The sequence below is a fragment of the Triticum dicoccoides genome, chromosome 7B (genome assembly GCF_002162155.2).
Source record: "Triticum dicoccoides isolate Atlit2015 ecotype Zavitan chromosome 7B, WEW_v2.0, whole genome shotgun sequence".
NCBI classification, from domain to species: domain Eukaryota; kingdom Viridiplantae; phylum Streptophyta; class Magnoliopsida; order Poales; family Poaceae; genus Triticum; species Triticum dicoccoides.
Window position 1 is genome coordinate 448,261,882 of NC_041393.1, and position 72,089 is coordinate 448,333,970.

General features: G+C 43.8%; 1 protein-coding gene and 2 long non-coding RNA genes across 5 annotated transcripts; all 3 read right to left on the reverse strand.

Moving 5' to 3' along the window:
- Nucleotides 1–35,418: 35,418 nt before the first annotated feature.
- Nucleotides 35,419–37,683, reverse strand: LOC119336242. Of its 2 annotated transcripts, XR_005162317.1 has the most exons (4): nt 36,886–37,683; nt 36,623–36,788; nt 35,867–35,982; nt 35,419–35,772 (listed from the first exon to the last, which is right to left on the reverse strand). It is a non-coding gene; the product is annotated as an uncharacterized LOC119336242 (long non-coding RNA). The 2 variants fall into 2 exon arrangements; XR_005162316.1 differs by having other exon boundaries at nt 35,419–35,982.
- Nucleotides 37,684–37,707: 24 nt separating this feature from the next.
- On the reverse strand, nt 37,708–40,570 carry LOC119336243. Of its 2 annotated transcripts, XR_005162319.1 has the most exons (7): nt 40,061–40,570; nt 39,822–39,943; nt 38,821–39,121; nt 38,628–38,720; nt 38,341–38,437; nt 37,893–37,985; nt 37,708–37,791 (listed from the first exon to the last, which is right to left on the reverse strand). It is a non-coding gene; the product is annotated as an uncharacterized LOC119336243 (long non-coding RNA). The 2 variants fall into 2 exon arrangements; XR_005162318.1 differs by having other exon boundaries at nt 39,822–40,569.
- A 710-nt stretch (nt 40,571–41,280) lies between these two features.
- LOC119338976 (OVARIAN TUMOR DOMAIN-containing deubiquitinating enzyme 1-like) lies at nt 41,281–45,314 on the reverse strand. The gene is made up of 10 exons (XM_037611171.1): nt 44,883–45,314; nt 42,888–42,971; nt 42,757–42,810; nt 42,595–42,654; nt 42,420–42,503; nt 42,208–42,324; nt 42,057–42,112; nt 41,932–41,987; nt 41,742–41,848; nt 41,281–41,505 (listed from the first exon to the last, which is right to left on the reverse strand). Exons 1-10 carry the CDS (start codon nt 45,312–45,314, stop codon nt 41,281–41,283), a joined length of 1,275 nt encoding a protein of 424 aa, XP_037467068.1.
- Between the last annotated feature and the right edge of the window lie 26,775 nt (nt 45,315–72,089).

The following is a 72,089-nucleotide window of genomic DNA, read 5'->3' on the forward strand; positions in this document are numbered from 1 at the left end:
TACAGGGCGCACTTTATGTGTAAAACTGTCAAAAGGTATGTCATTTTTACGTACCTCAAACCCCGCCAGCAAACTCCTGACGGCATCACGCAACCCGCCTTCGGCGGATGAAATTCTTTCAATCACTGTACTCATCAGTGTACGATGACCTTCTAAGATAGACGCCCTCTCAAGCAGATCCTTCAGCTCCCCTGGCCGCACACCAGTTGGTGCCGAACTATTCGGCCCTGCCGGACTCGGGGATACCCTCCATGATGACACTTCAGGCTCGTCCGCCCTATCCGATGGTGCGACAGATGGAGGCGTCTCGCTCTCCATCATCTCCGGACGAAGTTCCCCCGAAGACGAGCTCATCTGAGAAGGACGGAGATCCGAACTACAAGGTAAAAACTTAAGTTATCCTCAGAAGCACAAATAGGGATGTCCCTTATTACAAAACTCCCTTTTTTCTACTTACGGCTCGCTGGAGGGCTGATTCTTTAGGGGAGACTGTGCGGCCGGAGCCTTTCCGGACGCAGGACCCTCTGGTGAAGATCTCTTCCCCTGCTTCGGGGCTTTGGCCTCCGGGTTTTCGGAAGCGGTCCTCTTCTCCCCTTGGAAGGAGGGATTCTCGATCCCCCCTTCCTCAAAAGCCTCCTTGGTTGAGGCGGTAGTTCCTCTGTTCTCCCCTTCGCCTTCCTCTGAAGGCGCAACCTCCAGCATCCTGACCAGCACGGGATCCGGCGCGGTCTCTGGGAGGGGGACCGTATCAGTTTTGCTTGCGCTATCCACTCCTGTTTAGAGGATAGTTGGTCAAAAGGCGAATCATAGAAAGGCAAACAAACGGCATGTCCGGACACGGAGCTACTTACTTGTGTATCCGGGCGATTGCAGCTTAGGCCGGCGTCCTCGGTCAATTCCGGACACGCCTCTCGTGATCCGAAGAACAATTCGTACATCTCCGCGGGTGTAGTACCCATGAAGTGTTGGAGAATTTGTGGTCCCTCCGGATTAAACTCCCACAGCCGGAGAGGACGGCGTTTGCAGGGCAGGAGACGCCTAATCAGCATGACCTGCATCACCACGACTAGATCGATCTCCCTCGATTGGAGGTCTCGAATCTAGCCCTGCAATAGGGGCACGTCCTTTGATGGCCCCCAGTTGAGCCCTTGGCTGACCCATGACATCAGCCGCTGTGGAGGGCCCGAACGGAAGATGAGCGGCGGCTTCTGCCTGCTGCCCTTGGGAGCGGTTATGTAGAACCACTCCTGCTGCCACAAGCCGAGCTCCTCCTGGAAAGAGCCCTCGGGCCATGGAGCGTTGACCCTTCTGCTCACAACCGCCCCGCCGCACTCCTCTTGACGGCCCTCGATCATCTTCGGCTCCACATCGAAGGTCTTAAGCCACAAGCCGAAGTGAGGGGTAACGCGGAGGAAGGCTTCGCAGACGACAATGAATGAAGAGATGTGGAGGATGGACTCCGGAGCCAAGTCGTGGAATTCCAACCCATAGTAAAACATGAGCCCTCTCACAAAAGGATCCATCGGGAATCCTAAACCCCGACGAAGGTGGGATACAAACACGACATACTCGCCAGGCTCGGGGGTGGGAATGGCTTGCCCTTTGGCAGGCAACCTATGTGAAATCTCGTAAGTCAGGTACTTGGCCTCTCGCAGCTTTAGCATGTCCACTTCCGTGACGGAGGAGGGCATCCACCGGCCCTGTAGGTCGGAGCCAGACATTGTTGAAGGTCCGAAGTGCTCGAATCTGGGGCTCTGGGTGTTGGAACTCGGGGCAAAGAGTAGATTCGATTGAGGATTGAAGAAAAGAAACAAGCCTTGGTCCCATTATAAAGAAGAATACCAAGAGCCGTCCCCGTGACCGTTTTGGACTCGCCTCCGATAGAGGGGGCATGGCAACGGGCACGGTTGTGTTACCCACGTCCGTATTGATGGGAATCCCGGAATAAGGGGAACACGATCTCTGCTTCGACAAGACGTGCCAAGGAAACTGCTTCACTACGCGCTGAGGTGGTATAATAAAAAACGATTCAAGTAAAGGCTTGGTAGTGGCGTGATGTCATGCCACAAAATACGTCAGCAGATTGAACTTCTGTACATATTATTCTCTCTACGGTGGAATGTGGAATCTATTTTGCAGAGCCGGACACTATCCTGGTGTTCACAATCTTCTATGAATATTCGAAGGAGGAACCCGCCTTGCAATGCTGAACAATATGCGCGCGGACTCATCGTCATTGAAGCCTGGTTCAGGGGCTACTGGGGGAGTCCTGGACTAGGGGGTGTCCGGATAGCCGGACTATCATCATCGGCCGGACTCCAAGACTATGAAGATACAAGATTGAAGACTTCGTCCCGTGTCCGGATGGGACTTTCCTTGGCGTGGAAGGCAAGCTTGGCGATACGGATATGTAGATCTCCTACCATTGTAATCGACTCTGTGTAACCCTAGCCCTCTCCGGTGTCTATATAAACCGGAGGGTTTTAGTCCGTAGGACGAACAACCATTACAACAATCATACCATTGGCTAGCTTCTAGGGTTTAGCCTCCTTGATCTCGTGGTAGATCCACTCTTGTACTACCCATAACATCAATATCAATCAAGCAGGAGTAGGGTTTTACCTCCATCGAGAGGGCCCGAACCTTGGTAAAAACATCGTGTCCCTTGTCTCCTGTTACCATCCGCCTAGACGCACAGTTCGGGACCCCCTACCCGAGATCCGCCGGTTTTGACACCGACAGGTCTATGCCCATCTTTCGCACTGTGTTCTGATAAAGCAGGTTCAGGCTGTTGCCGCCGTCCATCAGGACTCTGGTGAGGTGAAATCCATCGACGATTGGGTCTAAAACCAATGCGGCGAATCCGCCGTGGCGGATGCTGGTGGGGTGGTCCCTTCGATCAAAAGTGATCGGGCAGGAGGACCATGGGTTGAACTTCGGGGCGACTGGCTCCATCGCGTATACGTCCCTGAGTGCATGCTTCCGCTCCCTCTTGGGTATGTGGGTTGCGTATATCATGTTCACCGTCCGCACTTCTGGGGGGAAACCCTTCTGTCCTCTATTGTTCGGCGGTCGGGTCTCTTCCTCGTCATTGCTATGCAGCCCCTTGTCATTGTTTTCGGCAATTAGCTTGCCTGCCTGCTTGAATACCCAACAATCCCTGTTGGTGTGATTAGCTAGATTTTCGGGGGTGCCGTGTATCTGGCACGAGCGGTCGAGTATTCGGTCCAAATTGGATGGACCCGGAGTAGTTCTCTTGAATGGCTTTTTCCGTTGAGCGGATTTGGAGCCTCTGAATCCAGCGTTGACTGCCGTATCCTCGGTGTTATCGCCGTTAAAGCGGCATTTGTTCTTGTTGCGACGCGACCTGCCATTGCTGTCCTTATTATCCGAACTGCCAGAATTTTTGCTGAGGTTGTTACTGCGGGCTAGCCAGCTGTCCTCTCCCGCGCAGAAGTGGGTCGTGAGTGATGTGAGGGCTGCCATGGATTTCGGCTTTTCCTGTCCTAGGTGCCGGGCAAGCCACTCGTCGCGGATGTTATGCTTGAAGGTTGCGAGAGCCTCTGCATCCGGACAGTCGACGATTTGATTTTTCTTTGTTAAGAACCGTGTCCAGAATTGTCTGGCCGATTCGTCTGGCTGCTGAATTATGTGGCTTAGGTCATCGGCGTCTGGTGGTCGCACGTATGTGCCCTGGAAGTTATCAAGGAATGCGGCTTCCAGGTCCTCCCAGCACCCAATTGATTCTGCTGGCAAGCTATTAAGCCAATGTCGAGCTGGGCCTTTAAGCTTGAGTGGAAGGTATTTGATGGCGTGAAGATCATCGCCGCGGGCCACGTGGATATGAAGGAGATAGTCTTTGATCCAAACCGCGGGGTCTGTTGTGCCATCGTATGATTCAATGTTCATGGGTTTGAACCCTTCGAGGATTTGATGATCCATTACTTCATCTGTGAAGCATAGTGGGTGTGCGGCGCCTCTGTATTGGGCTATATCACGATGTAGCTCAAGCGAGCTTTGTCTACTGTGTTCGGCCCGGCCGGACTTGCTGTATCCGGCGCGACGATCGTCGTCGCAAATCATGGGGCGCCCACGCGATCCGTAGATCGATCTTGATTGTCTTGCCTTATCCTCCAATATGTCTCGCAAGTCCGGCGCATTCCCCCGTGGCTTTATACTTTTCGAGTGATGCCGGGGTACGGTTTTAGTGGAGGGCCTAGAGGCCTCTCTGTCGCGGCCACGGGGTGGTCGGTCAACCGTATTGTGCGCTGGTGATGCAGGTTTATGTGCCTCCTCCTTTAATCGGGGGAGCAGCTTGCGTTTGGGATAACTTTTGGAGGGGCGTTCGAGTTCATGCTCTTCGGCCGCAAGGACTTCAGTCCATCTGTCGGCTAGCAGGTCCTGATCAGCTCTAAGCTGCTGCTGCTTTTTCTTGAGGCTGCTTGGCGTGGCCATAAGCCTGCGTTTAAAACGCTCTGGTTCGACGGGATCCTCTGGCACGACGAATTCATCGTCTTCGAGGCTTGCCTCATCTCCGGAGGGGGGCATGTAATTATCGTCCTCTACCTCTTTGTCTGCCGCTCTCTCGCGAGGGCTGGCTGCTTCGTCCTCCTGTGCTGAATCTTGCTGGAGGGGGTTGTCTTCGGCACTGTCAGGGGTGTTGTTGTCTCCGGTGCCGGAATCTCCATTCTTGCTGTGGCGGGATTTAGAGCAGCACCGCTGACGCCGGCGCTTAGGCTGTTTCTTGGAGGGATCCTCCTCCACTGTTCCATCGCCATTCCCGTCCTTTGGGGTGTCCACCATGTATATGTCATATGACGAGGTGGCTTTCCAGTGCCCAGTAGGCGCTGGTTCTTGGTCGTCTCCGGCATCGTCGTCCATACCGTCGACGTCTTCGGATTCGAATTCTAGCATGTCGGTTAGATTGTCGACAGTGGCTATTAAGTGGGTGGTGGGTGGGCTTTGAATTTCTTCGTCGTCCGCATCCCAACCATCCTGACCGCAGTCCGGCCAGGGCTCTCCTGATAACGAGAGATACTTTAGCGAATTCAGGATGTCGCCGAAAGGTGAGTGTCAAAAGATGTCCGCAGCGGTGAACTCCATGATCGGCGCCCAATCGGCTTCGATTGGAAGGGGCGCGGGAGGTTCGGAGTCCGGCGAGGAGTCCGGCACCTCGGAGTCACAAGCTTCACAAGGGACAAGGTCAGTATTCGGCTCCATCGCCATAGAGGTTGCAGCCCCCGAGGCGGTGTCTAGCCACCCGTCCTCGATCTGCGCAGCCGGCTCCGAATTAAGGGTCGGAGCGGACTCATGTGCGGCCTCCAGGGCACTGTCCGGCAGCAGAGCTAAATCATGCCCATTGTGACAGTGCGGCGCGCTCGGCTGTGGCTCGAATCCATCGAAGATCAAGTTTCCGCGGATGTCCGCCGTGAAGTCCAGACTTCCAAATCTGACCTCACGACCAGGGGCGTAGCCTTCGATCTGCTCCAGATGGCCAAGCGAATTGGCCCGCAGTGCGAAGCCGCCGAATACGAAGATCTGTCCGGGGAGAAAAGTCTCACCCTGGACTGCGTCGTTGTTGTTGACGATCGAAGGAGCCATCGAGCCTATCGGTGACGACACAGAGGAACTCTCAATGAAAGCACCAATGTCGGTGTCAAAACCGGCGGATCTTGGGTAGGGGGTCCCGAACTGTGCGTTTAGGCAGATGGTAACAGGAGACAAGGGACACGATGTTTTTACCCAGGTTCGGGCCCTCTCGATGGAGGTAAAACCCTACTCTTGCTTGATTGATATTGATGATATGGGTAGTACAAGAGTGGATCTACCACGAGATCAAGGAGGCCAAACCCTAGAAGCTAGCCTATGGTATGATTGTTGTTGTGTCCTACGGATTAAAACCCTCCGGTTTATATAGACACTGGAGAGGGCTAAGGTTACACAGAGTCGGTTACAATGGTAGGATATCTACATATCCGTATCGCCAAGCTTGCCTTCCACGCCAAGGAGAGTCCCCTCCGGACACGGGACGAAGTCTTCAATCTTGTATCTTCATAGTCTTGGAGTCCGGCCGATGATGATAGTTCGGCTATCCGGACACCCCCTAGTCCAGGACTCCCTCAAACACCTACACCATCCGCGAGGGAAGCATGGAATAGAAGACGGAAGGAAATGGAGCTGCTACATGCTACAGCCACCGGTACCTGACACAGCCCAGACGGCCAGAAGAACTCCAAGCGACGAGTGCTACAGTGGCCGAACGACCGACGAATGCCGGACGTCTGACAAGTCCCAGCGCCCGGACGATCGACGCCCTCCGGACGTCCGGTGCCACCTTCATAGAACGATATTTACGGAAGTCCGAAGACTTCCGGACTGTCCCGAGCCTCCGGACGTCCGACACTGACCGAACGTCCGACGCCTGTGTGCGCAGCCGCGGGCCTTTGGCCTTGTATCCCTCTCCCACTTACCCCTTCGTGGCTTACACTATAAATAGACCAACTCCACCTCCTATCTAGGGTTTGCAAATAGGATAGCTCATTCTTTGGTGAGCTTTTCTCCTATCTCCTCCTCTTGAGAGAGAGAGACCACTCCCATGGAGTTCAAGACCTCCATGTGAGAAGATCCTGCGGGATATCATCAAGACCCCCTCGTGGGAAGATCCGTCTAGGATACCATCAAGACCTCCTCTTGGAGATGAACCTTACCTTCTATATTTCCCTTCGTTGTTCATGTACCTTGTGATCTTGTGTGTTCGATTGTCTAGTAGATGTGTGATTGGACTTGTTCTTGTCTGTTTCCCCCTGTGATTTTTCTCCGTTCTTCCCCATGTTCTTCGTGTTCTTCGAGGGATCCCACTCCAAACATGAAAGATCGGCCTACACCGGGTTAGCCCCGTATCATATGGTATCAGAGCCACGTTGATCACGTATTTGGAGTCCCTCCCACCGTGTTTTCTAGCCTAATTTTGTTGTGTTCTTCCCAAAATCCGAAAATCCCCACCAAAAATAGCCCCAATTTGTTTTGTGATTTGTTGGTTTCATGATGTTTTGTTGATTTTGATCCATGGATTTGCTTGGTTTCAAGTGGATCTAGCATCTCCCCAAGTTTCCCCATCTTTCCTCCACAAAATCTCATCAATTTTGAGCTCGAAATCTCCATTTTGCGCCAAAATCGCGCCCCGGAACTCGCATCTCGTGTTGACCCCGACCACTGGACGATCGGCGTTTTACAGACGTCCGGACCCCCCTCAAAGCCCCGGACGTCCGCAACTCTCAGGACGACCGGAACCACCATTCCAGAACAGTTTTTACAGATTTCTGAGCCTTCTCGGGCGTCCGACGACCGGACATCCGTCCATTTACGGACGTTCGTAACGTGTAGTTTCAGACTTCGGCTGATGTTTGTTTTGTCCATAACTAATTCATCCGAACTCCGATTTTGACGTTCTTTAGCTCGTTTTGAAGCTCTTGACATACCCCATCCCGCAAAAATACTACCAAAACCATTTGACTCCATCAAATGTTCCAAAATTTGACAAGTTTGCCTAGGACTTCCACCATATCATCTGCATAGCCACCACCGACTTCCGCAACCTAACCCATTTTGTTCACCATAGCATTAGTGGTTGCTTGAGTAGTGATTCGAGTCTCCTAAGGTGTTTCGGCTACTTAGGGGTGGTTGCTTCTTCTTCAACCACCACCACCACTTCCGCGTAACCTTTCCCACCATACACTTACCACCACCCCAACTTAACCCAATTGTTGTTTGAGCTTGTGTCTCCTAAGGTGTTTCGGCTACTTAGGGATGGCAACTTCAACTCCGACACGTGTATAGCCCATCATTCCACTTCCGCATTGCCAAGTGCAAACCAACACCGCCTTTCCGCTACCACCATTTGACATTTGCCTTTGGAGATTTTGAGTTTGCGGTTTTTCCGTTTCCTAGGGTGTTTCGGCTAACTAGGAACTGGCCGACATCGGTAACACCTCCTATCATCATCGCCAAGGACGGTAACCTCGACGACACCATTGTATATTACCCTTGCAATTGCATTGATAACCTCTAGCCCATTTTGAGTCACTTGCCTATCGATACTAGCCATTTGAGTATTGCCGGCAACGTTACTTGTGCACATTAGTGATCATACTTCCCATAGCATACCTACCATATCATCGTGGTGCATATATTGGTATCATATCTTGTGTCACAAGTTTGTTCTCGCATATACACAATTGCTATCTTGGTTTGTGCATTGTGCAAAAGTGGCCATACAAAAAAATGAAATAAAGCTTTTAAGCAAAAGAGAAAGAGAGCAAAGAAGCTTGTAAGCAAGTGCCATAGCATCATACCACATTGCACATAAGATTGTCATATTCGATCATCTTGGATCATCTTGAGAGAAACACCGGGAACCATACATACATAGCATACTTGGGATAGGAAGTTGCTATATTTTGCATCTTATAGGTTGTGCACAAGTGTCGTATCCGCCTATTGAGCAATCGTGCTAGCGTCTCTCTTGAGTTGTGCAACACGAGCGTTTCCGTGGATTCCACATTTTGTGCTCATTCCTTGGTTGCACGACCCCATTTATCTATCCGTGTGTGTGTTTCCATGTGCCACATATTGCTATTGGTCTACTTTTTTCGCTTGCGAATTTGTGAATCTCTTTCAACATTATTGACTCTTGCTAACATTTTGCATCAAATTTTTGTGCCACTATCCTCAACGAGCTCTACCATAAGCTTTACGTGATAGGTGTGAGTGAACAAGTCTGGTACCAATTCCACTATTCTTTCATTCACATTGAGTGAAACGGGATACATCCTAAACTTTGGGAAAAGGTAACTTGGTATTGTTTATCTCATTTCCTACACACCTCTACTCGAGTCTTGTGATCGATAGGCAAGGCATTTCACCTTCGGTCTACAACAACAACGACGAGTTCGATGCCACGAATAACAACTCCGACGGCAAGATGCAAGCTCAAATGGAGGAGATCAAAGCCCTCATCAAGTACTACAAGCAATCTTCCTCATCTTCGAGAAGACGCTCAAGAGCACATGCTTCCGAGCTACCATCTCCGGCAAGATCACATCGGCATCGACACCATCACCAACAAGAACGTGAAGGTCAAGAGCTCTACACCAACAACCGCTCAAAGACTTCACCATCTCCCTTGGCATCTTCGCCAAGCGACTTCCAGGCATCTTCACCTTCGGACATACGGCATGTTCGCCAACAAGCACCCCAAGACTACGCTCAAGAGAAGCTCCCCAAGCTCAAGTCCGCGACTTCCACAAGCTATTATACGACCTCGACATCGACCATGCGATTCCTTTCTATGGGACTCAAGAACCCGAGGAGTACCTCGAGTGGGAGTGTTTGATGGACGACTACCTCAAGCTACATCAAGTCCCTTCCGAAGATCAAGTGAAGTGCTCCACAAGAAACTTCCATGACTACACCTCGACATGGTGGCTTCACACACCTTCAGAGAGCTACGAGATGAGTTGGCCCAAGACGAAGAGAGCTTTGTGGCGAGAGTTCGTGCCTCCAACCTACACGGAACAACTTTGACGCCAATTGGAGAACACCATCCAAGGATCCAAGTCCATCGACAAGTACTTCAAGGAGATGAAGATTGCCTTGCGACGAGCCGGCGTGGACGACCCCATTTCGACGAAGTTCCACTTCATGATGGGATTGAACAACGACATCTCCAAGACTATCTTCCTCGAGAACTACAAGTCCCTCGACGACTACTACATTGGTGCTCTCAAGGCGGAACAAGAACTCATGAAGGCCAAGGCTTCTCCACCCCAAGCACACTTCACGGTGACCAAGCTCTACGACAAGCATGAGGCTAGTATCACCACAATGTCCAAGCCCGATGAGCTCCAAGACAATGCTCCCAAGTTCGACTTCACCGCCATCCCTCTTTGTGGCATTGATGGTGCCGAGTCTACTTCGACTCTTTCTCAAGACGGTGCGGTGACGAGTACGACTACGGAGACCCTCAAGGACCAAGCTTTGGAGGTGAGTGACAAGGTGGCGAGCAAGGATGATGCTTCCATCTTTGGAGGAGAGAGTGATGATGCTCCATCTTCGGCCTTCATCCACGGCGACGGTGACGAGATGATCGAGCATGGGTTTTCCCTTCGGTCATGGAGGATAGTGTTGATGTGCCATCTTCGGCCTTCATCCACGGCGACGACGATGAGATGGTTGAGCATGGGATTTTCCCTTCGACCACGGTGACGTATGATGACTTGAGTGACTTGTGCCACCGTATGGAGAGTGAGAGTGACTTCACCACTAGCCCCATATATGTTGTGTTGCCACAAATTCCATGTGAGTAGAGCCACAACCCCCACCACTTGAGTGAGATGAGTGACTCCACCACATGTGACTTTGAGTGCACCTATTTTGAGGGAGTGAGTGAACCACCACATAGAGAGAGTGTGCTAGTTGATAGGTCTCGTGAGGCCATTTGCAATTCTAACAACTCGACCTCTACCTCTATTGTGTCTTCTCATTTGGTGCTAGGTCCCATTTATGATGATGCGTCGATCCTCGACGACTTCGTCTTCCCTTTGGACAAGACGATTGCCATAGTGGAATATGATGCACCCCTCACATGGTTCCATCAATATGATGATGACCACCATTTGGTCTTTGCCACCTCACCTACACCACTTGAGTGGAATGAAAAAGGTAACATAGGTGAAGGCGATGCTCTAGTCCCACTAGTGGACATTCTTGACATTGATTGCTTGCATGATGTTGATCCACCTAGTACCATGCTTCATGCTAGTATGATTTCCCCGTGCGATGATTTGCCCATTTATGAAGAATATAATGATTCTCATGTGGAGTCTATTAGCAGTGATGCCATGTTACATATGATTTATTGTGACAATTCTTTAGGTCACATCATGTTTGATAATCCGCATGACTTGTCATATGCTATGCATGAGATCAACCATATGTCTTATTTGCAATCTCTTCATAGTGACTATGCATATGCCATTAAAATGAACCCAATTTGCGCATATGGCATAGATGACAAGCCCATGGTTATTGGCATTTGTTTTTCTTGTGATGATATTGATATGCTCCCTTTGCATCATTTGTCTCATATGCCATGCCATGCCAACCTAGCTTCGGATATGCATTGTTTTGGATGTTGTCCATTTTCTCCATATGATGTTTCCGATATTGCTCATGAGGAGACCCCCATAGTTTCCTCATACATGTTAGGAGAATTTGATCCATCCCATTCATTGCATGATCCCAATACCTGTGTACACCATATGCTCCCCATGAATAAACATGTTATTGATGTGCCATATACTTGCATTCTCAATTTGTGTCCCCATCGTGTCATACACAATAACTATTCTTTTATGATGGATGACATGTTCTTATACCATGCATCAAATTTCTTTGAGCGATGCTTATCTTGTGCTAACTCACACGTGCACATACACATCATGATGGATGATGTGTACATTTACCACACGCACAATTTCTTTGGTTTGTGTCTCTTTTGTTTAGGTACCCATGAATACTTGTCAACCTCGCAATCCCACGAGTTGACAAAACGAGCTCTAGAGAGCAACGATGACTTGGGATCACATGCATTGTCATTCCCACCGCTTTCTTCGCGCAAAAACTTTGCGCATTTCTTCTACATGGCCCTCACTTTGCTATGGGTTATTGTCCATTATATATCCTTTACCCATCTTGCCATGTTCACTTTGCATGATATGCTTATTCCTATGCCTTTTCCATGCATTTGTGACCCATGCTTTGCTTTACACATGATGATTGATTCTCATACTTTTATGTGTATTTGCAAGCTTGGTGGAGATATTGCTTGTTGTTGCCATGTTCCATTTGTGACCCACCCCTATGATGATACTATGATCTTGCTTTGTGTTCGTGCTTGTGATATGTCATGTGCATTGTCTATGCCTATTATTTTATCACATGACATGATTGCCATGATTTACTCTAGTGTGTTGCATCTTCGCTCCACTAGTTTGCACGACTTGATTGAGATGCTTGCTTATGTTGCATCACCAATGACTCATACTTTCTCATTTCTTGCAGTTGATGACAACCATCTATATGCTTTGCACATGATTCATATTGCTTCTTGTCATATATCTCCATGTGTTGCCTCACTCATGCTAAATGACTTGCCATGTATTGAGTGCAACAATGCTTATAGTCTTGCTCATGAGATTACCCCCATAGCATTCTCACATATGTTTGGAGATTTTGACATATTCCTTGTGAATCATGCTTTTATTACTTCTTTGCACCATATACCTAGTGCCATGAATATCGCCATTGTTGCATCATATTACTCATGCACTTTTGCTTCTAATGGTTATGTGTAAAAGATGAGAACCATCATGATGGATGATGTGTTTATCTACCATGTGCATACATTCTTTGTTTTGTTGTGTGCATGTGTAGGATACTTGGACTTTGTGTCGACTTCCACTTCACGTGAGTTGACCATTCGAGCTCTTGAGAGCGAGCCTCATATATTCTACCACGACTCGCTTCTACACCGCATTTCCTACCACTTCGGCATTGTGAAGAATGCACAAGGACACGCTTTCAAGGTGACATCTTTCTTAAGAATGGATATTGAGGATCATACTACTTGTGTTGCTTGCACCATGAAGCTTATTGGTCATCTTGGACCACTTGATTGTGCACATGTTAGAGATCTTGCCTCGACTTTCCATTTTTGCATTTCCATGCCTCATGACATATATACCTTGTGTGTTGCATCCAATTCTTAGACTACTTGCTACTATCATATGGTCGGTTGCACCAATATCATTTCTTCACATAAGCCATTTCCCTTTACTTGTCACATGATTCACTTGATTGCCTCACACATGATGAAAAATTGCTCTTTCTGTTGTGTTGAGTGCCACACTATATTCACTACATCATATGCACATTATTCTTGGATTGTCTTGCTCTTGACCCATGTGTTTAGACACTTCATTTTATTTAGTGTTGTGAATGATTCTTATGCCTACCATAGACCTTTCATTGAGCAATTTGTGAATGCTTGCTATGACCTCGAGGGATGCTTGTTCTCTTGTCACACATATTTGCATCAGTACCTCACTATTGCATGCTTGTCCCCATGATATCTTTGTTTGTGCTCAATTTATGTGCTTACATGCCATGTCACAATCCTTTGTCAAACCATATGGTATGCTTGATGATGACACTTGTTGGGTGAATCACCTCTTGAATGCTTGGTTTTGCACTAACGCTAACCACATTTGTTTTTCCAAGTGTTTGTTATACTTGCTCCTCTTGAAGGAATCACTAGACGGTGCGACATTGGAGAGTGCCCATTTCGAGCTTCCAGATGATGAGTGCTTGGTGGTCGACCACTTCGACACGGCGACGCCATCTCTTTCCCATGGTGATTTGGCTTTCGATCTGTGGTCGGATCTTTTCCAAGGGGGAGGGGATGATGTGGAGCATCCTACGGACATCACCATGTCAACAGTTCATTTGGCAAGTGACACGTGCGACATCTACTTCTCATACATAAAGGTGAATCTTATCCTTTACACGTGTTCACTTGACCCCTTCGAGGATGGCATACTACTTGACACTCCACTCATGTGCATGCATAGGTATTGCTAGAGCTTCACGGACAACGAGGACGACTGCAAGCGCCAAGGAACACCTACACCATCCGCGAGGGAAGCATGGAATAGAAGACGGAAGAAAATGGAGCTGCTACATGCTATAGCCACCGGTACCTGACACAGCCCAGACGGCCAGAAGAACTCCAAGCGACGAGTGCTACAGCGGCCGAACGACTGATGAACGCCGGATGTCTGACAAGTCCCAGCGCCCGGACGACCGACGCCCTCCGGACGTCCGGTGCCACCTTCACAGAACAATATTTACAGAAGTCCAAAGACTTCCGGACTGTCCCGAGCCTCCGGACGTCCGACACCGACCAGACGTCCGACGCCTGTGTGCGCAGCCGCGGGCCTTTGGCCTTGTATCCCTCTCCCACTTACCCCTTCGTGGCTTAGACTATAAATAGACCACCTCCACCTCCTATCTAGGGTTAGCAAATAGGATAGCTCATTCTTAGGTGAGCTTTGCTCCTAGCTCCTCCTCTTGAGAGAGAGAGAGAGAGACCACTCCCATGGATTTAAAGACCTCCATGTGAGAATACCCTACGGGATATCATCAAGACCCCCTCGTGGGAAGATCCGTCTAGGATACCATCAAGACCTCCTCTTGGAGATGAACCTTACCTTGTATCGTTCCCTTTGTTGTTCATGTACCTTGTGATCTTGTGTGTTTGATTGTCTAGTGGATGTGTGATTGGACTTGTTCTTGAGTGTTTCCCCCTGTAATTTCTCTCCATTCTTCCCCGTGTTCTTCGTGTTCTTCGAGGGATGCCACTCCAAACATGAAAGATTGGCCTACACCGGGTTAGCCCCGTATCACCCGGTATTGTACCACCATCACTCCTATCTTTACCGTTTTTCTTAGTTCGTTCCTTTTAGTAATATCTTGATCTAGTAGAATAAAGTTTTGGTATGATTTAGTTTTGAGTTTTGCCTTATGATCCCTCTATGTAATCGAGTCCGTGAGCTATATATAATAAAGATTAGTGTTGAGTCAAGGGATTTGCTATCTTACTATGATCTTGAGGGAATAAAAGAAAGAATAGAAAGAAATAAAAGAGATCATATTGATCTTATGGAGAGTAATGACTTCACATATAAAGAGTATGATGAATAAAAGTTGATGAGAGTTGACAAACATAGTTTTGGTCATCGCTGCAATTAATAGGAAGTAATAAAGAAAGAGAGGTTTTCACATATAAATATGCTATCTTGGACATCTTTTATGATTGTGAGCACTCATTAAAATATGACATGCTAAAGAGTTGATGTTGGACAAGGAAGACAACATAATGGGTTATGTTTTCTTATATCCGAAATAAAGTATATTGTCATGGATCATCCAACATGTTGAGCTTGCCTTTCCCCCTCATGCTAGCCAAATTCCTTGCACCAAGTAGAGATACTACTTGTGCTTCCAAATATCCTTAAACCTAGTTTTGCCATGAGAGTCCACCATATCTACCTATGGATTGAGTAAGATCCTTCAAGTAAGTTGTCATGTTGCATGCAATAAAAATTGCTTCCTAAATATTTATGACTTATTAGTGTGGAGAAAATAAGCTTTATATGATCTTGTGATATGGAAGTAATAAAAGCGACGGACTGCATAATAAAGGTTCATATCACAAGTGGCAATATAAAGTGACGTTCTTTTGCATTAAGATTTCATGCATCCAACCATAAAAGGACATGACAACCTCTGCTTCCCTCTGCGAAGGGACTATCTTTTATTCTTGTCTAATACTTTATGCAAGAGTCATGGTGATCTTCACCTTTCTTTTTTACATTTTATCCTTTGGCAAGCGCCTCGTGTTGGAAAGCTCCTGATACATTATTGTAAGTTAGCATGAACTATTATTGTTGACATTACCCTTGAGGTAAACGGTTGGGAGGCAACACTATAAGCCCCTATCTTTCTCTGTGTTTGATTAAAACTTCATACCCATAAGTATTGCGTGAGTATTAGCAATTGTGAAAGATTAAATGATAGTTGAGTATGTGGACTTGCTGAAAAGCTCTTATATTGACTCTTTCCGATGTTATGATAAATTGCAATTGCTTCAATGACCAAGATCATAGATTGTTGGTTTTCAATGAAGTTTCTGATTCATACTTGACATTGTGAATAGATTGTTACTTTATCATAAGAAATCATATGACAATATCTATAAATGTTGCTGTTATAAGAATGATCATGATGCCCTCATATCCGTATTTTATTATATCGACACCTCTATCTCTAAACATGTGGACATATTTTTCAATATCGGCTTCCGCTTGAGGACAAGCGAGGTCTAAGTTTGGGGGAGTTGATACGTCCATTTTGCATCATGCTTTTATATCGATATTTATTGCATTATGGGTTGTTATTACATGTTATGTCACAATACTTATGCCTATTCTCTCTTATTTTACAAGGTTTACATGAAGAGGGAGAATGCCCGCAGCTGGGATTCTGGGCTGGAAAAGGAGCAAATATTAGAGACCTATTCTGCACAACTCCAAAAGTCCTGAAACTCCACGAAAGTCATTTTTGGAATTAATAAAAAATATTGAGCGGAAGAAATATCCGAGGGGGGCCACCCACCGTCCACGAGGGTGGGGGGTGCGCCCTACCCCCCCTGGGCGCGCCCCCTGCCTCGTGGGCCCCCTGGCAGCCCTCCAGTGACTATCTTCTACTATATGAAGGTTTTTACCCTGGAAAAAATCATAAGCAAGCTTACAGGACGAAACACCGCCGCCATGAGGCGGAACCTTGGTGGAACCAATCTAGGGCTCCGGCGAAGTTGTTCTGCCGGGGAAACATCCCTCCGGGAGGGGGAAATCATCACCAACGATCCTCTCGTTGGGAGGGGGTCAATCTCCATCAACATTTTCACCAGCACCATCTCCTCTCAAACCCTAGTTCATCTCTTGTATCCAATCTTTGTACCAAAACCTCAGATTGGTACCTGTGGGTTGCTAGTAGTGTTGATTACTCCTTGTAGTTGATGCTAGTTGGTTTATTCGATGGAAGATCATATGTTCAGATCCTTAATGCATATTAATACCCCTCTGATTATGAACATGTATATGATTTCTGAGTAGTTATGTTTGTTCCTGAGGACATGGGAGAAGTCTTGCTATTGGTAGTCATGTGAATTTGGTATTCATTCGATATTTTGATGAGATGTATGTTGTCTCTCCTCTAGTGGTGTTATGTGAACGTCGACTACATGACACTTCACCATTATTTGGGCCTAGAGGAAGGCATTGGGAAGTAATAAGTAGATGATGGGTTGCTAGAGTGACAGAAGCTTAAACCCTAGTTTAGGCGTTGCTTCGTAAGGGGCTGATTTGGATCCACATGTTTCATGCTATGGTTAGGTTTACCTTAATACTTGTTTTGTAGTTGCGGATGCTTGTAATAGGGGTTAATCATAAGTGGGATGCTTGTCCAAGAAAGGGCAGTACCCAAGCACCGGTCCACCCACATATCAAATTATCAAAGTAACGAACGTGAATCATGAGTGTGATGAAAACTAGCTTGACGATAATTCCCATGTGTCCTCGTTAGCGCTTTTCTCTATATAAGAACTTGTCCAGGCTTGTCCTTTACTACAAAAAGGATTGGGCCACCTTGATGCACCTTATTTACTTTCATTGCTTATTACCCGTTACAAATTACCTTATCACAAAACTATCTGTTACCGATAATTTCAGTGCTTGCAGAGAAAACCTTACTGAAAACCGCTTGTCATTTCCTTCTGCTCCTCCTTGGGTTCGACACTCCTACTTATCGAAACGACTACGATAGATCCCTTACACTTGTGGGCCATCAATGACTCGAGACTCTTCTGGCCCAACTCTTTTTCTTTGGGGGCTTCTTCTGGTCCATAAAAAATCTCCGTAAATTGGCAGGTCAATTGGACTCCGTTTGGTATTCCTTTTCTGTAAAACTCGAAAACAAGGAAAAAACAGAAACTGGCACTAGGCTCTAGGTTAATAGGTTAGTCCCAAGAATCATATAAAATAGCATATAAATGCATATAAAACATCCAAGATGGATAATATAATAGCATGGAACAATCAAAAATTATAAATACATTGGAGATGTATCACACTCTGGTGCGGATCATGCTCTGGTTGACCTACGAGGTTTTGTAGTAACTTAATCTGAAGTTTCATGATCATTATCATTAGTTTCCTCTCCAGTTGGTGTAGACGTCACGGGAACGGATTTCTCGGATGGGCTACTTTCCAAATTGAGAGAAGGTACAATTACCTCACCAAGTTCTACTTTCCTCGCACTCACTTCTTTCGAGAGAAACTCCTTCTCTAGAAAGGTTCCATTCTTGGCAACAAAGATCTTGCCTTTGGATCTGTGGTAGAAGGTGTACCCAATTGTTTCCTTAGGGTATCCTATGAAGACGCACTTCTCCGATTTGTGTTCGAGCTTATTAGGCTGAAGCCTTTTGACATAAGCATCGCATCCCCAAACTTTAAGAAATGACAACTTAGGTTTACTGCCAAACCACAGTTTATACGGTGTCATCTCAACGGACTTTGATGGTGCCCTGTTTAACGTGAATGCAGCTGTATCTAATGCATAACCCCAAAACGATAGTGGTAAATCAGTAAGAGACATCATAGATCGCACCATATCTAATAAAGAGCGGTTACAATGTTCGGACACACCATTAGATTGTGGTGTTCCAGGTGGCGTGAGTCGTGAGACTATTCCACATTGTTTTAAATGAAGGCCAAACTCGTAACTCAAATATTCACCTCCACGATCAAATCGTAGAAACTTTATTTTCTTGTTACGATGATTCTCCACTTCACTCTGAAATTCTTTGAACTTTTCAAGTGTTTCAGACTTGTGTTTCATTAAGTAGATATACCCATATCTGCTCAGATCATCTGTGAAGGTTAGAAAATAATGATACCCACCACGAGCCTCAACATTCATCGGACCTTATACATCGGTATGTATTATTTCCAATAAGTCATTAGCTCGTTCCATTGTTCCGGAGAACAGAGTTTTAGTCATCTTGCCCATAAGGCACGGTCCGCAAGTATCAAATGATTCATAATCAAGTGATTCCAAAAGTCCATATGCATGGAGTTTCTTCATGCGCTTTACACCAATATGACCTAAACGGCAGTGCCATTGCACTATCATTATCAACTTTGCATCTTTTGGCAACAATATTATGAATATGTGTATCACTACGATCGAGATTCAATAAACCGTTAACATTGTGTGTGTATGACCATAGAAGGTTTTATTCATGTAAACAGAATAACAATTATTATCTATCTTAAATGAATAATCATATTGCAATAAACACGATCCTATCTTGTTCATGATCAACGCAAACACCAAATAACATTTATTAGGTTCAACACTAATCCCGAAAGTATAGGGAGTGTGCGATGATGATCATATCAATCTTGGAACCACTTCCAACACACATCATCACTTCATCCTCAACTAGTCTCTATTTATTCTGCAACTCATGTTTCGAGTTACTAATAGCAACGTAATAGGTATGAAATAGCCAGGGGCTACTATGAGCACTAGTAAGGTACACATCAATAACATGTATATCAAATATACCTTTGTTCACTTTGCCATCCTTCTTATCCGCCAAATATTTGGGGTAGTTTCGCTTCTAGTGACCATTTCCTTTGCAGTAGAAGAACTAAGTTTCAGGCTTAGGTCCTGCTTTGGGCTTCTTTACGGGAGTGACAACTTGCTTGCCATTCTTCTTGAAGTTCCCTTTCTTTCCCTTTGCCCTCTTCTTGAAACTAGTGGTCTTGTTTAATCATCAACATTTGATGCTTTTTCTTGATTTCTACCTTTGTTGATTTCTGCATCACGAAGAGCTCGGGAATCGCTTTTGTCATCCTTGTATATTATAGTTCATCACGAAGTTCCAGTAACTTGGTGATGGTGACTAGAGAACTCTGTCAATCACCATCTTATCTGGAAGATTACCTCCCACTTGATTCAAGCGATTGTAGTACCCAGACATTCTAAGCACATGCTCACTAGCTGAGCTATTCTCCTGCATATTTTAGGCGAAGTACTTGTCAGAGGTCTCATACCTCTCGACACGGGCATGAGTCTGAAATACCAATTTCAACTCTTGGAACATCTCATATTCTCCGGTGTTCAAAACATTTTTGAAGTCCTGGTTCTAAGCCGTAAAGCATGGTGCACTAAACTATCAAGTAGTCATCATATTGAGCTAGCCAAACGTTCATAACGTCTGCATCTGCTCCTACAATAGGTTTGTCACCTAGCGGTGCATCAAGGACATAGTTCTTCTGTGCAGCAATGAGGATAAACTTCATATCACGGACCCAGTCCGCATCATTGCTACTATCATCTTTCAACTTTGTTTTCTCTAGGAACATATCAAAAAACATAGGGGAGCTACAACACGAGCTATTGATCTCCAACATAATTTGCAAATACTATCAAGACTAAGTTCATGATAAATTAAAGTTTAATTAATCATATTACTTAAGAACTCCCACTTTGATTAACATCCATCAAGTTATCTAAATGATACGTGATCCAAATCAACTAAACCATGTTCGATCATCACATGAGATGGAGTAGTCATCAATGGTGAACATCTCTATGTTGATCATATCTACTATATGATTCACGTTTGACCTTTCGGTCTCCAGTGTTCCGATGCCATGTCTGTGCATGCTAGGCTTGTCAAGTTTAACCCGAGCATTCTGCATGTGCAAAACTGGCTTGGACCCGTTGTATTTGAACGTAGAGCCTATCACACCCGATCATCACGTGGTTTCTCAGCACGAAGAACTTTCACAACGGTGCATACTCGGGGAGAACACTTATACCTTGAAATTTAGTTAAGAGATCATCTTATAATGATACCTCCGTACTAAGCAAAATAAGATGCAAAAAGATAAACATCACATGCAATCAAAATATGTGACATGATATGGCCATCATCATCTTGTGCTTTTGATCTCCATCACCAAAGCAACATCATGATCTCCATCGTCACCAGCTTGACACCTTGATCTCCATCATAGCATCGTGGTCGTCTCGCCAACTATTGCTTCTACGACTATCGCTACCGCTTAGTGATAAAGTAAAGCCTTACATGGCGTTTTTATTTCATACAATAAAGCGACAACCATAAGGCTCCTTCCAGTTGCCGACAACTTTTACAAAACATGATCATCTCATACAACAATGTATATCACATCATGTCTTGACCATATCACATCACAACATGCCATGCAAAAACAAGTTAGACGTCCTCTACTTTGTTGTTGCAAGTTTTACGTGGCTGCTACGGGCTTCTAGCAAGAACCGTTCTTACCTACGGCACAAAACCACAACGATGATTTATCAAGTTTGATGTTTTAACCTTCACAAGGACCGGCCGCAGTCAAATTCGATTCAACTAAAGTAGGAGAAGCAGACACCTGCCAACCACCTTTATGCAAAACTAGTTGCATGTCAGTCGATGGAACCGGTCTCATGAACGTGGTCATGTAAGGTTGGTCCGGGCTGCTTCATCCAACAACACCACAGAATCAAAATAAGACATTGGTGGTAAGCAGTATGACGATCACCGCCCACAACTCTTTGTGTTCTACTTGTGCATATCATCTACGCATAGACCTGGCTTGGAAGCACTATTGGGAAATGTAGCATGCAATTTCAAAAAATTCATACGCCCACACAAGATCTATCCAGGAGAAGCATAGCAACGAGAGGGGGAGAGTGTGTCCATGTACCCTCGTAGACCAAAAACGGAAGCGTTTGCTTAACGTAGTTGATGTAGTTGAACGTCTTCTCGTTTCGACCGATCGAGTATTGGACGTATGGCACCTCCGAGTTCTGCACACGTTCAACGCGATGACGTCGAAGGAGTAGATGAGTTCCGTCAACACGACGGCGTGGTGACGGTGATGATGATGTGATCCGCACAGGGCTTCACCTAAGCACCGCGAGAATATGACCGGAGGCATAAACTGTGGAGAGGGGCGCCGCACATGGCTTGGAACAATTGGTGTGTCCTCTAGGGGCGCCCCCCTATATAAAGGAGGGAGGGAGAGGAGGCCGGCTATAAGGGCATATCTATCCCTTAGTAGTTTTGGTGATTGATGACAATGCTTTTGCGGACTAATCGTGTGCATTGAGCATTTCAGATATATCATGTCTAAACACAAGACGATTTGGTGCCCCTCGAAGACTATTGAAGACGACGTTTCTCTATGTTTCTTTTCGGTGGATTTGAGTCGTAGGAAAGCCTTACTATTAAGAGGGGGTCCACGTTGGAAAGGTTTGGGTGGAATCTCACGTACACATATGTTCCTTTTGCACCACCTTTCCTTTGGCTCTTTGGAGCATCCTCCGTCTTTCCATGTCTAGGCAAAATGAAGGACTCCTAATGTTGTTGTACTGAGGCAGACGTTAGTACTGCTCCCCAGAGCGGTACTACTGCATGCCCTTGCGGTAGTACCGGCATCCAGCATGGTAGTACCGTGAGTGCTCACGGTAGTACCGCTCCGTGGGAGCGGTAGTACCGTAGGCTTCAGGACAGACGCTGCTGCCCGAGCGGTAGTAGGGCGGATGTATTTTTTTACATCCGCGCCCAATGCGGTAGTACCGCGGCCTCGGCGCGGTAGTACTGTGAGCTCTGTCTTGGCACACCAGCATGAACAGAAGTAGGGGAGGATGTAATTTTTTACATCCGCGCCCTACACGGTAGTACCGCACCGGGCTTGCGGTAGTACCATGTCGGATTTTTGCATAGACCTAAACTCAGCGGAAGTAGTCACGGATGTAATTTTTTATGTCCGTGCCTTCTCTGGCTTGACTATCCCTGCCTTGCGGTAGTACCGCAAGGTGGCGCGGTAGTACCGCGCCAGCGGTTCTACTGCTCCCTGTCTTAGCACAGCAGGTCTACTCCTGGCCCCTGCCGTGCCAGCGGTAGTACCGCGGTCCCCCGCGGTAATACCACAAGCTCGTGCGGTAGTACCGCTTGTTTGGTGCGGTAGTACCGCATGTCGCAGGCTGAGTTGGTGGATAACGGTTGGATTTGTTCTTCCACTATAAAAGGGGTGTCTTCTTCTCCGAGTTGACTATCTCTTCCATCCCCAAGCTCCGTTGATGCACTAAGCTCCATTCTCGCCCGATCTCTCTCCCTAGCCAATCAAACTTGTTGGTTCTCTAGGGATTGGTTGAGAAGGCCTCGATCTACGCTTCCACCAAGAGAAATTTGATTCCCCCCACTAATCCCTTGCGTATCTTGTTACTCTTGGGTGTTTGAGCACCCTAGACGGTTGAGGTCACCGCGGAGCCATAGTCCATTGTGGTGAAGCTTCGTGGTGTCGTTGGGAGCCTCCAATTAAGTTGTGGAGATTGCCCCAACCTTATTTGTAAAGGTTCGTTCGCCGCCTTCAAGGGCACCAATAGTGGAATCATGGTATTTCGCATTGTGTGAGGGCGTGAGGAGAATACGGTGGCCCTAGTGGCTTCTTGGGGAGCATTGTGCCTCCACGCCGCTCCAACGGAGATGTACTTCCCCTCAAAGGGAAGGAACTTCGGTAACACATCCTCGTCTCCAACAGTTACACTCTTGGTTATCTCTTACCTTTACTTGTGCAAGTTATATTGTGTTCTATCCTTCACTTGCTTGTGTGCTTATTGTTGTTGCATCATATAGGTTGCTCACCTAGTTGCATATCTAGACAGCCTACTTTGATGCAAAGTTTAATTTGGTAAAGAAAAGCTAAAAATTGTTAGTTGCCTATTCACCACCCCCCCTCTAGTCAACTATATCGATACTTTCACCGGCCTAGGCGCGCCCCAAGTGGGAAGGAGTCCCACTTGGACTCCTAGTTGGATTCGGCCCCCCTTTCCTTTTACTGGAGGGGGAAGGGGGAAGGAGAGGGAGTAGGACAAGGAAAGGGGTGTGGCGCCCCCTTCCCTAGTCCAATTCAGCCTCCTCCCTTGTGGGGGGTGCGCCAGCCCCTTGTGGGCTGGTTAGCCTCCCTATTATGGCCAATATGGCCCATATCTTTCCCCGAGGGGTTCTGGTAACCCCTCCGGTTCTCCGGTATGTACCCGATACACTCCCGGAACCCTTCCGGTGTCTGAATACTACCTTCCAATATATTGATCCTTACCTCTCGACCATTTTGAGACTCCTCGTCATCTCCATGATCTCATCCGGGACTACGAACAACCTTTGGTCACCAAAACACATAACTCATATAATACATATCGTCATCGAACGTTAAGCATGCGGACCCTACGGGTTCGAGAACTAAGTAGACATGACCGAGACACCTCTCCGTTCAATAACCAATACCGGACCTGGATGCTCATATTGGTTCCCACATATTCTACGAAGATCTTTATCGGTCGAACCGCAATGTCAACATATGTTATTCCCTTTGTCATCGGTATGTTACTTGCCCGAGATTCAACCGTAGGTATCTTCATACCTAGTTCAATCTCGTTACCGGCAAGTCTCTTTACTCGTTCCGTAGTGCATCATCCCGCAGCTAACTCATTAGTACCATTGCTTGCAAGGCTTCTTATGATGTGCATTACCGAGAGGGCCCAGAGATACCTCTCCCATACTCGGAGTGACAAATCCTAATCTCGATCTATGCCAACCCAACAAACACCTTTGGAGATACCTGTAGAGCATCTTTATAATCACCCAGTTACGTTGTGACGTTTGATAGCACACAAGGCATTCCTCCGGTATCTGGGAGTTGCATAATCTCATAGTCAGAGGAATATGTATTTGACATGAAGAAATTAGTAGCAATAAAACTGAACGATCATTATGCTAAGCTAATGGATGGGTCTTTTCCATCACATCATTCTCCTAATGATGTAATCCCGTTCATCAAATGACAACACATGTCTATGGCTAGGAAACTTAACGATCTTTGATTAACGAGCTAGTCAAGTAGAGGCATACTAGGGACACGGTGTTTTGTCTATGTATCTACACATGTATCAAGTTTCCGATTAATACAATTCTAGCATGAATAATAAACATTTATCATGATATAAGTAAATATAAAATAACAACTTTATTGTTGCCTCTAGGGCATATTTCCTTCACGTGCCACATGTCACTTTTTCATAGGCCCATGTCGTCCATTGGATGAATGACATCTGTCCCGACGTCGAGCTGACACATGATACCTCTGGCCAATGACAATTTTACACGTGGGAAATTCCCATTGGTCTGGGCTATTAACGGGTTATCGGATCCAAACCGGAAGCCGATAACTTAACGACGACCTGTTATGGTGGATGCCACGTGTCGGTTACCCTTGACGAAATCAATTCCATGACGCATCATTTATCTTCATGGAAGTGGACACTTCCTTGATGATAATTTGAGTATTGCCATGGAACACTTCTACGACAACACAAGTATGACTATCTTGATTCTGTCATAAAATCTTCATGGATGTATAGGCATGACAAAAAACATGACCTACTATGACAAACATGTATCATCACGGAAGTGTTTTTTCTAGTGTATAAGCGAACGTATGACACCCTCGACCAGAAGAAGAAAAAGATTAAAATGTTCAACGGCGTTCCATACGGGTGCTGCCAGTCGTTTTAGCGATCGCATGAGGTAGGCACAGACGCAGGTAAGCTATCCGGGTGAACGACGACCTTTCATATGGGCGCTCCCGCTCGCATGGCTGGTCATATGGAACCCTGGAGGCCACAAAGAGCCCGAGGAATGAGGTATTTCGCACCTCCCCCCATCTCTCTCTTTTCTTCTTCTTCTTCTTCCTCAAAATCTCTTCACACCCTAGCAAACATTTGCCGAATCTCCCTACTCGCTCGATTTCAGCTCAAATCCTTCTGTGTGACCGATCTACGGTACGTTTCTCCTCTGATCCCCAACTTATTTTTCACAAATCCATGTTCTACATGCCTAGCATTGTCGTCGTTGGTCACCTCCTCCATTGGGGCGTCCGCAGTAACACTAGCCTCCATCTGCTTGTCGGCTGCAATGGCAACGATCTCTTTCTGCTCGGACGAGAGGCTGTCCCAAATGGCTTTGGAGCTCAAGAAGGCCATGGTAGGCGTAGTGTCGAGAGGAGAAAGGGAGCGGAGGAGGTTGGATGCGGCTATGGCCGGGACTAGAGTTTAAATAGCGGACTGATGGCACGACAACCGATGACATGGTTACTAGTGGGCAGCAGACGAACAAACAGGTGGCACTGAAGCATGTTCCTCGGCATCCGCATAAGTTTAATGTAGGTAGACGGACGAACGAGTTACCGTTTGAACATGGAGCAATTGCATGCACCGGGAAGCGGCACTCTCAATCGGCGAGCCGCTTCAATGTCGAAGCGACGTGAGAGGTCGCGTCCGCCCTGGGCGACACTAACCGCTTCGGGCGAAAAAAGGCGTGGGCGAGGGAGAGGGGTTTAGGTGGGCGGGTTTGTTGGACTCTTGCGTGGCAGCGGTCTGAACACCCGCAAGGCCCCCCCTCCTATTGGGCGCGCACCCACTCCCCTCCCGCGCGCCCCTCATGGGCCGACCCATAGACGGGGTTGGGCGCCCTAGTTTTTTTATTCTGTATTTTTTTGTTTTTTTCTATTTATTCTTCTTTAAAACAATTAGGAATATAAAGAATGTTCAAAATTTAAAGAAAACAATGAATTTTGGGAAAATGTTCTAGAAATCATAACATGTTCGTGGTTAAAAAAATGCTCATGATTTCAAAAAAAAATGTCCACGTATTGAAAAAATATTCATAATTTCAGAAAAATGTTCGCTAATTCAAATTCGGATGAATACTTTTTGAACTTGATGAAATTTTTTTATTCAAGAGCATTGTCTTTTGAAAAATGGATGAACATTTTTTGCAAAAGCAGTGAACCAATTTTGAATTTGATGTACACTTTTTGATAAAAAGTTGAACATTTTTTGAATTTGATGAACAAAATTTGAATTCACTGAACATTTTTTTTCATTTTTTGAATTTGATGAACAAAAATATATTCATGAATTTAACAAATTTTAATGATTTATTAAAATGTCCATGATTTAATAAAAATTAAGGAACTAAAATATTTTTGCAAATTGAAAATACAAAGAGTAAAAATAAAAAAGGAAAATCAGAAAAGAAAATAAAAGCAAAAAAAGAAAAGGAAATATAAAGAAAAACAAAAAATAACAAGGAAGAAAAACCCGAAAGAAAAAAATGAAGAAAAACAAATATAACTAGCTCAAAGAATGTTCTAGAACCTTCCCAAAACCGGATTGGTTGAAAGCCGAAAAACTAGGCTGGCCCATACAAAAACCAGCTCCTAGGGTGTACGTGCTACCTCGCTAGCGCGCCAAATAGGAATCCCCTCCCCCAATTTGCGGGGAAAATGACGTCCGGACCGCTGAGCAGATCGATATAAAACTTTGTTGGATCTCAAAATATGTCCAGACCGCACGACACAAACGATTGCGGACGGTTTGAGGGTCAGGCGTTGGAAGCACAGTACTTCTTCCGTTCGTGAATAAGTGTACATCTAGCTTTTGTCTTAAGTCAAAATTTTAAAATTTTGACTAATTTTACAGAAAAGAGTAGTATCATAATATGATATCGAATTGATACATTATAAAACTATATTTCAAAACGAATCTGATGATACTAATTTAGTGTCATAAATACTGCTATTTTTTTTATAAAATTGGTCAAAATTTTAAAGCTTTGACTTAAGGCAAATCTAGATGTACACGTATTCACGGACGGAGGGAGTACTACTTTTCTTTTTTTATTATTACCAGACTAACCCTCGTACTATGCCGTATCAGTGTAAGATACTAGCATCTGACAGGACAAAGGACGTGGAAAATTAAATCCGAGTCGCACGTGGCCCCCCGAACCCGATCTGAATTGGAATTGGGCGCCGCCTAGCGATGGAATCCATCAACATAAATAGCAACGACGTGCCATACAAAAAAAAATCGCACGAGACGCATCGATGGCGAGTATTTAACCAAAAACTACCACAATTCACAGAAACGTGATAGAAAACTACCACTTTACGATTTTGTCCCGAAAACTACCACTTTTTTATTAATCCGTGACAAAAAACTACCAAGTGTGAAAACTGCTCGCTTTGCCTGGGTTAAACGCGAATCTGACAGCCCGACCCCACACATAAACAGGCTAAAAATGCAACCGGGTCCCTAGTTTTTCTTTAAAAAAGCAATCGGGTCCTCCGCCTCCTTCTCCTCCTCCCTGATGTGGTATAGGGGATGCCGGTGGCCGTCGCCACTTCCCTGATGTGCCTCCTGGCGCCTGCGCGCTCCATGGCCATGCAGACGACGGCGGCCGCAACAGCCTCCGCGTTGTGCCGCACGTCGAGGACGCCCTCCTCCAGCCTCCGCGCGGCCTCCCACGCCGCCGCCGCCGCCTCCCGGTCCCCCAGCCCGAGCAGCGGACCGAAGCGGCGCAGGTAGCCGTAGACGGGGACCGCGCCGACGCCCGTCGCCAGCCCGGCCTCCTCCTCGCCCAGGCGCTTCCTGATGTGCGCGATCAGCTTGGCGATCTCCTTCCTCGCCGCCGCACTGCCGTCCGCTGTCGCCAGGGCCAGCTCCCTCAGCGACCGCGGGGAGCCCTCGTTGCGGCACGCGATGGAGAGGCAGGCCGCGTAGAGCCTGCCCTTGTCCCGGCGGGACCGGCCCTTGGCCCAGCCCGGGCCGCGCGGCCACGCCCTGGCCGCCTCCATCTTCCTGAACACCTCCTCGGCCCGATCCCTGACGGCCGGCGCGAGACCAAGCCGCTTCGTCATGCCGGAGATGGACGCGTCGAACCGCTCTGCCAGGGCCTCGTCTCCGCATGTGCCCGGCCTGATCCCGAGCCTGAGCCCGACGCCGATGCGCGCCATGGGGACGGGCGGCGAGCCTGAGCCCGAGCCTGAGCCCGATTGTTTTTTTGAAGAAAAACTAGGGACCCGATTGCATATTTAGCCCGTTTATGTGTGGGGTCGGGCAGTCAGATTCGCGTTTAACCCACGCAAAGCGAGCAGTTTTCACACTTGGTAGTTTTTTGTCACGGATTAATAAAAAGGTGGTAGTTTTCGGGACAAAATCGTAAAGTGGTAGTTTTCTGTCACGTTTCCGTGAATTGTGGTAGTTTTTGGTTAAATACTCCATCGATGGCAGATCAAGCGATCACAGCGATGTCCGGTGAGGCGAAGCGAGCGGAATTCGAGTCTGACACGGCGGCCGACCCGGGGAACGGCGAGCTGTGGCGCCGCTTCGTCAGGTTCGAGCTGGAGGAGGGCGGCGGAATTGAGGCCGCCCGCGCCGTCTACGAGCGACTTCTCGCCGCACTTCCCGATGGAGAGACATACATGTGGGACTGGTTCTGGAGGGAGCGCGAGTTCGGCGACGTCGACAGCCAGCGGCGCGCGCTCCAGAGGTGGGCGCGGTGGGCGCAGGCCCAGGGAGGCGGCTTCCTCAGGTCCAAGTCAGGCTGGAGTACTTACTTGAAGTTCGAGATCGACAACGGCGGCGGGGTGGAGCGCGTCCGGGCCGTCGGCGAGGCGCTCCTCGCGACCTTTCCCATGGATCCGCATGCGTACGCGATCTACATCAGGGCTCTGGCCGCTCTGTCCCGACACGTTGAAGCCCAAGCCCTGGCACGCCGTGGCGTCAAGGAGCTGTCCGCCTTCTGTCGCGGGCATGATGAGTTCATTTGGAGGTTTATGGCCGTGTATCTGAAGAGGCTCAGGGAAGGGCGGAGCACCGCGTGGGACGAAAATATGTTCAACGATTAGCTGTTTTTTGTTGAGATATGTTCAATGATTAGTCTTTTTTCAGGGAACTCTTGAATGATTAGCTGTTATGAGTATATATATATACTATATATGCACAAGTAGTAATAGATTGTCACAGTGTTTACTGTTTGTCGCTTTTTTTCTCCTTTGCGATCTCATTGTATCTCTATATATTGACAGACTGAAGCTAACGGAGTCAAGAGAACATTTTATTTTCCTCAACCTTTCACACCATGAGACATAACTCGATTTGATGCCATGTTTTGATCAATATTGGCAAGCAAACTTAACTCTTGAGTAATAAGCTGTACAATGAAAAATGATGTTGTACCTACTTGCTGCTCATTCCAGCAGAAGTTTTAGCAGCATTTTAGCATATTTACGACATATGTTTCAACAACGATTAAACGGCAAGATAACAAAGCAGAATTACCGCCACAATTTTTTTTCGAAACGGAGGCAAAAGATTTGCCTCGTCGATTAATTACGGAGAAGAGAGTTGCCCAGTTAATTAATGGAAAATTGAGCGAAAACCGATACAAACCTACCACGCGAGGACTAGTGACATAACATGTAACCCCATAAGCACACAATCAGCCCGACAATCATACCCAACACATAACGACCACCAACCTCCACACAGCTACATCGCATAGACACCCCTAACGAGAGTACCTCGGCCGGAGACTGTTAGAGTTGTGTCGAATATAGTGTACAAGGTAGGTTACAGTTGGACTTGTGGTTGTATTGTGTTTAGATAGGATCTGGAGTCGTGTCCTAATAGGACACTTGTATCCTAGGCCTCTTATATATAGCGGGAATAGACACACGATGTAACCTATGCCAACATAATAGCACTGGAACGCAGGGGAAGCCGGCGGCATGTGCCGGTGTCCAGGGCGACCGGGTGCGGTATTGTAGCGGTGTCATCGGGAGGAGCGCCCATAGTTAGGCCTCGGGGATGTAGCCATATCGGTGAACCTCGTTAACAAATCTCGGTGTCGTGCTCATGTGATTGCTTGGTCCTCGGATGATCGACGGTATGGCTCGGATTTATTCTAACAGAGACCACGAGCACCACCAAGACCACAGAGACAAGTTAGGTCATATGGACAACTGAAGAGACTGATGACCATACATCAAGCAGCTGCAGACGCCTTTCCTGCGCCACCACTCTTCTTACTTTTGCTCTTGATGAGAGCCTCCTCCACAATCACCTTGCCGGATCCAGGACAAGCCGCCTCCAAACGCTTGAACCTCTAACTCGAAGAGGATCCCATCGACCTTGTCACGCACAGACACCACCTTCCCAACGGCCACCTCCGAGTGGGTGACCGCAACGTCGGAATCTCCGCGGTCCACAAAGGCGAGCTGCTGGCTGGGCTCCCAAGAGTCAGGCGCCAACATATAGACCGCTTCAACATCGTCAGCCACAGAAACCACCGGCACGACAACATCGCCCACAGGAACCACTGACACTGACTCAGGCACCTTCAGTTGCTCACATGACATACGCCTCCATGCGCTCCACAGACAAAGGCGAAACAGGGCACAGACATAGCTCTTGTAGGTCGGGCATAATCTGCAGAACTGGAGCCTCGGGCACAGCGATGGGCTCACCCTCACTAGTACGCAACACAGGAGACAAGGTCAACAGTGCCGATGAGATATCTCCAACACGAGGAGAGAAACACCCACCATATTACCGCCGCAATTAGTTTGCTACAAGGATCAGACTTCCATAAACAACCCATGGATAGTGGATCCATGTCCAGAGTTGACTAGCACAATGAGTTGAAAACAAATGTAAGTGTTTTTTTGGGGAATATTAGAGAACTGAGTGGCATTCTCGAAAGAGGTCATTTGCTAGTGATATTTTTAGAGAATATTGAAAAAAACAGTGGTACACCAGTACCAATGCATATGTGCAGCTGATGTAACATTTTTTCACCACACATATACAAGGAAGGAAAACAGTAATAGTGCATATGTGCAGCTGATGTAACATTTTTTCACCACACATACATAAGGAAGGAAAACAGTAATAGTGCATATGTGCAGCTGATGTACACAACAAGAGTTATTTACATGTACTAGATGACCCGTTGCGCCAATGGCGCAAAGGCCGAGTGTAAGCCAATCGGTGTAAGAGTGTGTGTTAATATATTGTTGTTCGAAATGAATAGCTCATATATTATATGTAGTAAGTACATTAGATTGGAAATGATGCACTAAGTCATTTAGGATGGCCAATGTCTTGCAGAAAGATAAATAACCTTTTTAGTTATCTCACAAATATGAAATAACGATGCTCTTTGAATAAATGAATACTGGTTTCTGTAAGATGATCCGTTGCGCCCATGGCGCAAATACCGAGTGCAAGCCAAGCATTGAAAGAGTGTGCATTAAAATATATAAACACAAAATCAAACATATGAAAATAAGTACGGATAGATAGATGGTGGTTGTTTCAAAAACATATCACACAACAGTCTAAGTAGCAAATAAAGTTAAATGCACAAGATGGTCTTGGGGATTACATAAGATCCAAAAGGATGATAAACATAGAAGTTTTGGTAGGCATATATACTAATGCTAAGTTATATAACAAGGGGCTCTTACAACTTGCTTATATTGAGTAGGCGACCAGACGCAGTCCTTGAAAGTGCATTGACAACCCGTTGTGCCCATGGCGCAAAAATCAACAGTGAGCCAAATATTCAAACCATGTATATGTGACTGATTTAAAATTACAATTTAGCTACTTTTCAGTCAGCTAAAATTTTCACTTTTGGGTCAGTCGAATTTGTGGCCATTGGATTTTTATGTAAGATTAGTGCTGTGTTTTTTTCCTGACCTGTGTTGTCTGTTGGGTGGGCTTCTTTCTTTTTTTGACTGACCTCTTAATTGGGTCAGTCAATTTCTTTCTGGGCCGAAGCTCATTAACTGTGCAATCCAGCCCTCATCTCTCTCCCTCGATTTTTAATACTTTTTTGTTTTTATTGCTTTTGCTTTTGTTTTTTGACTTTCTTTGTTAGTTGGTTTTATTTCTATTTTGTGGATTTATTTTGATTTATTTCTGTTTTCTGTTTCTATGGGTTTTTCTTTTCCACATTTTCTTTCCTTTATTGGTTATTTTTATTTTTTGTGGGTTTTTGGCTAAGTGTAATTGTATACAAAATATACTATATAATATGTGCCAAATTTTCATGATTATATGTACACTAAAAATGTGCAACTTCTGTGCAAGTAGTTTGCAAAATATTTCATTATTTGTTTTATTATTTCCAGTTCATTTCTTCTTTAATGGGAAACCATGACACTAATTCATTGTTTCTTAGAAAACTTCACTATTTTAACTTTCTTTAAGTTTTTATTTCATTTTCTTTATTTTCAAGGGTAATACCAATACCTCTAATTCGTTCCTACTTAGGATATTTGTGAAATATCACTGTTTGTGCTTATTTTTGCATATTATAAAAAAAAGCGCAATTTCTATTCAAACGGTGTGCAAATGTTATCATTTTTTCTACTTTTCTTTCTTCTTAAACGGTAATACCGATACCAGTAATTCGTTATTTTGATCTGGAGAAGTAGAGACACCATGGATCAAATAACAATGTCACTAATTCATTCTTTCTTTAGATAATTCTGTTTTTGCGAAAAATTTCACTATTATGTGTTTAATCTTGCATATTATAACAAAGCACAATTATGTGCAAATTGTGTGCAAATTTTGTCATTATTTTGTTTTAGTTGTTTATATCATTTTGTTTCTATTTAAGGGTATTTTTGCTTCACTTTTTTATTTCTGTTCTCTGTTTTTATGGTTTTTTTATTTTTCCCATACCTTTCCTTTATTGCTTATTATTGTTTTTTGTGGGTTTTCGGCTGAGTATAATTTTATACAAACAAATACTATACAATATGTGCCAAAATTTAGTGATTATATGATTGTTTTTGCATAATACGATAAAGTGCAATTTCGGTGCGAAGTTATGCGTAAGTTTTTGTTGTTGTGTTTCTTCTTAAAGGAAATACATTGTTTCAGTTACACTATGGAAATTATAGTAGAATGCAAAAAATGCACTATTATATGCTTATTCTTTGCATATTTCAAAAAGTGTAATATCAATGCAAATTGTGTGCAAGTTTTGAAAGTGTTTTCATTTTCATTTTCTTTCTTCTTAAAGGGTTTCATTCTTTCTTAGAAAATTTAATTATTTTGATTTTGTTTTAGTTTTTTTTGTTTTGAAAGTGTAATACGAAGGCTATGTGTTTAGTCATTGTAGCCTGTTTTTCCGCCGGTTGTGACATCTTTTTATCTGTATTGTTCTTGTTCTCCTTTTGTGAGTAGTTCTAGACCTCAAACTTTGTTTACATACTTTTGGTTAATAAATTGGCTGCATGTGTCATTTTGATGCTGAGGTCCGGGGCTTTCCTCCTTTTTAAAAATATATCTATTTTCCATCATTATTTGGTTTATGTGTTTTTACATATTGTTTTCTTTTGTGCAATGCAATATCATGCCACTAACCATGGCCAGCCAGCTCACGCACTGACAAAGCCAGAGCTAGCAAGCTCACATGCGACGCGGAGCTAGCTCACGCATGGACGCAGCTGGAGCTAGCTAGCTCACGCGCTACGGCCAGCTGAAGCTAGCTACCTCGCGCGCACACGCACAGGACACACCACACCACACGTACTATAGGGTAAAAGAAGTGACTGACCCATTCACAAATTCAGTCGACTGACTTAAAATTAACCTAATAGATACTTATATTCTATTATTATATGATACAAGCTAAATGGAAGTTTAAGATAAGTAGGAGTAGATTGCATGAAACGGTGTAGATCATGACAGTACATGCAGTACAAATTAGCAAGAAAAACAAAATTACAACTGTGCCATTGGGACAAAGAACCCCACACTATGGACACATGTAACACAACAGGTCACCACGTGGTCGACTGTTGGTCTTGTTCCATCCACCACCAGTTCATCGTCCTCATCCCGTTCCTTTCCCCATTCTACTCGTACCTAAGTGAGAAAGCACCTGGTGGAGGCGGACGGCGACACTTTGGGCTCCATCTTGGCGGCTGACGCCGCAGCTTGGCCGCAGAGCGGCTCATGCTGCAGCTCACAGGTGTTGCGGCTCCATCTGCTTCTTGGTGGCCCGGCAGCTACTGCTGTAGCTTGGAGCCACAGAACCGGCAAATGGTGCCGTTGTTGCTTGTACCGGTGATTTGGCTGTGCTGGCACTCCCTGAAGCTGGTAACTTTTCATGGGAAGGGATGCTCCAGGAAGACTATGGTAGCCGCTATTGCCGCTCAGGTAAGAACTATCTCCTTGGTGTTTGATGAATCTGTAGATTTTTTGTGAGCTCGCTGCTACTATGCTAATAGCCAAGTCTCGAGGGCAGTGTTGATACTTAGCTGAGTGGTTCAACGCAGGAGCACTAATCATCTAAGTGATACATAGCGGCTGGTACTACTCCAATCATCCAGCTGGGTATATTGTATAAGATACTTAGTTGAGTGACCGCCTTTAGATGTTTCAGATGCTGAAGAGTATTTTCTAATCCAATCATCTGAGTTTACTATGTTTTCTCTACAAGAGCAACCTGAAGCCAAAAGAACACAAAACTGTACAAACTAAAACAAAAACATGTCCACATGCCTAATAACTTTGAAAGCTTGAGTCCTACTACAACAGTTCAAACAGTCAATAGTCAGAAGAGGCTAAATAAGATACTGATATAAGGTATTTATACCTTTAATCTGGGCATGCATAATAGGATTAAAGAATTTAGATAAGATGCCAAGGGTTCTTCACTCTATATGGGATTCACCAGAACACTAAAGCCATGTTTGTTATTGCATAGCTCTAGACTAAATAATAAGAGCATAACCAAAAGATTTATGCATTAGTGCATGAACAAATAGAGAGAAAAAATATGCCTATAATATCCCATGCTATATGCACACCAAATGAAGGCCAAACAGAAGATCACTAATAAGAAAATAGAACTACGTGAGTATAAATTTTCAGGAAAACAATAGAATGGTGAGATTCATTGTGTAATAATGATTATAAGCTCAGGTATGTACATTTGAACAAATAGAAGATTAAGAAAGGGGAACATGCAACAAAAAAGCTTTCAAAAAGCAGTAGTATTTTTACCTCTGCAACAAAGAAAGTACAAAAATGTATTAGTTGGTATTTCTCCAGATGGCGAATTGCCTGGGAAAAAGGATTAGTAGGTTTAATAGGTGTTACTTTCTTGGGCAAGCACCAAAACTTTGCCAAAAAGTAAAATATATTGGGCTCATTGCACCTTTATTTTCCCTGTACTTCTAGACTGTATGATGGCGGTGTAAGCTAGCCAGCATCTTCAGATTAGTCCATCCAAAAAGCATCCTAAAGGTAACAGTTGGATTGATTGTATCATCCCTGAAACGCCATTATCAAAAATTCAGTTGCCGCTTAATAGTAAATAGAAGTGTACTGCTTGCTTATCACGCTTACTTAGGACTCATAGGCCTTATCTAATCCCTGTCCAATGCAAACCATCTATCTATGCGAAATAGGCAAGAGGTAGGCAAAGATGCTATATACCTAAGAGTATATGTCAATCTAAACTAAAGTACTGCTCATAAGAAAGCAAGCATGATAACACGTCGTTGCTTGCTCTAATAATAAATCAGTTGTTGGAAAGGAGGAGGAGGCTATTTTATTTATAAAGTTTAGTTTAGTGATTTAGTACAAATAAGGACATGTCCAAATATGACAGGCACAACAACCTCATACGCATGGGGTTGGTTTGGTTAAATCAGGATGAGCAGAAATGGAACACACCATATACATTTTCCATGCTTCAACATAGATCCGTGAAAAGCAGAGAATTGTTACACATCCTCATATACTCACTAAAGAAATAGAGAATAGAAATTGCTACTAAAGTATTTGTATGCATCCACATACACTCATTATAAAAACAGAGTAATGTGTGCATGTTATATAAGTTAGTCGGCTATCAATCGTACGAATCTTTCTTTAGCATGTTTGAGAAGAATAACATGGCAGGACTGACCAAGGCAGTCTTTCACTTGAGTTGCTTATCCTTGGTCGTTTCCAGAATCCAGGCACAAAATTATGTACGTATATGGTGTTTCTCCATAGAAAGGATCGCCTCTGGTGCTGGGGGACATTTGCATTTATCTACTGTCTCCAAGAGTTTGTTCCGAATGTAGATCATTCTTGAGAAGCACACATTAGAAAAATGTAGGTTCATATGCCTAGACATAATGATTCTGAATGCAAACAGGAAATAAAAAAGAAAGAGAAAGAACTTACTTGCTAACTGGGTGCAATATACTGTTAAGAGATTGCATAGCGTTGCATCCCATGACTTCAGAACACCGGAATCTTGCATCTGCAGTGTGAGGCCACACATTGAATGGTGATAAAAGAGTAAGGTTATTGTTACTACATGTAAGAAAATTGTTTTTTATAATTGTCATAAATAAGTAAGCCCTGACTTGCATAAGATAAATTAAGCAAATTAACAGCTGATAAGCTTTTCCTTTCAGATAATGTGGAGTGTCAAGATACTCTTATTAAGTAGATGGGTGTCCCTCGGTAGAATTTAAGAACTGGCAAACTACTAACTTTATGTTAAAATCATGAAACGACAGAATAGACTCTGATAAATTACTAATGATCTTTCAACGATGAAACAACAAAATTGATTTATATCTTCTTGTTAATAATAGCATGTCAACTCATGGTTATACTCAGACAGGGAGACTCACATATGAATCATGATATATGGAAAGATTTATTCTACTATTGTTAACCCTAGACTGATGTGTATGCTATAAACGTTAGACATCTGAACTATCTGAATAAAAATAAATGGACAGGTTAACTTGAAGTCGACTGAATGTAGGCAACATAAACACAACAAAAAGGATAAACAAAGATCACACAAAGAAAAGCGAGAACTCTGATTGTACAGATATAGAGGAAGCACATGTTTGCTACGTGCAATTTTTATTGCATCTAGACCTTCACCCAACGCAATAGGATGGATCCATATTGGCGTTGTAATGAACTTCGGCCTCCTTCACTAAATTTAGTTTCAGAATTGAACAAATTTTCTTCTTTGGCCTCCAACTTGCTACTCCCTATTGAGGATAGCCGCCACATGTATGTCACTGCTCCAACAACATGAGAGTGGGGACTCCGAGCACGCAGAAGCTGGAAAGACCAAGTAAGTCACAGTTATCATTCCAAACACTATTCTACCTATATTGTCTATGGTAAATATGCAAATACCATAGCTTTCTCAATGTGAATACCTTGCATAACTTTATCTCGTACACAGTTCAAATCAGGTGATTTGTCTGCAAGAGCAGGGAAATAACCGTTCCCAGAATAGACATTAGGCAGTCCTACAAAAGTTAGCAAGCAACAAGATTAGTTCGTTAAACTATTACAAATGGCAATCAATATTCCGCAATGAAGATAACCAGTAACCATAGAGAATAAAAATAAAATCAGTCCATGATCATTTTGTTCATTGCTATTCTTTAAAACCAACCACCACCTGATTTTGTAGGAATCTGTTGTTTCTGAAGGTATATTTTATCCATGAATAAAGAGATGGTTTAGAAGTGAGTAACCTGGGTCTGCAATTTCAATGATGCTTTCGTTCTCTCTTCAAACAACAAAATTAATAACAAACCCAAAGCAAGAGTGGGGAGGCAAGGGAGTTTAGGGAGAAAAAGATGGTGCAGAAGTTGGTACCTGTGCACGGGTAATAGCACCATCCCAATCATTGTCCACGTGCGCGCTGCTGGTCACCACCTTCCACCTGAGAACTGGCAGGTCCAGCAGACGTCGACTGTCGTTGAGGTGCAAGCATGTAATTATATAATCATGCATGTTCATGGTTGAACGAACTCTTCTTTCAACAAAAAATTAAATAGTAAAATGAAATGAAATGCGAAAAGACTAATATGTACAACAATTTCAAAGCCTCCGTGACAAAGAAGAAACATCACAGTAAAAGTATCCATAATACACACATGTACCTGTCAAGATAAAAGAAGCAACACCTTTCAATAGAAAAATAGGCAATAATAATCGACTGCGTCTTCAGAAGCTAGCTTTTCATTCACACCGACCTACAACCAAGAAAATGAGAAATTTGATAATTTCATCAAGTTAATGGTGTGCACAAATGAAGCTGAAATTATATATATGCCATAAGGTGATGAAACCTACCTCTGCACCAATCCAAATCATGTCAGGCCGATGAACAAAAATGGCATGCAACATCACCTAACACACATCTGAGTTGAAAAGCAATATTTCTTTGGTTCTAAAAAAGTGACGATACCAGCAACAATGGTTGACGATGGCTGCAAGCAAAGTAGTATGCATCAGCTGGGAGCAAAAACCAACGAGTTGCTACCTTGATGCTTTATATTCTTCTATGTGTCTTGCTATCCCCGTCAAGTCACTGATGCGCCCGGTCGATACAAAAGTTTGCTATTTTCTTGTGGAGCTTATAATTGACATAGATCTGAACAAAAATGGAGGGACCAAATAAATTGCAGAGTTAGGAGTTTAGGAACTAACAGTTGTAAATCCACACCAATGAACACAAATACAACTTGATTCTGTGGCAGACCTTTAACAGGAAAGGTAAAATTTGTAGCATAGTTAGGAACTTAAAATTATAGGTCACTAAAGTGCATGCCACTGCATCAAGAAAATTTATCTAACAGACATCGAGCTTGTGTAGGACTGTCTTATTAAGCACATCATGCTAACATGCAAACTCGTGATTGGAAAAAAGAAGTTACTCTAGCGAAAACTGGTGCTAAGCAGTGAAGAGGGCTAAAGGGAGCACCGCTTCTGAACATTCTAAGAACAATGAAGAGGCGTGCTCACATCTATGGAGCTAAAAATAGTACACCAAACCGTATTGATTGAATACGGCTAACAACGGAAAAACAATTAGTAGTGCAGAATCTGCATAGAATAGTACCGGAACGCATCAATCTAGGCATGTAGCTAGCTTCTGCCATTAGGGTTGCTTGCTAATTGCAACGATATTCATACCTGAAGATTCAATGAGCACTACTAAGCGATAAAAAAAGAAAACTGAATCTGTTCACTCGATGTGTGCATGGCCTACAATGTTCTCACATATGAGTAATTCATCAAAGAAGCCCTCAAAAAAATCATCAAACAAAACCGCACATGAAAGACAGGCTTACCTAAATGGGGATGGCCCATGACCTGGATCTCCTCGTCCGCGCTTTGCTGGTCTGCTACTACTTGAACAGAAACTCTGCCTGTTGTGCTGACGCTGCCCAAACTGTGCAAGTCTCATAGTTCCCTGCAATTGTTAAGATCAAAATCAGCATCTTTTGCAACTAATGCAGAGTGTGAATTTCTCTGAAGATAAAAAAGGCTTTGCAGATTCAGTATAGTTGACACAAACAAAATGCATTACCTGCTTTCCTCAAGAACCAGTGACTGAAAGTTGTGGAGAGCAAATTGCAAAAATATGAGCATTAATACTTCTTAGGTATCACAGAAATTCAACGGAACTTTAACAAGACCATGGCTTGCTTTTCACACTATGGAACGTTCACGTATTTCATATTTGATCCACCTTTCAGCTGGGCAAAACAACAAACAGGTGGGGGCACAATATCTATTTATGCTCAGAAAAGAAATTACCAAATATCCGGCCACGAGGACGTGCGTGAGAGGACGGAAGAGAGAGTGTGTGTGACAGCGAGAGAGGATGTACGCGAGGACGCGGGGACTGGTGTCTTGGGTGGATGGACGGCAGCGCGAAAGCCGGACTGAGCCGGCCATCTCTGCGACCCACGCTCCTCCTGCCGACGACGGCGACGTGGACCACGGATGTGGCTCGAGCTCCTCCGGGGTCGCCGCTGCACGCGTAGAGATGGAGGCGGGGTGGAGCCTCCCATGCATCGCGCCCCAGCCCCGGCCTCCTCGCAGCTCCTGATTTAGAAACGGGTCGAGCCGCCGCCAACCGCCAGGTCGTGCCCGACCTCGCCAGCGCAGGCCGACGCTGGCCGGTGACCCTCTCCTGTCAGCTGCCACACCTCCCTCTCCTCTTTCCTCTCTCTTTCTCCCGCCTCTCCTCTCCTTCCTTCTCTCTCCCTCTCATCTTCTCTCTCTGATAGGGTTCGTGCGGGAGCAAGGGGTTGGGGAGGTGGGGGCTGGGGATGACGAGACGCCGCCGCGCACGAAGAGGAGAGGAGGCGGCGCGGAGGGAGAGAGGAAGGAGAGGAGCCAGCCCGGATATTTTCTAGGGCTCGGCTCAGTCCACCCACGATGGATGCCCTGGCAAGTGGCAACCCACGATCGATCGCTCCTGCTTTCACCCGAACACAGAGACGCACACACCATATCGCTGCTAGGCTGGCCCGCGCACAAGCCTGGCCTAGTCGTCATCTGCTCCTGGTCCAATCACGCGGCGTACAGAATAACAAGCGGTGGGATGTTTACCAGGTCGACGATAATTACTGTTACGGCTGCCAGCGAGGTCAATCGTGCGCACAGGATGATTTTGAAGCTGCGATGGCGCTGAAACAGCGGGTAGTGCAGGAGGCTTTATATGTTAGATAGAGTATATCGCAACGCGGCCAGCAACTCTCCCGCGACATGTCATATGATATCTGTTACTACAATCTACAGCTATGACTTCTCGTAGATGATATCATAATGCCCTGGTCTATACAGTAGTGTCACAGTAGGAACCGAGGAATCTGGTGACTCGTAGATGATGTGGATGTTAGGCTCCTCAATCAGTGAAACGTCAATGTTAACAACTCGGAGTGGCACCTGTAGGACATTGGTGAGCACAGTGAGATTCACTTGTTGTGCATCTTTCTTCACTGAGAGAACCTCCTCCAGGCAGTACTGCAATTCAAAAACACATAAGGCGTCTGACAGTGAGGACTTCACATCATTTTTTTGACATACAGTTCCAGTTGCTGGTACAAGTATTATGATGAAATTTTGCTCCAACTATGCAGTTCCATCACACAGACAGATCATAACTAGCAGACAAGAAAGGCAATACCTTTGCTTCTAATGTACATATGACACTCAATTATGCATAGAAGATTACTGCACCATCTAAAGGAAATACTCACCCCTATTGCATCAGGCATTCCTTGACCAAGTTCGGTTATGTATGGCTTAAAAGTTTCAACCTCAGTGCATATCTCAATAGCTGTCACAAGTCGAAGATACAAAAGTACTAAACACAAAACAAAAATAGTTGGAGTCAGAAAATTAGAGTAAGTTGGCAAGATAACTAAGAAAATTGTTGTATATTCTCACTGTTCGCAAACTTCTGCTCATTTTGACTCTCCTGGAAAAGCCACTCTTGATAGCCACTGCAACAAAATTTATAACATAAGTACGCAACACAGTTTATTCTTGCGAAAATGTTAATGCAAACCCACCTTACTGACAGTTTTTGTTTTTGTTCCATACATTCCAGTATGAAGCCCGCAAAAGCCTGGACGAATTACAATATTATTAATATATAACTTAAGTGCACTTGGCGGTTCAAAACTAAAAAATTGGTGGATGAAACAATGCAGGAAGCCTTACATCATGGAGATCTGAATATGAACCAGGCAAATGAAGCCTTTGGAATTTCTCCCACATAGGTTCAAGTGCACCAAGTAAACGTAGCTCCTCCTCGTGAGATACTTTCACAAGCTGCTCCTACAGACCCAAAGGACAAAATGTAAGCATCACCAAGCACCAAGAACTTTAAGGTGCAGAACTGGAAGAAATTTAGCAACAAGATACTAGTGTACCAGGTATGAGTATATGAACGATCTGTAAAAGCAACTCCCGTCTCCAGGTACTTTCCGATATTCAGAGTAATTAGCCGAAAGTTTCTGCAGAATCGCACACAATAGATGAGAATATATAACAAACAAGTGAGGACACAAATCAAGTAGAAATATAACAGCTCACAAGTCATATTACTTTTGCCTTATCTTTCATAATTTCATTTTCAAACTCATGCGGTAGAGATGATAAAGGTTCCTGCACCGAAACAAGATTTCAATTAGTAAAACAAATGTTATTTACCAAATTGAAATCTCTAGCCTCAATGATAAAATCAGAGAATATCCTATTAAAGTTAACCTTTTGAAGAATTTTTTTGCAGCCATTTTGTGATGTCTGCAAAACCATAGAAAACTGAAGGTGCAGAGAGGTTAAGAAAGGAATGTTGAAGCATAGTAAATTAAACTAAGCATTTGAAAAGCAACCCTTACATCATCACAAGCCTCGTACTCGTCTCTCCAAGAAGCCTTCACAGCATCAGATGCCTCGTGACTCCAGAAAGGAGCTTCCAGAATCTGAAAACAAAACAAACGTAAACTTTTGTTTTATTTACAGAAGAATTGTGTACAGTTTGCAGGATGCCTAGTTTCAATCTGAGTTGGATTGTAGTCACTGTTTACATTTGCGGCCTTGGCTGTAGGAGACCCAACACTTTTATAAGAAAAGCGGAAACTTCAGAAAGCGAAGAACTGTAAATATTGGTGTGCTACAAACTTATGTTTGAGCAAAGCGAAACTATTCATTAATAACACACAACTCGACAGATAGAAGTACACACATTTCAATATGGAATATACTGGGGTGCAGAAGCAAGACAATTTTTTTAATTTTTTTCCACCTTATGCCTGAAAGAGGCGATCATGTGGGACTTTAACAGCCCTAAGATTTTACAAGCCTTGAAGTTGAAGCAAAGAAGACTGGTCATGTAAATGAAGAGGCACCATTGACATCCCCAATGGACTAAGCAAGAAATTACAGAAACCACCAAGCGTAGCTGAACTTATAATATCTGGTGTGGACTCACATTTTGTTTAGACATCTACGAGATGGTGAATTTTATACAGCCAACAAAAAAATTCACCTTATACCTGAAACTGAAAGAGCCAAACATATGGGACTTCAAGAGCACTAAGTATTTCAAGCATAGAAGAGGGTTCACCAAGAAAGTAAACAAACCATTGTAGAGTAGCTTATCTTATAACAGTATCTGTTATTGATTCAGATTTCGTGCTGGTGACCTAAGAATCGACTGTAAACATCGGCTTTGTAAAAATGCAACAAAAAATAAGTAGCCATTGCATAACTGGGAAAGACATGTAATATTTAACAAAGAAATTGGTTGTACAATTCATATTATTCATATGGTATAATTTTTTTGGATAATAAATATCTGACATCTAAATTAGCAAGATTTGTGACAAACAAAATTCTCAGCTAGCGAGTCTAAGAAACCTTCACAGGTACAACATTTTCATGGGGCCGGGGAATTGCCCCCTTTTTGAAAAGAAAAAGGTGCAGACTATTCATGTTTCTGCTGCTGCCTATCTATGCCAATATTCTATTTTTCTACACTTGGCTAATTTATAATGCTAAAATTCATATAAAGCCAATAACATGGACTGCTAAATGTGAAATTCATAAAAGAAGTGACTATGAACAAATGCCATTTAGCATTAGTACAACTGCTACACTCTAAAGACGACCCGGGCTATGTACACTTCCAAGAAAAAGGATGCAGAGATAGAAGTCATGGGTTTGCTCGAGCAAAGCCAAAACTTTTCATGGATAACACAACTCCACACACAGAAGCACGCAAATTTCAATATGGAATTTTTTTCGTTGGAAATTTCAATATGGAATATAATGAGGTGCAGAAGCAAGATTTACTCCCTCCGTCCCACAATATAGCTTGGAAAACGATATTATATTTGGGATGGAGGGAGTAAATTTTAATTTATTTTCCAGCTTACGTCTGAAAGAGGCAATCATATAGGACTTTAACAGTGCTATGATTTTACAAGCCTTGCAGAAGACCGACCATGTAAATCATTGGCATCCCCAACAGAGTTAGCAAGAAAGTAGGGAAAGCATAATATTTGCTTTCAACTCTCACATTTCTTTTTGTTATCTAAGAGACAGTAGGTTGTATATTTGCAGGGTATTAGACAAGTATAAGGCGATGCAGAAAATCGAAATTGACGAATCTTTCTAAGCATGGACACCTACAACCTACAAGAACCTACATTCGTGAATCTTTCCAAGCCTGTGCACTGTTAAAATTGCAACCATAATCAAAGATTCAAACACACAAGTCCAAGATCAATCTTTCTTGGTCAAAACATCCACAGAAATGATTCCCAAATCGAGAACGTACTAGGTTTCTTGCAAATTCCCAAATCAAGAACGCATTGGATTTCTTGCAATACCTGATTATACATCCACTCAGAGGGTGGATCCCTGTAGAGATCCCTGTAGTTGGAGGCGTCCAGAGAGCTGGAGGTCGAGGCGCCGCCGCAAGTACGGTCGCTGCCGATCCAGCTGTCCGAGGAGAAGGAGGACGAGGAGGATGACGCTCCCATGGTGCTGCTCGACGGTCCCAAGAGGAAGGAAGCGGAGGCCGGGTTCTTGTATCTGTCTGCGGGCTCGTCGTCGTCATCAGATCCCCAGGCAGAGGACGAGGTGGAGCCCTCGTTGGCGACGACCGAAGTCCCCGGGGGCTGACCGGACGGGCGAGTACTGAGAGGGGAGGCGGGCGCGGAGTAGCGGTCGTCGGATTCTTGAGGAGTGCTGCAGGGCTCAGCCCCATCTCCGCCGCAATTGGGATCGTCGGCGTCGGGAGAGCCGCCGGAGCCGGCCATTCTATGCGGTTGGGGGAGGCGGGAAGCGGAAAGGGCAAGGGGACGGGATGGTAGGTGAACGGGAAAACAGCGCGAGATTTTGTGAGGGTGGCAAGGGGGGAGGCCCTATATGACGCTCTCAGCGTCCCAACAGAGCCCCAACGCACCAACGGCTGGGCCGGCCCATTTACAAAGGACTGTACCAACGGGGTCCGTTCTGTAGCACCGATTCACTGTAGCGGTTTGCGCTTGCTGTACCAGCGGTTTTCCTAAAAAAATCGTTCGTTTTCTTGAAGTAACATCGATTCCATTTTTTATGAAAAAAGATAAAATCAGCTTTAAAAAAAAGAGAACATTTTCAAAACTTCAACTTTTTTTAAGAAACATGGAGAAGTTTTCAAAACACAAACATCTTTTGAAATTCTTGAATGTTTTTAAAAAAATGAGATTATTTTTTATTTGTGAACAAAATTTGATAATGAAACGAAATTTTGAAATTCCAAACAATATTTTAAAGACACGAACATGTTTTAAAATTCCCAAACATTTTTCGGAAACGTGAACATATTTTTAACTTGTGAAAAAAAATTAAAACAGAACATTTTTTGACATCTGAACATTTTTTGAAAAACAACATCTCTGCACTGTCACTTCGTCAAGCTAATGTCAACCACGTTGCATCATCACCTCGGCTGGCCGGCTTGGAATTCACATCACCATGCCAACATCGTTGCCTCATGGATTTCGACGTGTGCCTGCGTCGTCGCGCTATCACTTGTTTGGACCAATACCGACAACACCACATCATCACCTTGTTGGGTTCACCTCCTCGCCCGCCACCCGACTTGCTTTGTCACGTTGCCTGGCCTGGAGGCTCCGACATTATCGCCTCGCGGATTCTGGCCAAGCATCACTGCGCCATCACCTCATTGAGCCAACCTCCTGGCTCTGCCACGCCGGCGTGCTCCGTCACGTCGGCTGGATCTGGGGCTCCGGTGTCATCACATCGACCTTCTCCGAAAGTTCCACCTCGCCACGTCGACTTGCTTCACATATTCTGACCTGCGCCAACATCAACGCGTCGTCGCTTTATCGAGACGGCATCGCCATACGGAACTGACTTGGAGCTGGGACCTTGTCCCTCCACGGTCCCGGACTAGGCACTAACGCCTGGAGCATAAAACCAGCAAAGTCGCTTTCATTCTTACACTTCTTCAGTTTTAATTTTTTTGTTTGGTTCGATCAAACATTATATGTGCGTTGAATAAAGATCTTTTGCCTTCGTTCCCTTTTGATCTTTCTATGCCAAGTCTAGTTTCACGCCTAGTAGTTTGATTTTGGTCCCCAGGCCAGACTTGGGGGCTGTAAAAGCCTCTACTTTAACATGTGCCGCTAGCGGACCTATGTGTTCTTTCTTAGTCATTTTGCTATATTGTTCTTTGCTATGGTCTTCGGCTTGTGTCTTTGGTCAATATCTGGGTTGTCTAGATTCTTTGTTTGTCTCTTAGTTTCTGCTAGTTCGGCTAAGATTAGCCTTTGAAGCACTCCTCATTTGCCTTATGGCCGAGGAGGTTGAAGCCGAAAGCTGGCTAAGGCATGTGAAATTGGATGCAAGCAAATTTAAAGCACGATGGAAGCACTAATCATAGTTTTAAGACCAGCTTGGTTAGCACATAAAAAGGCTTGACTTAGTTGAAGCATGATATTTGTTACTTAAGCTTTTCGGTATTTCTGAGCTCACGATACTTCTAACCTGCTCTATGATTTAATCTAGGATGCAGGACTGCTTCACCAAGTTGGATGGCTTGAGGGATCAATCTCGTATGTCCAGCCTGGTGCTCCGTTTTGCCATGTTAGACAGCTTGAGGGCTCAACCTCGCTATGTCTGGCTTGGGGGCTATTATATCCGCGTCATTGATCGGCTAAATTATTTTCGAAACCGACATCTGGCAGGTTGATCGACGGACCCGGTGGAACCGGCATGGGAGCTATTTCCCCGTGCCACTGGTCGGCTAAATTATTTTCCAGGTCGGCATCTCACCAGGTTGATCGATGGATCCCAGAGAACCGACCTGGGGGCTACTGCACCCGTGTCATTGGTCGACTAAATTATTTCTAGGTTGTCGTCTGGCAGATTGATCGATGGATCACACAAAAACGGCCTCGGGGCTATTGCGCCCATGCCGTTAACCGACTAAATTATTTTCCAGGTTGGTGTCTCGCAAGTTGATTGATGGATCCCGTGGAACCGGCCTAGGGGCTATTGTGCTAGCGCCGCTGGTCGACTAAATTATTTTCTAGGCTGGCATCTCGCAGGTTGATCGACAGATCCCCTAGATTTGGACAAGGAGTTTGATCCGCCCAAATGCAGCTACTCGGTTGAGCGAGTGCCCGACAAGTTCCGATCCTCAGGTGGGTCATTTCTACCCGACCTGATTCTCCGGGGCTACTGCATACCAATTTTGATTTATTCAAGTCCCGCAAGGAAGATTGCGATCTTCACGCCAGTCGTGATGCCCAACCTAAGTCTTGAAGGCTACTACATTGATGTTTCTCATGAAGGGTTTTAAGTGCAATATGGGTTTTTGAGGAGGATTTCGATCCTCACGTCGGCCCGCCAGTGGTAGTCCATAAGCAGTGGCGGACGGATTGGGCCGCTCGCCAAAGCAGTTTTGTGTAGCAATGGCAAGCTTTCTCCACTGCTCGCCACTGTTACTAACCAATGCATAATTGATTCTATTACAACATATTTCGCCTGGATCAGATCATGAGATTAAATTCTTTTTTAAGATTGATCCACATACACGCACCACATTACAATGATGGCTGATTAATGAAAAGTAGTTACAAAGAAAATATCACAAGTGCATTATAATGATAAACATATATATGTCGCTCATCACACATAATTAATGGTTTCACGAGTTGTTTAGGAGTGAAAAGAGTGTCGGGCGATGTTCAACACATACAACGTCAGTAGAAACCGCATATACTGCATGAATTACTATTGGACGGAACGAACGGGGACCAACGGGCCGCTTGCTCTGGAATCAGAGATTTGGCCTCTCGAAAAGCCCATTGAACTACCTCACCCGGCGTGCGTATAGTGGTTGGACTCATACCCGGCCAGATCCTCAGCCTCTCATTCGGGGTCGCCTCCATCAGGATGCGCACCGCGAGGTCATTGAACCGCCTCTCTGCTATCTTCTCCATCTCTCGGAGAGAACACTGGGCCATTGTAACATTCCAAACTTTCAATTTGGAATGTTTTACAATTATTAGCTAAGCATCTATGCATTTTGTTTGAATTGAGTGGCATTTCGAAATTTCAGAGGCATTTGAGTTTTATTTGAATTTGGGTTCAAATTGGCATTTGAAATTTATTTCACAAATACCTGACAAATACTTTGTTCAAAAGTATGAGAGGAGCTAACATGACACTTCACAAATGTCAGATGAAAACAATGCCAAACGAAATGGAATCCAAATTTGGTTTTAATTGGATTTTATCAAAAACATGTTTTTATTAAAGTTTCAATTTTGCTCTGAAAAATAGTTCATATTATAGGTTTTATTTTTCTGGGTATTTTTGTAACGACCCGACCTCAGACGGTCAAGTCTCTGTGCTTAAGTGTCATCCCTGGATCGGTATGCTGACACACACAGTACTCGAGGATTTATAACAGAGGTAAATCACATGTATAAAATAATATAAATACTATTACCTCAATCCAAATAGTGGAAGTAACAAGGTTGTGGATTCCCATCAACACCAACGACAAAGTTGAGTATAGGAATCGTAACCCTAACGTATCACTTACTCGTCGTAAGATCCTACAACATGAGACGTTGCAGCCACAAAGGGTCAGTACATCGAATGTACTGGCAAATTCACACCATAGGATAATGATGAATAATAACTATCACTACATGCATATTTGGCTGGTGGAAAGCTCTATGGTTATAGTTTTCGCGAAAAGCCAATTTTTCCCTACTGCAAAGGAATATAATTTTAATTTAACTATCATGGTGGTTGAAACATCATTTGAGAAGGTAACCCCAATTCAATGATCTCAATTAAAATAGTTAATATCCCAGCAATATTAATTTAGAGTGTTGAGATACATGTGAATACTCAAGTACTAGATACCCAGAATTGTCCATGACCGGGGACACGGCTAACCATGATTAGATTGTACACTCTGCAGAGGTTTGCGCACTTTTCCCCACAAGACTCGATCGCCTCCGTTGATTTCTCGCACTGCATGGTGTTTGAGAGACGGATGACCGAGACACAGTCTTTCAGAAACATTAACTCTCTACTCCGGGCAGACCATACCAAACCTACAAAACCCACTACCTGCTGATCCACCTCTTCAAGAGCTTCACGTAACTTACTCAACTATGCTAGAGCCCATAATAGCTTGTGGCTGCACACGGAAGTTTCTAGCATGAATAATCTCAGTTCCCTTTGAGCCTGGGTGGCGGTCCATAGGAGAATCACACGGTAACCCCGGGATTTCCAAAAATAAAACAGGCAATCACTGGATACCCCAGGTGCCTCAATCCACCCAGATGTGTATTAAAGTTGCCACATTAAGTAAACCATTAATTAACAATCTCACATCTTTCATGAAAATTCACTCACCCAATCCACGTCTACTAGCATAGCATGGCATAATAAGCAAACGTAGAAGTAACTCCCAAGGGTTTGAAAATAAAACAGGTAATAGGTGCTACCTCAATCTACTTCCCAAAACCCACAATTTAATTCAGATCCTAATCATGCAATTGTTTGAGGATCGAAACTAATGCATAAAAACTGGGTATGAGAAGGGATATGATCAAAGTGTGAACTTGCCTGCAATGTTGATGAAGAGGATTCGCACTCAAAACCCTTGATAGTTCTACGCGTCACACTCCGGTCAATCTATCGTAAGCAATCAATAGTAACCACACATAAGCAATCACTCAAAAGACCAGAAAGAACGAAGAAGACGATTCGGAAAACATCAAAACCAAGCAAATAACTCTTGCAACATAAAACAATTTCTAACAGTACCAAAATTATGTGAATTTGGCCTTATCAGAAAGTTTAGGTCAAGAGCTTTGATTTTCAAAAAGAATCAACTAAATCGGAGTTACGAAACTCAAATTAGGATCAAACGAAGTTCAAATTCAAATCTGATCTAATTCAAATTTTAAACTTTCAAAAACATGTTTGAGTTGTTTTACTGGATAGAGGAGATCATAACGAAGAAGTGGGCGTTGGTTTCGTTGGATTTGGACTAACGAGTAAAAAGTTGTGGTCATTTGAAAAACAGGGACTAATCTGTGAAGGAAATAACTGCAAATAGGTCCCTGGACACGTGGCAGATTTATACAGGACGAAACCATTCGTTACAGAGCTTATCGAGCGAACTTTCACTATATAATGAATACCGTATTGAAAAAAAACGCGATCTAATCACGGCCGTCGGATGTGGATCGAACGGGCGAGCGACTCACCGCGGCGGTGATCCTCGCTGTCGCCGGAGAAGACAGCGGCGACGGCGGCTTCGAGCGGGCGGCGGCTCCGGTGGTCAGCGGCGACGGCGGAGCGGTCGGGGAGGGGCGGCACGGAGCTTCGGTTTTGTCGGTGGGGCCGTCGGAGGTCGAGGGCCACAGAGCGGAGCGGGCGACGGCGGCGGATCTCGTCGGAGTTTGCAACTCCGGTGAGGGGGTGCGGGGCATCGACGGCTGCGGCTTGAGGGGAAAACGGGGCCGGGGCCTCGGTATTTAAAGAAGGAGCGAGGCGTTGGCTTGGGCGAGGGGCAGAGCGAGGGGGGAGTCCGGGTCGAGCTCGGTAGTGGCCGGTGACGGCGTGCAGGAGCGAGACTCCTGCTGCCTTGCGGAAGGAGGAAGAAGACGCGGGGCCCACCTGTCGGCGTCCGCGGGAGAGAGAGGGAGGGAACGGGCGACCGGGGCGGAGGCGGTTAGCGCGAGGGAGAGAGGCCATGGGCCGATTCGGCTTGCTGGGCCGTGAGGCAGAGAGAGAGAGAGCAGTGTTGGGCTGTGGCCTGGCCTGGGAGCTGGGCCGGCCCAGTCGGCGAAGAGAGTTTTTTTTATAAACATTTTTTTCCCAGACAAGCGAAAATAATAAAACCAAATAAATAATAAACTTATATAGGCATATTATATATCAAAATCTTCAGAAAAAGATTTCCTACAAGATGAACATTATTATAGTTTCAAATAAAGTCCTCAATAATTCAAATAAAGCAATGAGTGCTACAGCTCTAGTAAAATCCAATAAAAGTCATTTTAAAAATACCAAAATTAATTCAAATTTATTTCTCTCCAATTTTCTGATGTAGGGAATCATGTTACCCTATTTTCTATATATTTTATTTTTGGAGAAAAATAATTTGAATAAAACTCAAATAACTCCAAATTGAAAATAAATTCAAAAGAACTTTGAATTTAATTCTTTGAAACTCCCAACTCATATTTCATGTGTTTTGAAGAAGTCATTTTATCTTCTCTCGTGAAAATCATTGAGTTGCATAAAGTTTCAGAATTGGAAATATTTTCCAAATGAAATTCAAATATTTTCAACACCCCTTGTCATTTAAATAAATGGAAGAAGTCATGTCATCTTCTCTCCAGGGTTTTGTGGTGAAAAGAATTTGAATTCATGGAGATCACGAATGCAAAATGAAAGTTTGGGAAAGTCCTTTTATTCCCTCTCATTTAACTTTCAAAAAGTTTCGAATTTCACTCAATTTCAGTCAATCAATCAAACAATCAATCAAATCTATCTATTTGTTTATAACATTCCAAAATTTAGAATTTTGGGATGTTACAAACCTACCACCCTTAAAATGAATCTCGTCCTCGAGATTCGGAGAGGCTAGCAAGAAATAGGTTAGGTTTGGGGTCTTCTAAAAAATCCATCGATCGTCGCCGGGGTCTCGGGTGCTACCACCCTTAGAAGCATGGTTACGGTTCCATCAAAACTCATATATTCCATCCTTATTGTTGATAGTGTTGGTCTTTCCAGATCTTGGGAAATTCCATCTCTGGGCTCTTTTGGTGGTGGCATAACCTTTACCGCAATTCTTCTGTCCTTTCATCTTGGTAAGGTTATTCCATGATTGGTTCTTCTTAGCTGACAGGTCTGGCGCCAATACTAATTAGCTATCGATATCTCCTGGTGGTCAACAATTTATGGTTTCTCCTGCAGAAAATCGGTCTGGGTTGAACCTCACCGTATGACCTACGATTGGCAACAACTGCCTTGTACAAGGGAAGAATGCTTATACCATTCTAAGGTTCAAACAAGGTTTTGATCATCATCTCTCTACTATAGGTAAGTCACTCAGATTTACCATCCCGTATAGCAAGGCGAATAATAAGAGTAAGTCGGTATGGTGATCAATCCATCCCGCACCCAAATCATTACCGTGTATATGGTTTAGTGAATCTCGCATTCTAACACTCGGTCATCCTCACAAGCATTGCAGAATTTCTCTTGTTGACGAACCAAGTTCGGATAAATCCATTGATTCTGCAAGGCAAACAAACATCTATCGTTCCTTAACAACTCTCAGGTTTTGCGTAAACTCCTATAGAATCGTCGGTTGATAAAATCGTAACTTCTTCCAGGGTTTCCTTCAACAAGAGTGTGCTTGCTTCTTGGCAGGTCCTGGGGCCTGTGGGTTATGGCACATCTCATCACTTATAAACCTTGAACTCATCATCGCGGGCAACTGATCGTTATTCCAACATTCAACTTCCAGCTTCCTTAAATCCATCCAATTGTACTGTCTTCCTTCCTTCTATTGGCACCAAACTAGGACATGATTACTCAGACTCATCATGGAATTTCCATTGATCCATATTTCCAACATCATACCTCCTTTATATCCAATAATATTTTTTTCCTTCATGCTCTTGGGGGTATCCAACATATCAAGATGAAACTCATGCTTGTTTAGTCCAAAATCCACTCCGTGGAATATCATTATCCTTTCCAGGGGTCAAATCTCCTCACAGGGTACTACCACCCTTAAAATGCTCCAATCTCATCCATAGACCATATTTCTCATATCCTCGAAAATGGTCAGAATCTTTCTTCATAGAGTAACAACTCATAGAATCCAAATCAATTCCAACGATGATAACTTTATTGATTCTCAAATGATTACAATCTCTTGCCTTTCATACATGCCTCAACTCAACATCTCAATATAGAGGAGATGTTCTCACTACTACTACTACATTTACATTGCTGCTAACTCAAATATTTAGCACAAGTCTCCTTCTTCTTGGGACAATCCCTGGCAAAGTGCCCTGCTTCATTACAACGAAAACGTAACACTTCTGACAAGTCTCGAGGTTTCCTCATGATCACATAGCCTCCTTGGGTTCTCGGCTTCCTTTTTGGGCAACTGCTGAAGTAGTGCCCTGACTCCTTGCACCTAAGACAGGTGATATGACTCAGGTCCTTCCTGGTATCCCATCTATTTCTCTTCCTGGATTTTTCTGTTCCAATCAGGGCTTCTATTTCCTGTGGGTCATACTCTACTTCCTCTGTCGGGAATTCTACTAGATCTCCATTCAGACAATCTTGGGAGATGTGTCCTTCTTATCCACATAAATAGCATGACTTGGTGCAGGCTTTAATTCTGTTTCCTTTGTGTGTGTGTCCTTGGCATCTTCCTTGATCACCGGTTCTTCTAAAATTTCCATGAGGGCTCCTTTCATTGCTTCTTTCTTCTGCTGGATGGTTCTCTGTACCATAGGGTAAATGTGACACTGAGAAGGGTAGTGGGTAGTTCCTTCACACAAGAAATAAGTAATCTGCCTAGTTGGGCATTCTTCAGCTGGGTGACTTCCTTCACAATTAGGGCATTCATCCTTGTGCTCCTTATGGTTGTGTCCTATTTCTCCACAAAGCTTGTATGCACAAGGTTTCTTCATATCCTTTCCATAAGGCTTCAACTTCTGGGACACAAGACGAGATCTTTGTAGAGTCAACTTAAATTCATTCCAAGTGGTTACTCCTTGCCATCCATGGATAGTTTGGTATATCCTCCATCAAGTTTGCAGCACCTCTTTCAAAGCATTGAAGAGCATGCTGGGCCATATCCTTTCTGGCTATAGGGTTATTCTCCATGTTCTGAATCCATCGGTCCGTATCCAATTGACTCATCGGTCCAGAAAATTACAAGCTCATCTTCATTCATCCTCTATTGGGTCCAGGGGTTTTGGGGTGGGATAAGAGAGAGAGAGAGGGATGCACACAATACAAACAATAGTTTTGAAAATACAGATTTTATTGTGGCTGTCGGAAAAACATCAAACAAATGACAGCTCACAAACATCGCATCTAACGTAGGTATAAAATAGGGGTTTGGTCTTCTAATGGTCTATAGATCTCAACGTCATCAAACTCTTCAAGTCTTGGTCATGTCTCCGATGGCTCCTTCTGATCATGTTGGACCTTCTCAAGTTCTTTTGCCAGATCATCTCTGTTGACGCAAAGTCTCTCGTGGCGTCTTTCAATATTTCTGGAGTTGCTTTCCAAAATTCTGGGTCTCAACATCCTTGGCATGAACCATGTCCTCCTCTCCTTCAGTTCCCGACGAATCTCTTGTATCTCGAGGTTTTGCTCCTCAAGTTTGGCTACTCTCATCTTCAGGGTCCTGAGTTCTTCATGAAATATTTCCTTGTCAAAATACTGCTTCTTGTAGGTCCATCTTAACTTCTTGATGTAACACTCCAGATCCTGGTGATAAACCAGCTAAGGTTAAAGCTACATCCTTTGCTGACAGATGCTCCATCAGCCTTCTACCATACAATCCTTCCATGCATCTGCATGCTTAACTCCGCATGGTGACAATAGCATAATGGGTAAATACACCATGGTCAGTCGTGTCTATGCTCATGTTACTGCCATGAGCTTTCATTCCATAATTGATATCTCCTGTCTTTGGGTTTTCCTGACAAAACTTTGAGTTCTAATGCTCCATGTTCCGATCTTTCTCCGATACACCTTGATCTCGGGTATTGACAACTTCCATAGTCTGCCAAGTTCCATAAGGGTAGCCTTTCTAGGTTATACTAAATCTGGAAATTCTTCATAGCCTCCAATTCCTCATAGTCTTCGGAGTTTTAACTGTTGCAGTTTGCCAATTATAACAATTGCTCGGTAAAATACTCTTCATTCCAAAGTGGTCTTGGTTGTCCGATATCTTGTACTTCTTGGAGTGGTCTCATCAGTCGAATCTTCGAGTGGTCAAAAGTAAAAAGGGGTATGGTCTCACTAAAAGGGAATATTTGAATAAGCTCATAACAGAGGAGAGGTAAAAGATTCTTTTGAAAAGAAAGTTGTAGAGAAAAATCTTTCCTATGAGCTTGCCAGTTTCTAGGGTCACGTCCTACAGTCAACATGTGCTCTGATACCATCTTGTAACGACCCGACCTCAGACGGTCAAGTCTCTGTGCTTAAGTGTCATCCCTGGATCGGTATGCTGACACACACAGTACTCGAGGATTTATAACAGAGGTAAATCACATGTATAAAATAACATAAATACTATTACCTCAATCCAAATAGCGGAAGTAACAAGGTTGTGCATTCCCATCAACACCAACGGTAAAGTTGAGTATTGGAATCGTAACCCTAACGTATCACTTACTCGTCGTAAGATCCTGCAACATGAGACGTTGCAGCCACAAAGGGTCAGTACATTGAATGTACTGGCAAATTCATACCATAGGATAATGATGAATAATAACTATCACTACATGCATATTTGGCTGGTGGAAAGCTCTATGGTTATAGTTTTTGCGAAAAGCCAATTTTTCCCTACTGCAAAGGAATATAATTTTAATTTAACTATCATGGTGGTTGAAACATCATTTGAGAAGGTAACTCCAACTCAATGATCCCAATTAAAATAGTTAACATCCCAGCAGTATTAATTTAGAGTGTTGAGATACATGTGAATACTCAAGTACTAGATACTCAGAATTGTCCATGACCGGGAACACGGCTAACCATGATTAGATTGTACACTCTGCAGAGGTTTGCACACTTTTCCCCACAAGACTCGATCGCCTCCGTTGATTTCTCGCACTGCATGGTGTTTGAGAGACGGATGACCGAGACACAGTCTTTCAGAAACATTAACTCTCTACTCCGAGCAGACCATACCAAACCTACAAAACCCACTACCTGCTGATCCACCTCTTCAAGAGCTTCACGTAACTTACTCAACTATGCTAGAGCCCATAATAGCTTGTGGCTGCACACGGAAGTTTCTAGCATGAATAATCTCAGTTCCCTTTGAGCCTGGGTGGCGGTCCATAGGAGAATCACACGGTAACCCCGGGATTTCCAAAAATAAAACAGGCAATCACTGGATACCCCAGGTGCCTCAATCCACCCAGATGTGTATTAAAGTTGCCACCTTAAGTAAACCATTAATTAACAATCTCACATCTGTCATGGAAATTCACTCACCCAATCCACGTCTACTAGCATAGCATGGCATAATAAGCAAACATAGAAGTAACTCCCAAGGGTTTGAAAATAAAACAGGTAATAGGTGCTACCTCAATCTACTTCCCCAAACCCAAAATTTAATTCAGATCCTAATCATGCAATTGTTTGAGGATCAAAACTAATGCATAAAAACTGGGTATGAGAAGGGATATGATCAAAGTGTGAACTTGCCTCCAATGTTGATGAAGATGATTCACACTCAAAACACTTGATAGTTCTACGCGTCACACTCCGGTCAATCTATCGTAAGCAATCAATACTAACCACACATAAGCAATCACTCAAAAGACCAGAAAGAACGAAGAAGACGATTCGGAAAACATCAAAACCAAGCAAATAACTCTTGCAACATAAAACAATTTCTAACAGTACCAAAATTATGTGAATTTGGCCTTATCAGAAAGTTTAGGTCAAGAGCTTTGATTTGCAAAAAGAATCAACTAAATCGGAGTTACGAAACTCAAATTAGGATCAAACAAAGTTCAAATTCAAATCTGATCTAATTCAAATTTTAAACTTTCAAAAACATGTTCGCATTGTTTTACTGGATAGAGGAGATCATAACGAAGAAGTGGGCGTTGGTTTCGTTGGATTTGGACTAACGAGTAAAAAGTTGTGGTCATTTGAAAAACAGGGACCAATCTGTGAAGAAAATAACTGCAAATAGGTCCTTGGACACGTGGCAGATTTATACAGGCCGAAACCATTCGTTACGGAGCTTATCGAGCGAACGTTCACTATATAACGAATACCGTATTGAAAAAAAAACGCGATCTAATCACGGCCGTCGGATGTGGATCGAACGGGCGAGCGACTCACCGCGGCGGTGATCCTCGCTGTCGCCGGAGAAGACAGCGGCGGCGGCGGCTTCGAGCGGGCGGCGACTCCGGTGGTCAGCGGCGACGGCGGAGCGGTCGGGGAGGGGCAACACGGAGCTTCGATTTCGTCGGTGGGGCCGTCGGAGGTCGAGGGCCACAGAGCGGAGCGGGCGACGGCGGCGGATCTCGTCGGAGTTTGCAACTCCGGTGAGGGGGTGCGGGGCATCGACGGCTGCGGCTTGAGGGGAAAACGGGGCCGGGGTCTCGGTATTTAAAGAAGGAGCGAGGCGCTGGCTTGGGCGAGGGGCAGAGCGAGGGGGGAGTCCGGGTCGAGCTCGGCAGTGGCCGGCGACGGCGTGTAGGAGCGAGGCTCCTGCTGCCTTGCGGGAGGAGGAAGAAGACGCGGGGCCCACCTGTCGGCGTCCGCGGGAGAGAGAGGGAGGGAACGGGCGACCGGGGCGGAGGCGGTTAGCGCGACGGAGAGAGGCCATGGGCCGATTCGGCTTGCTGGGCCGTGAGGCAGAGAGAGAGAGAGCAGTGCTGGGCTGTGGCCTGGCCTGGGAGCTGGGCCGGCCCAGTCGGCGAAGAGAGTTTTTTTTATAAACATTTTTTCCCAGACAAGCGTAAATAATAAAACCAAATAAATAATAAACTTATATAGGCATATTATATATCAAAATCTTCAGAAAAAGATTTCATACAAGATGAACATTATTATAGTTTCAAATAAAGTCCTCAATAATTCAAATAAAGCAATGAGTGCTACAGCTCTAGTAAAATCCAATAAAAGTCATTTTAAAAATACCAAATCTAATTCAAATGTATTTCTCTCCAATTTTCTGATGTAGGGAATCATGTTACCCTATTTTTTATATATTTTATTTTTGGAGAAAAATAATTTGAATAAAACTCAAATAACTCCAAATTGAAAATAAATTCAAAAGAACTTTGAATTAATTCTTTGAAACTCCCAACTCATATTTGATGTGTTTTGAAGAAGTCATTTTATCTTCTCTCGTGAAAATCATTGAGTTGCATAAAGTTTCAGAATTGGAAATATTTTCCAAATGAAATTCAAATATTTTCAACACCCCTTGTCATTTAAATAAATGGAAGAAGTCATGTCATCTTCTCTCCAGGGTTTTGTGGTGAAAAGAATTTGAATTCATGGAGATCACGAATGCAAAATGAAAGTTTGGGAAAGTCCTTTTATTCCCTCTCATTTAACTTTCAAAAAGTTTCGAATTTCACTCAATTTCAGTTAATCAATCAAACAATCAATCAAAACTATCTATTTGTTTATAACATTCCAAAATTTAGAATTTTGGGATGTTACAATTTTGATATATATGTCCTATGTAAAAGTATTTTACTTTTCTCTATATTATTTATTTTCTTCTCTGTCTATTTCAAAGAAAAAGGCGCAAGGCCAGCAGTGCCGCGCCGGCCCAGCCACCCGCCGCCGGGGCCTGCCCCAGCGGCGACTGCACCCGAAGCCCTCTCGCTCGATCGCCTGATCCCCCTCTCCTTATTTCCCCTGCTAACCAGGGGACCCCACCGTTTCTTCCTCCTCCGCAAGACGCGCGCCCGCGTATCTCGCCAGCCCGACGCCAGCCGCGTCTGCGCCTCCCCAAAACCCTACCCAAAGCTTTCCCCTCGCCCAAGTTTGATGCCCTATATAAATCCCTACTCCTCCTCTCCCGAACCGCCTAAAAAAACCTACCCCAACTCCCACCGCAGCTCGCGCACTCACCGACCGCATCAAGTTTCTGCCACCGCAGGTCATCGCGTCCACCATCGCCGGTGAGACATCCCTGCCTCCAAGACTCGCCAGCCGCAACCACTCTCCATCCCGCACCTTTTTGACATCTTCTCGTCGCCCAGGGACCACCGACGCTGCGCCTCGAGCATCGCCACCCATCACCGAAGCTGCAGCTCACGGGACTCTGTACCGCCTTGCCCTCGTCGTCTCTGCCGTCCCCGAGCCATCTCGACGTCACCACCGGCTCCACCTCGATCCACCGCGTCGCCTCGGACCACTAGAGCACCTCCACCACCGACGCCCGAGCCCACCTCGCTGTCGACCACTGCTGTAAGCCGCCGAACTCCCCTCCATCGTCCGATCTCCTATCTGCGGTCTAGATTAGATCACACGAAGAGTTCGGTTTTTTTATTAGATCGATTTATTTTCCGGTTTAGTTACAATTTTCTTTGGTTAGATCGAACCGGTAGGTTTTCTTTTATTAGACGTACGCGTTTAGTTATATAACGCCCGAGCGCAAAATAGTTGCAGATTGCACACCTTTCGGCCCAGTAGCACCCGTTGTTCTTTTATTGTTATTTCTGTTCTGTTTTAAAAGTAGAAAAGTTTCAGTTTTGTAAATTCAGTATCTCTTAGGTTATTTAGATTTTTTGATTGATTCTTTTTGCATTCGGTTGGAAATTTTGTGAACTTCCTGTAGATACCTATTTTGGACATGTTTGAAGTTTTGAAAATTGTTTTGCATGAATTTTGTTCAAACTACTGTTTTTGCAATATCTAGAGCTAGGAGTAATATTTTAGGAGATTCTTTTTACTACGGTTTTTTTGTGACCTTAGCTACCAGTAGGTTTAGATTGGTTATTTTTAGAATTTATTAAATTAATATATCTCGAAAACAGTACTGTTTTGCTTTTTATCACCTTTGTTACTATTTCTTTTCTTTTAAATAGTTTTAAAATTATTCTATTTTTTGTTCTTTTGATATGTTCAGATTGGTTCTGTAGATCAATGGTAGCAAATTCAGTTTAATTTTATTTTTGTTTTCTTTAGTTTTACTAGGAAACTCATTTTAAGCTTATTAGGAGTTTCGTACAAGGTTTTAATGTGATTATTTTTGCATAAAATTTCTTTGTTCTTTTTCTTTTTGTTTTATAGCAAAAACTTTATTTTGGTTCTATTAAAAAATTATTAATGGCAGAAAGTTTATTTTAGTTTGTTTCACTTGTAGTAAAACTTTGCTTTGCCTTTCTTTGTTGGTCTTATTCATTGCTATATGTTGTAGTACTTTTGTTTGATGAATGCTTATTGTATGTTATTTATTGATTCGTTAGACTATCCGGAGTGCGAGACTTGTGTCTATGAAGCGTTAGAGTTTCAGTATCGTCAACAAGGCAAGTTCACTTTGATCATGTATTTTCCATTACCCATGTTTTATTGCATTAGTAGTTTCTTTCTACCATGAATAGTAGGATATTGAGCATTGAACTCGAGGTAGTATCATGAGGTAGGAGAAACCCAACACCCTGTTACCATTGCCCAGGAAGGGACGCACTTCATATTTGCTACGCTTTAGTAGATGGGGTCTGGTTGTGAGATTAAATAATTCAAGACCTGCATGATGATCAAGACTTTAAGATTTCAAGGACTCAATATACCTCTGGGTGGAATGGAAAGCATCTGGTAGCTTGATATCTATCATGGTTATACCCGAGAATCCTGGTATCTACCTGTGATCATCCCGACGGAATGCCACCTAGGCTCAAAGAGATGGATGGATATTCAAGGCCAGAAAGCTTACGTGTGTAACCGCAAGCCATTATGGGCCCTGGCTTGGTTGACCTTAGTCGAGACTTTGGTTGGTCAGATTGCTAGCAGATGTAGACAAACGGTAGGATTGGATGAGCACTGACTTTCAGCCGGAGGACCGCTTTGGAAGACCATGTTTTGATCGTCCCGTTCTCAAACACCAGGCAGTGCGAGGACATAATAGGAGGGATCGAATCTTGCGGGTAAAGTGTACAAGACTCTACAGAGTAACAATCTAATCGATTAGTCGTGTCCCCGGTTACAGACAACTTGAGCACCGAAGATGATACTATAAGCCAGTCTCAACACAATTAATAATAATGAGTGGGTTTATTAATAATTTTGGGATATGAGAATTGGTTGGCGGAACCATCTCATTAACAACAAATATTTTGTAGTAATTTACAAGCAAGTCCTTTTGTTGTAGGGAAAAATTTTCTTTTCGCAAAAACTTAAACTTAGAGCCCCACAGCCAAAACTGTATATAATGATAGCATCTTATTATTGTTTTCCTCTCTGCGACTTGCCTGCATATTCAAAATGCTGACTTACACGGCTGCAACGTCTTATGTTGCAGAGGTTTATTCCGACCAGGAGTGAGGCTACAATCTATGCTTGGTGATTGCCCTATGGAGTCGGATGGACTCGCTTATCATCTATGCTTTCCCAGTAGTTTATCTCATGAGTTCGCCTTCGGCCGAATTTATTCTATTTTAATAAAGACTCTATATGGGATTCGATGTAATAAAGCATGTGTGATTGCACTTTGATATATTCATTGATGTGTGTGCCAGCATGATCTTGGGATGGTACAAATACACTGAGACTTGACGGATTTCGGGTCGGGTCGCTAAAGAGATGGTATCCGAGCACACGCTAATCGTAGGACGTAACCCCTAGGATCAGAAAGCCATAGGAAAAAAAACTATTTTACAATTTTCCTATATATATCCTTTGGTCTATACTCTTCTCTATTCGTTTCTATCTCTTCTCTGATTCACTAAAATAGTTGTTGACCCCATCACCGAGTCTGCTCAATCTGACGAGACCTTTCCCTATGAAGACGACACTGACGAAGAAGAAGTTGGAGCCGACGTTGATCTGCTGAAGTCTTCCACCGATGAGAACTAGCTTCAGACCACCATGTAAACATTAGAAATTCGTTAGACGGTAGGATTCTTGATTAGTTCATTACGATCGATGTGTGAAACTTGATTGAAGTGATTGGTGTGTTATTGATTGTTGCATACATGTGGGTAGTGTTATTTCTCTTTAGACCCTTATTCTATTCTAATTTCTCATCCACTCCAAAACATCAGATGCCTCCGAGACGTGACCCCGAATTCACTTTCCCGTCGGAAATCACCCAGCTGATCCAACAGCAGAATGCCTTGATGCATATGATCATCCAAAACCAAGGCAACAACAACAACAACAATCCACCGCCACCACCCCCTGTCGACAACCTGACCTGTTTCTTAAGGCTCCGCCGGTGTTCTCTAGCAGCACCGAGTCGATTGTCGCTGATGATTGGCTCTACAAGATCGGAAGGGAGCTAGACACTGTTGGATGCACAGATACTAAGAAGGTGCATTTTGCCGCACATCAACTGGATGGACCCGCAACATCGTGGAGGGAAAACTACACTGCCACCTACCCCATGGCCATAGTTACATGGGGTCAGTTTCAGCAGGCCTTCCGCACCGCTCATGTCTCAGGTGGAGCCATGAGTCTGAAGAAGCTTGAGTTCTGCAACTTACGCCAGGGGAATCGTACTGTGGGGCAATACGTGGATGAGTTCAACCAGTTAGCTCGCTATGCCCCGGGTGATGTGGTGATATGTCTCCAACGTATCTATAATTTTTGATTGTTCCATGTTGTTATATTATCATTCTTGGATGTTTTACAATCAGTTTATAGTCATTTTATATCATTTTTTGTACTAACCTATTGACATAGTGCCCAGTGCCAGTTGCTGTTTTCTGCATGTTTTTTATATCGCAGGAAATTAATATCAAACGGAGTCCAAACGCAACAAAATTTCTTGAGGACATTTTTTGGTCCAGAAGACATCCAGTGGGCCAAGGCTGCACCTGGGGGGTGCCTAGAGGAGGGCAGCACCCACCAGGGCGCGCAAGGAGGCCTAGGCGCGCCCTGGTGGGTTGTGCCCACCTTGGGTACCCCCTGAACCACCTCTTTGCTCTATAAATACCCCAATATTCCAGAAACCCTAGGGGAGTCAACAAAAATCAATTATAGCCGCTGCAGAGTCCAGAACCACCAGATCCAATCTAGACACAATCACTGAGTGGTTCACCACTTCCATTGATGCCTCTCCGATGATGCGTGGGTAGTTCTTTGTAGACCTACGGGTCCGTAGTTAGTAGCTAGATAGCTTCCTCTCTCTCTCTCTCTCTCTCTCTCTCGATTGTCAATACAATGGTCTCTTGGAGATCCATATGATGTAAGCCTTTTTACTGTGTGTTTGTTGGGATTCAATGAACTTTGAGTTTATCATCAGATCTATGTTTTTAGCCATGAAAGTTATTTGAGTATTCTTTGATCTCTTGTATGCATGATTGCTTATTGCCTCATATTTCTTCTCCGATATTTAGGTTCTGTTTGGCCAACTTGATCTATTTATCTTGCAATGGGAAGAGGTGCTTTGTAGCGGGTTCGATCTTACGGTGCTTGATCCCAGTGACAGAAGGGGAACCGACACATATGTATCGTTGCTACAAAGGATAACAAGATGGGGTATATATATCTAAATAAATAGGTAAATGGATCTTGTCTACATCATGTCATCATTCTTATTGCATTACTCCATTTTTCCATGAAGTTAATACACTAGATGCATGCTGGATAGCGGTCGATGTGTGGAGTAATAGTAGTAGATGCAGGCAGGAGTCGGTCTACTAATCTTGGACGTGATGCCTATATAATGATCATTGCCTGGATATCGTCATAATTATTTGAAGTTCTATCAATTGCCCAACAGTAATTGTTCTCCCGCCGTTTGCTATTTTTCTCGAGAGAAGCCACTAGTGAAACCTACAGCCACCGGGTCTCTTTTCATCATATTTGCCTTTGTGATCTATCTGACTTTGCATTTATTTTCAGTTCTATTAAACCAAAAATACAAAAATACCTTGCTGCAATTTATTTATTCCGTGAACTATTTATCCTATCTACCACTTTTACCTCACGTTATTTGCCTATCTTGAGGCGCCGTACCCGAAAGGGATTGACAACCCCTTTAACACGTCGGGTTGCAAGTATTTGTTATTTGTGTGTAGGTGATGTTTACGTGGTGTGAGGAGGTTCTCCTACTGGTTAGATAACCTTGATCTCATCACTGAGGGAAATACCTTCCGTCGCTATACTGCATCATCCCTTCCTCTTTGGGGAAATACCAACGTAGTTCTAGCAGACATCAAAAGGAATTTCTGGTGCCGTTGCCATGGAGGATCTTCAACATCAACCAAGTTCCTAATCAAAAGTCTCATCTCCTTGCAATTTAAATTATTTGCCATTTACCTCTCGTTTTCCTCTCCCCCACTTCACAAAAAATTTGCCGTTTTATTCGCCCCTTTTTTTCGTTCGCCTTTTTCTTGTCAGATCTGTTTTTCGTGTGCAATCCTTTTTATCACTTTTTGTTATTAAGGATTTTTCTTCTTCTATTGCATGCACCCCCGAGAATGAGGTTCTCAACTTTAAACAAAGGGGGGGGGGGAGAAATTTTAAAATATGCTTGGTATAGGATTTGCAATGCTCATAATAGATCTATCTGTAAGGAATCTACCGTTGTTCTTCTTCGTTGTTTTTATGTGGGCATTACCACTTGGTACAGATTCATCCTTGATACGATTACTGGTGGGAATTTCTTGATGTGTCCTTCTCTTGATGCTTTTAGTGCTTTCGGAAAATTAGTGGGTTCACCACCACTCGTGATCTATGAAAAAATATTGATTCTCGAGCATATTATGGAAAGAACTTACTGTAGAACATATTGAAAACTTGGATAGAAAAATGCAAAGTTATGCTACTAAGGTTGGTTCAAAAGCAGGAGACGTTTTTAAGTTGCTAAAAGAAAAGGGAACTATAATTCAGGAAAGAATCGAAGAAAGCCCGTCTAGAATTGATAAACTGGAAGAAATCTTTTCTAATCTAGGAACGGCTTTTGCTTCCGCTAAAACTCCGGTGAAAATTAGCAAGACTACTCAAGTCACTAAAAACAAAGGTACAACTTCTACCAATGATAAAGGAGAACTTAAGATGATTAGTATCCATCCCAACTTTATTGAAGTCATAAGAGACCCTTTTTGCCAAAATAAGTTTCTCAATCTCATGCCTAGAAGTATTGTCGCCGAGAATTTATATGCAAAATCCTTGAAAAATCCCAAGTGTTCGATCAAATAATTGGACAATGATGACAAAACTTAGATCCTACGCATTATGCCTGGCTAGGAGCGTAAAACGATAGCGCTAGTTGGGAGGCAACCCAATGAATAAAATTTATTTTTGCTTTTTTGCTTTCTGTTTTGCATGTTAGCACAATTATGCTACTATTATGATTGTGTTTTTTGTGTTTTAGTTAGTGTTTATGCCAAGCAAGGCCTTTGGGATGATTTGGGTGAAAGTTGATTTGATCTTGTCGAAAAACAGAAACTTTTTCACTCACGAGATTATTTTTAATTTTTAATAGAATTATGATTTTGAGTTGATGCTTTTTGCGTAAGATTGATAAACAAATTTCTACGACCACCAATTTATTTCAGAAATTTTGGACTTACAGAAGTATTCAAAATATTCAGATTGCTATAGACTATTCTATTTTTGACAGATTCTATTTTATTTGCGTTGCGTGCTTGTTTTGATGATTCTATGGTTTTTGTTGATGAGTTTTTGCCATAGAAAAGTTGGAATACTGTATATACAATGCAAAAACAAAATATGAATATGTTTTCTACAGTAATTATAGTAGTGGTTTGCTTTTTATACTAACGGATGTCACGAAGGTTTTGTTTGGGTTTTGTGTGATTGAAGTTTTCAAATTTTGGGTTATCTTACGATTGATGAAGGAATAAGGATTAGCAAAAGGCTAAGCTTGGGAATTTCCAAGGCACCCCAAGATAATATTCAAAGAAGTATTAAGCAACTAAGCTTGGGGATGCCCCCGAGTGGCATCCCCGCTTTCTTCTAACAACCATTGGTATTTTACTTGAAACTATATTTTTATTTGTCACATACTATGAGTTTTGCTTGAAGTGTCTTCTATGATATGAGTCTTTGCTTGTTTTGTTTTGTGTCTTAAGTGTTGAGTCCTTGCTGGACACACCCTTTTGAGAGAGCCAAAAATTATGCTATGCTTGCTCCTATGCTTCACTTAAATTTTTAGAGCCATGGATTTGCTCGAGTGCTTCACTTATATCTTTTGAGCACGGTGTGCTTTGTTATTTTTGAAGAAATCTTCTCATGCTTCACTTAGATTTATGTAGGAGTTAGTAAATTTTTAGGAAATTCTCTCTTGCTTCACCTAGATTATTTTGAGAGAAATAAAAAAATTATGCTCATGATCTTCACGTATATTTGTTTGAGCTTATCCAAAGCAACATATGAAAATAGTCCCAAAGTGATAGATATCCAAGGAGGATATAATAAAAACTTTCATAAAGATCATTGGATAAAATAAACTTGATTCTTAGTAATGGTTTTGAGATATGACGATATGATATGTGAGTCATGTTGATGAGTAATTATGCTTTAGTAAGAATATTGATGTTAATTAAGGTTTGTGATTCCCTATGCAAGCACGAAAGTCAATAGTTATGCAATGAAATTTATATCCTACTTATGGTGCATTATTCGGTGTTACTTATGCTTAATGCTTGGGTACAAGATTTTTTGCTTTTTGGTTGGTCTCTTCTCAATCTTTTTGCTAGCCTTCATTTTGCACTAAGTATGATCACTACTTGTGCATCCAAAACCCTTTAAACCAGTTTTGCCATATGAGTCCACTATACCTACCTATATGCAGTATTTCCTTGCTGTTCTAAGCAAATTTGCATGTTCCATCTCTAATTTTCAAAATAAATTTCTCTTTTGTGTTCTCTACCGCTCGCGAGGCGATGAAGGGTGACCAATATTTTCCATGCTAGATGTGTTATTCTCACGATGAGTGTTTATTCACTTGTCATTGCACGAGAGTACGTCAAAGGTATTAGGGATGCCCAGTCCCGAAATGAATAATGAATTTACTTTATGTTGTCAAATAATCAATTCCTTGGAAAGTGTTGGTATGGAGGGCAACCGTGGATTCAGTTAGCCATGGAAAGTGAAAGTAATGGTGGAAAAAGGAATAAACTTTATTTTTTGTTTGGGAACGGCCTATGATGTATCTAGCATGGAAAGTGTTGAGATCTCTAAGTCGTTTTCATTGGTGGGAAAGGTATGCCTCCCAAAATATTTTTTATCTCTCAATTTAAGTTTTGAGCTCTGGCAACTCTACAAATCCCTACTTCCCTCCGCGAAGGGCCTTTATTTTACTTATGCAATTTTTATTTTGAATTCGAGTCTACATCTTCTCTTATAAAGCACCAACTAAGGAGCACTATGATCGTATTTGAGCATTGGGTGTAGCTAATATTCGAGTGTGTTTCATGAATGGATCAATGATTGAGCATAATGGGCCAGGGATAACTTGCTCTAGTGTTGATATTTTGAAAGACACGGTTGCTTGTTGGTATGCTTGAGTATTAAAGCCTTCATGTCAAAACTAGACTATTGATTTGAATCATATAAAAGTCCATATGTTCATGCTATAAAGAAAAGAAATGTGATGAACATGTTAGGCAACATTCCACATCAAAAATTCTATTTTTATCATTTATCTACTCGAGGACGAGTAGGAATTAAGCTTGGGGATGCTGATACGTCTCCAATGTATCATAATTTTTGATTGTTCCATGTTGTTATATTATCATTCTTGGATGTTTTACAATAACTTTATAGTCATTTTAGATCATTTTTTGGTACTAACCTATTGGCATAGTGCCCAGTGCCAGTTGCTGTTTTCTGCATGTTTTTTACATCGCAGGAAATCAATATCAAACGGAGTCCAAACGCAGCGAAACTTCTTGAGGATTTTTTTGGGCCAGAAGACATCCAGTGGGACAAGGCTGCACCTGGGGGTGCCTCGAGGAGGGCAGCACCCACCAGGGCGCGCAAGGAGGCCCAGACGCGCCCTGGTGGGTTGTGCCCACCTCGGGTGCCCCCTGAACCGCCTCTTTGCTCTATAAATACCCCAATATTTCAGAAACCCTAGGGAGTCGACAAAAATCAATTCCAGCCGCCACAGAGTCCAGAACCACCAGATCCAATCTAGACACCATCACGGAGGGGTTCACCACTTCCATTGGTGCCTCTCTGATGATGCATGAGTAGTTCTTTGTAGACCTATGGGTTCATAGTTAGTAGCTAGATGGCTTCCTCTCTCTCTCTCTGTCTCTTTCTCTCTCTTTCTTGATTATCAATACAATGGTCTCTTGGAGATCCATATGATGTAAGCCTTTTTGTGGTGTGTTTGTTGGGATCCGATGAACTTTGAGTTTATGATCAGATCTATGTATTTATCCATGAAAGTTATTTGAGTCTTCTTTGATCTCTTATATGGATGATTGTTTATAGTCTCGCATTTCTTCTCTGATATTTGGGTTTTGTTTGGCCAACTTGATCTATTTATCTTGCAATGGGAAGAGGTGCTTTGTAGTGGGTTCGATCTTATGGTGCTTGATCCCAGCGACAGAAGGGGAACCGACACGTATGTATCATTGCTACTAAGGATAACAAGATGGGGTCTATATCTTAATAAATAGATAAATGGATCTTTTCTACATCATGTCATCGTTCTTATTGCATTACTCCGTTTTTCCATGAACTTAATACACTAGATGCATGCTAGATAGCGGTCGATGTGTGGAGTAATAGTAGTAGATGCAGACATGAGTCAGTCTACTAATCTTGGACGTGATGCCTATATAATGATCATTGCCTGGATATCATCATGATTATTTGAAGTTCTATCAATTGCCCAACAGTAATTGTTTTCCCACCGTTTGCTATTTTTCTTGAGAGAAGCCACTAGTGAAACCTACGCCCCCCGGGTCGCTTTTCATCATATTTGCCTTTGCGATCTATTTTCCTTTGCATTTATTTTCAGATCTATTAAACCAAAAATACAAAAATACCTTGCTGCAATTTATTTGTTTCGCAATCTATTTATCCTATCTACAACTTTTACTTCACGTTATTTGCCTATCTTGAGGCGTCGTACCCATATGGGATTGACAACCCATTTAACACGTTGGGTTGCGAGTATCTGTTATTTGTGTGCAGGTGTTGTTTACGTGGTGTGAGGAGGTTCTCCTACTGGTTCGATAACCTTGGTCTCATCACTGAGAGAAATACTTACCGTCGCTATAGTGCATCATCCCTTCCTCTTTGGGGAAATACCGACGTAGTTCTAGCAAACATCATGTGACCACAGATGCCGCAAAGCAGGAGAAGTTTCTCGAAGGACTCAACGATGAGCTAGGAATGCAGCTGATGGTGGCTACCTTCAATAACTACCAGGAGCTGGTAGACAAGGCCATCATTCTTGAAGGCAAGCAACAACAAATTGATAGCCGCAAGTGGAATTATGGCCAAATAAAGTACATCTCTGGAGCATAGCAGAAGCACTACTACACCCCATACTCAGGAGGACACAACCGCATACCCATGGAGGCCATACTCACGGAGGACATACCCATTCCAACACCAACAACCAGAAGAATGGCGATGGAGGAAATGGTACTCAGCATCATTCCGCTCCAGTGATGAGGGACGTGAGCACCGTCACCTATTCTAGGTGCAAGCAGACTGGACATTATGCCAACAAATGTCCTGATGCTAAGCCGAACAATGGCAATGGAAATGGAAACGGTAATGGAAACTCTGGAATCAAGAAGCCAAACCATTTCCCCAAGCTCAAGTGAACCACATTGATGTGGAGGATGTCTATGATCAGCAGGATACCGTAATCGGTAAGTTTTTATTAAATTTACATCCAGTATTGGTACTTTTTGATTCTGGGCCACACATTCCTTCATATCAAGGGTAGTTGTGGAAAATTATGGGTTACCCACTAGGACTCTTAGAAAACCCCTCGGGGTTAGTTCCCCAGGAGCCGAGATGATGGCAGGATTAGGATGTCACCTGATGAACCTCAGTATCGGGAATCATGAATTCCCCACAAACCTTATCGTATTAGAGTCACAAGGATTGGATGTAATCCTAGGCATGGATTGGCTGACCAAGTATGAAGGAAACATTGATTGTGCCCGCAAGACGATTTTGCTCACAACCCCGGAGCAGAAGAGGATCAAGTATGTATCCAAGCACACACTGAAGAATACTCGGGTAAATTCCCTCATGGGAATTGTTCAGGAGGAAGTACCAGTAGTGCATGATTTCCCTAATGTATTCCCGGAGGAATTACCAGGAATGCCACCGGACAGAGAAATATAATTTTTGATTGAGTTATTACCCGTCACAACCCCAATATCCAAGAGACCTTATCGGATGCCCTCGGATAATTTGGAAGAGATTAAGAAGCAGATCAAGGAATTATTGGAGAAAGGATATATTCGCCCAAGTTCGTCACCTTGGGGAGCCCCGGTTCTTTTGGTAGAGAAGAAGGATGGAACCCTGAGAATGGTTGTGGATTATCGTTCGTTGAACGACGTGACCATCAAGAACAAGTACCCTCTGCTGATGATTAATGATCTATTTGATCAGCTAGTTGGAGCCAAAGTATTCTCCAAGATCGATCTTCGATCAGGGTATCATCAGTAGAAGATTCGTGAACAAGATATACCAAAAACAGCTGTCACCACTAGGTATGGTTTATATGAGTATACTGTCATGTCATTTGGACTAACTAATTCCCCTGCGTATTTTATGAGCATGATGAACAAGGTATTTATGGAGTATCTGGACAAATTTGTAGTGGTGTTCATCAATGACATATTGGTTTTATCCAAGAGCGAGGAAGAGCATAAGGAATATTTGCGTCTAGTTCTGGAGAAACTCCATGAACATCAGTTATATGCCAAGTTCAGCAAATGTGAATTTTGGCTGAAGGAAGTCAGATTCCTCGGACATGTTATTTCAAGAGAAGGAATAGTAGTCGACCCCACCAAGGTTGAATCGATCACTAAGTGACAGTCCCCCACCTCAGTCAAGGAGATCCGCAGTTTTCTCGGACTTACATGATATTATCGGAGATTTATTGAGAATTTCTCCAAGATTGCTAAACCCATGACCGAGCTATTGAAGAAGGAAACCAAGTACATTTGGACTGACAAGTGTGAAGCCAGTTTTCATGTCAGGACCCCGACTCGATGTCACATCGATCTAGCCGGTAACACCTCATATCACTTTGCGGCCTCACGCACGGTATCCCCACGGGTGTCGCCTTACCTCTGCCGGGACCGTTTGCGCCTTTTGGCTCACGTATATGATGGTGTCGCTAGCATCCATATGATAAAGAGCCCGGGCTGACATGACTAGTCGTAAACCCAAAGTGGCACAGACTTACAGGGACAGGCATCCATGACCCAGCTTCGAACGTGTCGGTCATCAGCAAGTGGGTCCGGGCTGTAGCACTGGGCTAGCAGGACTCCGGTAAACCGGGCTGTAGCGGGCTAACAGGACTCCGGTACTCAAAGCGTGACATTTCCCCGAAGGGACAGACACAGGAACGAAGAAGGACACATGCCGGCCAGCCTAAGTGTTCCAGAGCAGTAGCAAGC

Excerpts from the sequence above, each read along its gene's own strand:
- LOC119338976 (XM_037611171.1), bottom strand. The coding sequence starts at position 45,314 with ATGGCCGGCTCCGGCGGCTCTCCCGACGCCGACGATCCCAATTGCGGC. Across the intron at positions 42,811-42,887 it reads AGTACGAGGCTTGTGATGAT|TTTTCTATGGTTTTGCAGAC; the intron begins GTAAGGGTTGCT and ends CTGCACCTTCAG. Across the intron at positions 42,504-42,594 it reads TTATGAAAGATAAGGCAAAA|AAACTTTCGGCTAATTACTC; the intron begins GTAATATGACTT and ends GCGATTCTGCAG.